Source organism: Taudactylus pleione, unplaced genomic scaffold (assembly GCF_031769625.1).
Source record: "Taudactylus pleione unplaced genomic scaffold, aTauple2 ptg000726l, whole genome shotgun sequence".
Lineage (NCBI taxonomy): Eukaryota > Metazoa > Chordata > Amphibia > Anura > Myobatrachidae > Taudactylus > Taudactylus pleione.
The window spans coordinates 10,289,707-10,356,747 of NW_028285128.1; the positions used below are offsets into that span (position 1 = coordinate 10,289,707).

Here is a 67,041-nt window from a genome sequence, read left to right on the forward strand (position 1 = left end):
GGGAATGCTAACACTGTGGCAGGGCATGTTGGGACTTGTAGCTTCAAAACAATGGAGAGCCACAGGTTCTCCATGCCCGTTTAAAGCAATATACAGTATTTAAAATATAAAACACTGAAAAGCAGAGACCAGTGAAAAGAGAACACACTTATTTTGGTTTTCGGAAAAATTAAACCAATAAAAACAAGTCAAATATTTCTGGAAATCTGCTCAGTTTATTGAATCAGCAAAGAACCTTGACATTACTGTAAAGTATCCACATTCCTTTATACACTACACATTGACTTGACTGTAATAGAACTCAAAGTGGTACGTTGTACACAGCAAACATTAAAGCAGTATGAAAGCATATACATGTGCCATGTCATGGTTGTGAAGCAGGCTCCAGTAGATTTTTGTACTACAAGTTCAGTTGCTGAGCCAACAGCTCTCTCTATTTAAAAATCGTGATATCTAGTAGTCCTCTTAATGACCTTTATAAGGTGTCCTCCTAAAGTGTGCATGTCACCAACACCAAATGGAGAAATACATTTTATGGGCTGTAACAATATTCTTAACACTATTTTTATTATTAATTTATTAGGAGCTGTCATGGGTCTTAGGGCTGTCCTTAGTAAATTTATAGGCTGATTTTGTATAGCCCACAAAATTTCTGCTATTATTGATTGAGGGAGACTAATTAACATTATATCCTTTTAACTTATCTGGAGAAGCCTCTTACCAGCAGAATTTTGCATGCACTGCACTGCCTGTCTCACTGTCCTATTGTACTTTACATCTTTGTGTTACTTCCTGGTGCGGGATTAGATAAAAATACAGCAATCTATTCAGTTTTCCTACATTAAATGTTGTGTTCAACTTCATAGTGTGGTTTAAATAAAAAAATACAGCAATACACGCTTTGTTTAGTTACACCCTCCCAAAGTCACAAAGTAATGCCTTTTCTGTATTTTACATGTCAAAAAGAGAAATACACTAAAATGTGTAAGCTCTATGGGGTAAAGAATAATTGTGCCATCAACAACAAAAAAAATAAAAAAAAAAGAATAAAAGTTTAAGTATATACAAATAAAGAAGCATTCGTTATCCCTTGAGTTTAAAGGCTATATGCTTCGTAGAGAAACGTAACCACCTTCTGTAACAAGCAGAAACGAGATGAAATTAAATGAAAACATGGATACAAAACAAAACACGCTCCTCCTGTGTTTCAGCGGAGTGAAGCTTAGAGCTGGCCTCTGATATTGATCATATAAAATCCTACGTTATCTTTAAATATTTACACAGCAGTACACGCCAGCAATGCATACAGTATAACCCATCACTAGAATGCATTAGTTGTAAATCCATTTACTATTCAAGACTATCAAGCATCTAAATTATTATCGTTAAACATCTGTTTTACAGGATGTTCAAAATAATCCTACTAATAGGAGATAGAGTAACGTACATTTATTTATTGACACATGGCATCATAGGGATGTTTGTAATTGCCCAATTCTAGATATTGTATTTGTTTTCCTGAGATCACTGGGTCAGCAAGTACTAACAGAGAAATGGCACAACCCTCATCGAATGTAAACAAATAGACTGGAAAAAGGGCTGTGGATAAGAGCAGATGGAGATTAACCCCCAGGCTACAGACTGGGGTCCCCTATAAAAGTTCTGATTTCCCTCCTGTATATGTCAGACATTGCGAATTTAATCATCTTCGTCCAAGGCATGATGGGAAGGTTACAATTTATGCAGCGTTTGTAGGAGGGCGTGCCGAGGATGGGGCTGAGATTCCAGCGCACGGTTCGGCCTGCGGAGAGAAACGCATAGATTTAATGAAAATAACAGTAAATCAATGAAAATTTTGACTTTTGCTTTTAGAAGTCCAAAGCCAGCTATGGTTGTTCCAAGGATAATTTATATATTAACCTTAAGCAAAACAACTTTGTTTGACAGATTGTATCTATAACCCAGCGCTACATAAAAATAAAAATTAAACTAATCCAAATATTAATTCTACAGCAGCAAAAGAAAAAATGTGCCTGTGGGTGCACAATAATCACCTGAAAAGGTGTAACAAGAGAAGACTAGAGGGTGTATCTTTGCGCTATGATCTGCCAAATTTAAGAGCGGTATGGAATGAATCATGCACTGAATAGGTGATAATAAACACATTTAATATAAATACATATAAAAAAGCGTAAATGACCGGTCATGATATATATATAAAAAAAAAAATACATATAATCAATAAATCTATTAAAAAACTGACTGTCTATTGTGAGAATATATGCACACTTAAAGAGGTGGATCTGATTTATACAGTCATATAAGAACCCAGTCTGTTGGGAATAGGGATAATAAGTGTGTCCAGACTTGCAGATAGTAATATAGTCAATTGTTTCCGAGCGCTCAATGGAAATAATAAATATCAAAGTTAAATTGGATTGAGCTCCGTGGAGCTTCATACCATCAGGTAGATGTAAACGATGATCTCCCCAGAGGGCTTAGAAGCCCACACGAATGTAGGTGGACTAGCAGAAGAGGGGAGGCGCACTTCTGGGAGAGACCCGATGCAATGGGTGCAAGCGGCAGATGAATGGAACTCCAGCCGCATCTCGATAGCGGCCTCTACCCCCAAAAACTGCAGCAAATTTCTCAGTTTCTCCTCGTCAAGTGCACAGACCATCCGACGCGTTTCACTCCACAGAATAGGGGCTTTATTAAAGAGTGGCTTATAGCTCCACAAGGACCCTTTTTATATCCAGCAGGTGATTTCTCATTGGTGTTAAAATAAATTAGATTAGTTACCCCATTGCATCGGGTCTGTCCCAGAAGTGCGCCTCCCCTCTTCTGCTAGTCCATCTACATTCGTGTGGGCTTCTAAGCCCTCTGGGGAGATCATCATTTACATTTACCTGATGGTATGAAGCTCCACGGAGCTCAATACAATTAACTTTGATATTTATTGTTTCCATTGAGCGCAAGGACACAATTGACTATATTACTATCTGCAAGTGTGCACACGCTTATTATCCCTATTCCCAACAGACTGGGTTCTTATATGACTGTATAAATCAGATCCACCTCTTTAAGTGTGCATATATTCACACCAGTGGCGTAAGTTCATCCCAGACGCCCGAAGGCAAGTTATAATTTGGTGCCCCCCCATCACAGCCGCTGACACCGTAATGTAGCAATTCGTATGCAGACAGGCTATAGATAGACGAAAGCAGCAGCTGATGGTCTGACATGGAGTTATCCACTAGTGAATGGTAGCTACTCAGGTGTCGGGAAGGGGTGCCATGTATTGGGTTGTCGTGACAGTATACTCCGGGTACATAGTTACAGCCCTAAGTGGGGTGAATATGTTGTGGACAATGGAGGAGGTGCCCCTTCAGAGCTGGAGCCCGGCGGCAGGCGCCTCCATTGTCTCCCATAGTTCTGCCCCTGATTCACACAATAGACAAGTCAGTTTTTTTTATAGATTTATTGATTATATGTATTTGTTTTTTTATATATATCATGACCGGTCATTTATGCTTTTTTGATATGCATTTATATTAAATGTGTTTATTATCACCTATTCACTGCATGATTCATTCCATACCGCTCTTAAATTTGGCAGATCATAGCGCAAAGAAACACCCTCTAGTTTTAATTTTGACAAACTTACTTGGAAATAAAAGCCAACAGAATAGGTGCGAGAGACTTCTGAAAATAATCCTGTTGCACTACATAATTCAGTGTCATTAACGGTCCATACAAGTGAGGGATGGCTTTAATCTTCTCCTCACTCTGCAGAAACAAAGAACAAAATCTGGGTAGGTTCAGTTTATGATATTTCCTACTTTCCTAAACAATTACTTAAGGCTCTGAAATGAGTTCTGGTCCTGAAAAGGTTTGTCCATTACATATACAATTCATTTGGAAATTGCTGATTACATTTGGAAGCCCCTCATGTTAAACATGTTCTTTCCACCATCCCTTCTGTATGGGCTCGATGGGCTTTATTCTAGTAATGTGGATTTATTCTTTATGCTTTATACACAGAAAAAACAGGCAAAGTTAGCAAACAACAATAAATGGAAAGTTTGTACATCTAATGAAATCCTTTTCTTGTGTAGTTAAATGGGGAACAGATGAACAGTGGGCATTGGCCATATTGCCTCCAGGACACTGGATGTTAGGAAAGAACAAGATAACTTGCAGTGTCATGACTGCTGCCAAATGCACCATGAATGACACCAGATGGGCAGCAGAGACAGTGTAATGGTTGGCATTACTGCCTCACAGCACTAAGGTTGTGGGTTCGGTTCGAAATAGGGCCCTGTGTGTAGTTTGTATGTTCTCCCTGTGCTTGCGTGGGTTTTCTCCGGGTACTCCGGTTTCCTCCCACACTCCAAAAATATACTGGTAGGTTAATTGGCTCCTGGTAAAATTAACCCTAATATGTATGCGTGTACATGTGGTAGGAAATATAGATTGTAAGCTCCACTGGGACAGGGACTGATGTGAATGGTCAAATATTCTCTGTAAAAGCGCTGCGGAATAGGTGTGCGCTATATAAATAACTGGTAATAAATAAATAGATAGATGACCAGTTCATCCCCATGGCTGCTCAAGAGATCATGAAAATATAACAAACAGATGGGAACAAATCACGGAACTGATGATGGGAAAGTCCTGTGATATTAACTGAACTACAGCACATGGGAAAAGAATTTAACTTGGAAAAAAATAATCATGTTTATTGTGGAACTCAAAAAACAACCCGAATCAGCCCACAAAAAGCAATAAAGGTGGGAACTAGAAGAAATCATGCAGGCAATGCAGCACTTTACACACAAAGTAAGCATCTGTGTAAATCCCTGAATCAACAAAGTAAAAGTTTGTAAGAGGCAGCTTCAGATAAATACCTGATCATTCAAATGGAGCACTCTGAGGACAGTTGTGGTACAGATGCTGTATGGCTTCTTGCCCAAAGGCACCACGCTTACTTTTGAATCCAGCTTTCATACTGGGGTCATCAGTATTAACTGCTATTAACACGCAGCATGAAAGCCACAGATCTAATTTACATCTTTCTGCTTTTTGCAATTGAGCCACTTATCGATCATTGATTACTATCTGCTGCAAAAAGGAGCCAGTTCTCTACATTCGTTCTCTACACCAGTTATTTCATTTTTCTTTTATATATCTACATCTTTAGGATGTCACAAGATTAACACTTAAGCTGGGTACATACCTAACAGATATATCTGAAAATGATGGTTGCTCATACACACTGAACAGCCCCTACTGCAAGTGTACAGATGGTCGGCGGTCAGCGGGTAAAATAAGTAATGAACACATCAATATTTTTCTCAGTAAATAGATTTGTAATGGGGATATTGTGATGACATTTTCACAAAATGTCAGCAACAACCCATGCAATATACATATGCAAAGAAATCAAACCATAGATGTCCATAAATTAAGTTCCGTGTAATAATGAAAAATTACACAGAAAAAGTATTGAACATGCTTACTGAAATGTATTTAATACTTCGTACAAAAGCCTTTGTTGGTAATGACAGCTTCAAGATGCCTCCTGTATGGAGAAACTAGTCGTATGTATTGCCCAGGTGTGATTTTGGCCCATTCTTCCACACAGTCTTTAAATCTTGAAGGTTCCATGGGCCTCTTCTATGAACTCTGATCTTTAGCTCTTTCCATAGATTTTCAATTGATTCAAATTAGGTGATTGGCTGGGCCATTCTAGAAGCATTTTTTTCCTTTCTCTGAAACCAATTGAGAGAGTGTCCTTGGCTGTGTGTTTGGGATCATTGTCATGCTGAAATGTCCACCATCGTTTCATCTTTAGCATCCTGGTAGATTGCAACAGATTTTTATCAAGAATGTCTAAGTACATTTTTTCATTCATCGATCCTTCAATCATATGAAGTATGCCAGTACCGTATGCTGAAATACAGCCCCACACCATGATGTTTCCACTTCCAAACTTCAAAGTGTGGGAATGGTGTTTTTGGGGTGATGTGCAGTGCCATTTCTCCTCCAAACATGGTGTGTATTATGGTATCCAAATAGTTCAATTTTGGTCTCATCTGACCAGACTATATCCTCCCAGTATTTCACAGGCTTATCCAAATGTTGTGCACGTTAAACGAGCTTCAACATGCTTTTTCTTCAGAAATGGAGTCTTGTGTGGTGAGCGTGCATACAGGCCATGGTGGTTGAGTACCTTCGTTAATTGTTTTCTTTGAAACAATTGTACCTGCTAATTCCAGGTCTTTCTGAAGCTCTCCACAAGTGGTACTTGGCTCTTGGACAACTCTTGTGATAATTATTTTCACTCCTGTAAGAAATCTTACGAGGAGCACCTGGTCGTTCAGAAGTTTAGAAATCCTTCTGTAACCAATGCTTTCTGTATGTTTTGCAACTATAAGGTTGTGATGGTCTTGAGAGAGCGCTTTGCTTTTACCCATCATGAGATGTTTCTTGTGCATGACACCTTGGAAATGAGACACCTTTTTATAGGCCATCAGTTGGGACTGAACTAGCTTATATTAATTTGCAGTGACAAGGGGCAGGATTGCTTTCCAATTACAGATAAATTTCACCTGGTGCCTTAGCTTCCATGCCTTTTTGCACCTCCCTTTCTTCATGTGTCCAATATATTTTCCGTGTCATTTCACATTATTACACATAACTTAATTTATGGACATCTATGGTCTGACTTCTTTGCATATGTATATTGCATGGGTTGTTGCTGACATTTGGTGAAAATTTCATAACAATAGCCCCATTACAAATCTATTTACTGAGAAAAATGTTGCTGTGTTCAATACTTAGTTTACCCGCTGCGGATCTGCAGATATATTGGGCATCGGCCGTGCAGCACAGGCGACGTGATATCTCTGAACAACGTCGTTCACAGACATATCGCTGGTACACACTGGAAGACAGGCGCACAATATATTGGCCGATCAATTGATTGCCCAATATATCTGCCAGTGTGTACCCAGCAGTAGGCATCCTTCACATATAGTATGGTTTCTAATGTGCACTTTATATACAATAGCTCGCTTTGCACCACCATTCATTTTGAAATTTGAACTTCTGAGTTTTGTAAGGATTTGAAAAAAAAAATAAAAAAAACACAAAACAACCAATTTTTGCACTCACTGTTAAAACCATTTCTCTGAATCTATCTGGGGGACACTGCCATAATGGGGGAGTAGAGGGAGAGGACAAATTAAGAGTAGGCACAAAATTCAAAGTAAACTAATTTGAAAGGTTGCTCCCCCCCCTTCTACATCCCATATTACCATACAGGGCCGTCTCTATGGGTGTTCGACCAGTGCGGTCGCACAGGTGCGCCACCCGTAGAGGGGCGGCCCCCTCCCCAGCAGCCCGATTTCAGCGGGACAGTACTGTCCTGCTGTTCCACCCGCGGGCCGAAGTGGCCCACGGGTGGTCAAATTGGGAGGCTGGGGAGCGTGAATGGATGACGGCGCGCATGTGCGCGGCAACCATTCACTGACGGGAGAGGCTAGGGGAAGCCCAGCCAGTGACGGAGTGCTGGGCTTTACCCCCAGCCTGACGTTATTTGGAGGCATGCCATGTGGGTACGCCTCCAAATGTCACATAGGGGTCGTGGCCTATGGTAATTAGGCCACGCCCCCAAATTCGGTCGCGCGCAGCAAAGTCGCGCGCAATGTTAGGGCGCCATCTCGAGGGCCGGCACAGGGTGCTCCGAACCCTGGAGCCGGCCCTGTTACCATAGGAAATAATTTTACTTTTGTACCTCACAGGAGTGGGTAATTTCTTCTCATGCTGCAGGACCAGCTAAATTTCTTTAACTATTACCGATTTCTCTTCTCAAGTTAATGGAGATTGTCTCCTAGGTGCCCACTTGCTTCTCAGGGATGGTCACTATTGTGCCACAACTCTATGGCAGTGGCACCCATGACTTATATAGGGGCATCCGGAGCCCTTTGGCATAGCCAGTAACGTGCTTCCTCTGGAGGGAGTGGGGATGTCTAGGTGCTTTTTAACCCATAGTAGACAGCTGTGATGCTGATTTATGAGCATGTAGGCAATTATTCCGAGGATGCTCTCTCTGGCGACCATCACTGGTCTGGTAGACAGGTAGGGACGACATGCAGTACCGCGCAACATCAGGGCTCAGCTGGCATTCTGAGTTCTGTGGTCATATCCACTCTGGTGTCCTTCATCAGTCAAAAAGTGACTCCAACAGTAAGCCTGACAAATTAGGCCCTGATTCAGAGCCGCTCGTAAGCGGCCGTTCGTTCGTTCTGACCGATGTTCGCACATCTGCGCATGCGTACGGATTTTAATACGCATGCGCGAACCAGTCAGTGCGGCCGAAAATAGTTTGTTCGCTATATAGCGAATGCCTGCTATTTTGAGTGACAGAAGGAGGCGTATGTGGGTGGTAACAGGGGAAGGTGCTTGAAAACGGGGGTGTGGAATTCGAACGCAGGCGTGCTTAAAGGTCAAAACGGGCGTTTTAAGGGAGTGCATAATTAATACAGCAGCGTCATTGACCACGTCACTTGTTTTTTTTTTTTACTCAGAACTGCTCGCAAAATAGCGGTTGAAAAAACCAGCCACAAGAATAGCGAGCAGTTCATACGCTGTTCGATGTACTCGATTAATCTAATAAATAGCGGACATGACGTATGGTGCGAGCGGCAAGGGGGCGTACTTTTCAAAATTACAACCGCAAGTTTTGCTCGCTCGTTCAGACTTAGAGGCGTGAACAGACCGCAATTGGCGAACGGTTCATTTGAATAGCCACCCCTTGTTTTAGAACGAACGACCGCAAATAGCGAGCGGCTCTGAATCAGGGCCCTAGTCAGTAATCCACCTAGCAATGCATTCCTTAAAGCAGGCAACACCCTCTTTTCATCATCATAGAGGAACAAGAGATTATACGAACATCACTTGTCCTCTGGACAGAAGCCCTGAAAACTCTGACCACATCCAACGAATGAGGAGAGCACACAAAGTAGCTGTTTTTGCAGGAAGCCGCGGAAACTACATTTATGCCCTTATGCTAATGCAGGAAACCCTATGACTTCAAGGAGCAAATAACATCATTAGTATCGGCATAGTATTTACGCCACAGCCGGAGGGCAGCAGAGCGCCTGGAGTGAAAACACAGCTTTTATTCACCCATGGGTGACTTTCACCATAAGTTTTCCCACACGCGGGACACTACGGCCTGCGGGTAAGGACAGCAGCCTAGGAGGAACGCTATCTGCATTTGCACCAGCGGTCCATCAGAAACAGGCATCGCTTCACTGTACGTGCGATGCAGGAGGTTTAGCTATACATCCATAACCCTCTCGCGAGACAGATCTCTTGCATGCGCTCCAATGGACATCACTCAGCTGCCGCCCATTTCGCACAATGCAAGATCTGGCAAAGATCCGTCAGACTCAGAATCAGCAGGAGCTACACATGCGCTGTATGCTAAAACTCACTATTTGCATCAGTGAAAAGAGATGCGTCAGACTGAGAATCAGCCATGAATAACAATATCCTGAATAATGTGAAACCCGGGTACCAGACTGGAGTGAAAGGCTAATGCTGGGTACACACCTAACAGATACAGCTGCAGATTGAGTGATCTGCAGATGATGGTTGCTCATACACACTGAACAACCATCATGTCAACTGGCCGCAGATCGTGTCGCGCACCCCTCCCCTCGGGCCTCTGCTGCGACCATCCGTTCACATAGCGCGATGCCCTAATATATCTGCACTTATATTTGGCATCGGCTGTGAAGCTCAGCTGACGTGATATGTCTGAAGGACGTCGTTCACAGACATATCGCTGGTACACAGTGGCCGACACACAAGATATATTGGCCGATCAATTGATTGGCTGATATATATGCCAGTGTGTACCCAGCATTAGCCTGATAAACAACTCTGTCCTCATGGAAAATGTGAAAAGGAGACTTGCACAACAGAGGTTCTAGCTCTGAAACTGTCCTAGATGTACCAAGACAAAAACCATGTTCCTTGTAAAGAAATTGAACATCACTAAATCAATTGGTTCAAAGGGAGGATGATTAACACATGATTAAGGTCCCAAGGAGCTATAGAAGGGACATATGGGGGCTGTACTTGTAGTGCACTCTGTAAGAACTTCTGGTCTTTCTGTGAACGAAAACCAAAATGGCCAAAATGTGAGCCTTTGGGGGACTAAGAACCCCCTAAAAAATAAAAACATTGCATGTGTGTTTGGAAAATAAAAATTGCTTATAGGCCCAGAGGACTGCGTCTACGTCTACCTTCCATGGACACTGGGCTATCACTGGTAAGATAGCATCAATCATAAGGTGTATAGAGTATCACTGTGGTAATGTAACGCATGTGAAATACTTTTCCATGTCTCTTCCCAAAGACGTTTTGACAAAATTAATATGTCCTCACAATGGTTCCACCGAAAAAAATACCTAATGCAGTTAAAGGATCTGAAAACAAAAGTAAAAACTTTATTTTCCATATTTTTAAAGTAGTCCTTCTCATATTATTATTATTATTTTTTTTTTTTTAAACTAGAGTCTCTGTCAGGAGACCCCATTGCCAGCCTTGGTAGATTCAGTGAAAACTAGAGGTAGCCGTTGCTAACATGGAAGCTACTGTTAGATATAGCTTGCACTAGGTTTATCAGGCAGGGGAATGCAGAGAAGGTTCGGACTAGCAGGTCTCTGTGCTTCTCTACTGTCAGGCAACTCTCTGATGACCATTTCACAGGTCACTGAAGAAATGAAGCCACCATACTCTGCAGATGCTTACACAAAAGCCATTGCCAAGTATGTTTATATGTATGTATGTACAGTATGTATGTATGTATGTATGTATGTATGTATGTATGTATGTATGTATGTAGCAGCATCGATTTCCCAACTGAAATGAAAGGAATTAGCAATACCTTTAAAAGTCCCATACGCACTAATAAACTGGTGACGAACATGTCTGGCTGGAAAACTGAGCTGCCAAACGCCTTTTCCATCAGCCCATCTGAAAAGGGAAAGGAAGTCAGACATGAAGACAACAATAAAAATGAGGACTAGTAAGTAGACTAAGAGCACCTTCATACCAATCGTTTCTTCCACTGCTGCTTTTACTGCTTGATCATCTCTGTACACTGAGGAAATCTGGACAAAAGCTTGCACTACCTTATCAGTGTCTGCAACATCAGTCTGAAACCAAAGACAAAAAACACTAGTACTAACAGGCCACCATTAATATTACCCTGTACCTTACAACAGGACAACTAAAGCCTGTATAGTGCCCAAGCACCAATAAAGCACATCTATACCCCAGTTCTTCCACTGTCGCCGACTCCCCCCCCCCCTTTCCCCACATGGATAATAAAGCATTTACAGATGTCAAGTTCTGTAAAATTTTCTATCTTACGTTACTGCGTCATACATTGACACATCTATTCTTAGTCCTGGTGAGAACCTTATAACTCAAACTTATTATTTGTAATTATTTTTTGATGCTGGTAAGGTGGAGTATTAAGAGTGATTACCTGAGCTACGATTGCTGAACGTCTGGGCCCCATCCGTAGGAGCTTTTCAGGAGAAGGAAAGCTGAGGAAAGTAGATGGATCCACAGGGGGAAGAGGTGGTGAAACAGGTGTGGAATCCTTTAAGGAAATAAAATGTATTTAGAAATGTATGCTGTCAATTTTTGTTCCCACCCCCAAATAAGAATAATCCCACATTAAACTACAGGCCAGGGATTAAGAGATTTTCCAAAAACATTTTGTACAGGAAACAGGCTTTCATTTGATATACCAGATGGCTTACAGGTGTTAATATTTCAAGGTCATAGATGGAAACATTAAAAACGGATTTAAAAAAACAACACCACACAGTTTAAAATTTAGCAGACAGACTCTCATTGGCTGCTGCTGTGGAAAGCCGTGCTGACATCAAGTGCGCAGGCAGAGGAGACGTGTCACTATCACAACAAAAAAAGAAAAAAAGAAATGTCCTCTTGGTTGGCGCACTAAAGAGAAGTCTAAAATATAACCTTTATTTGATTAATTTAAAATCGAATTCCTGAAGTGAAATAATATGAGATATGGTAAGAACTTACCCTTGTTATCTCTATTTCTACGAAGTCCATAGGGTTCCACAGGATACCTTGGGGTATAGGTGTGACGTCAGTCATCGGGCACCAAAGAGTTAAGCTTTCAGCCTCCCAGGATGCACTAGGTCCCCCTCCTATACCCCACCCCCGAGCCAAGGCATCTCAGTTAGTTACCAAGCCATAGGCCGGAGGAGGAGAAGGAAGAGAGAGAACAAAGATCTGGACACATACAAGAATCACATTCTCACCAGAGAGAGACGGAAAACCGGTGACCAGAGCAAAGCCCATCTGCAGCACAGGTGCGACATGGCGGGAGTCCTGTGGGACCCTATGGACTTCGTAGAAATAGAGATAACAAGGGTAAGTTCTTACCATATCTCATATTTTCTACTTCAGGGTCCATAGGGTATCCACAGGATACCTTGGGGATGTCCCAAAGCAGTATCCTTTAAGGGTGGGGACGCTCCTGTGCAGAAAGGAGAATCCGCCGCCCGAAGGAAGCATCCTGAGAGGCGAAGGTATCAAACCTGTAATACCTCACGAAGGTATGGACAGAGGACCACGTAGCAGCCTTGCAGATCTGGACTGCAGAGGCACCACGTCGAGCTGTCCACGAAGGACCCACAGACCTAGTGGAATGAGCCTTCACAGAAGGAGGAACCGGCAGGCCTTCATGAAGATAAGCTTCAGAAATAGCCATACGGATCCAGGCTGCCAAAGTTTGCTTTGAAGCAGGCCAACCCTTTTTACGGAAGCCATAGAGGACAAACAAAGCGTCCGACTTCCTAAACGAAGAAGTGCGGTCAACATAAGTCCTTAAGGCCCGCACAACATCCAAAGAGGCCTCACCCACGGAAAGACCCGGTGAGTTAAAGGCCGGAACAACGATTTCCTCGTTAACATGAAACTGGGAAACAACTTTGGGAAGAAACTCGGGCCGAGTGCGGAGCACTGCCCTGTTCCCATGAAAAACCAAGAAAGGGGGTCTACAAGAAAGAGCCCCTAACTCAGAAACACGTCTGGCCGAAGCAATAGCCAGAAGGAAAACAGTCTTGGCTGTTAGCCATTTAAGATCCACTGAGCCCAGTGGTTCAAACGGCGGTCCTTGGAGAGCCCTCAGGACCACAGCCAAATCCCAAGGCGTCACAGGTGGAACAAAGGGCGGCTGAATGCGGACAACACCTTGCATAAAGGTGCGCACATCCGGGATTGTAGCAATCCTACGGTGAAACCAGACAGACAGGGCCGAAACCTGTACCTTCAAAGAAGCAAGGCGAAGCCCATGATCTAGTCCCGCTTGTAGGAAGGCGAGACTCCGAGACAGACGAAACTCCCGCGGTGCATAACCTCTCGGTCGACACTACTGGAAGAACGTATGCCACACGCGATGGTATATCCTCGCGGAAGACGGTTTCCGAGCTTGCAACATGGTACACACCACAGAGCTGGAAAACCCCTGGGACCTCAGCATGGCCGTCTCAACAGCCACGCCGTCAATGACAGCCGAGTCAGGTCCGGGTGAAGACAAGGACCCTGAGACAGAAGGTCCGGTCGTAGCGGCAACCGCAGAGGACTGACCACGGACAGACCCTGAAGGTCTGAGAACCAGTGCGGTCTGGGCCACGCGGGAGCTATCAACAGGAGCGTCCCTCCTTCCTGTTTGAATTTCCGGATTACCCGTGGAAGAAGGGAGACCGGAGGGAACAGGTATGCGAACCGGAACGTCCACCGGACGGACAGAGCATCCACCAGAGACGCCCCTTCGTCTCTTGTGCGAGACCCGTACACCAGCAACTTGTTGTTGTGCCGGGACGCCATGAGGTCGATCTCTGGAAGACCCCACCTGTCCACCAGCAGTTGAAAAACGTCCGGGTGCAGGGACCATTCCCCCGGATGAACGTCCTGGCGACTTAGAAAGTCCGCCTCCCAATTTAGCACTCCCGGGATGAAGACCGCTGATATGGCCGGAAGATTGCGCTCCGCCCAAACCAGGATCCGAGAGACCTCTACGAGAGCCGCCCGACTGCGGGTTCCTCCTTGCCTGTTTATGTAGGCCACGGTGGTAGCGTTGTCCGACCGGACCTGTACCGGGTGACCCTGGAGAAACCGATGTGCCTGCTGGAGAGCATTGAAGACCGCACGGATTTCCAAGATATTTATGGGAAGCTCCGCTTCTGTCGGCGTCCACCTGCCCTGGAACAAGTGTGGACCCAAAACCGCTCCCCAGCCCCGAAGACTGGCGTCCGTTGTCAACAGGACCCAATTTGGAACCCAGAACGGACGTCCCTTGTTGAGGTGGGTCGTCTGTAACCACCAAGCAAGGGACAGGCGAACTTCCGGGGTGAGCACAATCGTCTGGGACTTCAGAGACTGAGGCATCCCGTTCCACTTGGACAGGATCAGGTGCTGCAGAGGTCTGGAGTGAAACTGGGAGTATTCCACCATGTCGAACACCGACACCATGGAGCCCAGTAACCTCATCGCCGAGTGTAGGGACACCCGGCGGCTGTGCTGACAACTGCGCACCCTTGACAGTAAAGCAGAGATCTTGTCCTCCGTCACAAAGATCCTTTGTTGTCCCGAGTCCAATAAGGCTCCAAGACGCAGAATCCTCCGAGACGGGATTAGAGTGGACTTCTGCCAGTTGATTAGCCAGCCGTGCCGTTGCAGCAGTGCAATGGTCAGGTCCAAGTGGCGTAACAGGAGCTCTGGAGATCCTGCCACCAATAACAGGTCGTCCAAGTACGGCAACATGCGGACTCCCTGCAGCCGCAGAGAAGCCGCCATGACCGCCATCACCTTGGTGAAAACCCGTGGTGCTGTCGCCAGGCCAAAAGGTAACGCCCGAAACTGGAAGTGGTCGCTGCGGATTGCAAGCCTGAGGAACTGTTGATGGCGCAAAAGAATAGGGACATGCAGGTAAGCGTCCTGTATGTCCAATGACACCATGTAGTCCCCAGGTTCCAGCGCCAGAATGATGGACCGTAGGGTCTCCATCCGAAACTTCGGTACCCGCAAAGACCTGTTGAGTGCTTTGAGGTTGAGAATCGGAAGATACGACCCATTGGGTTTCTGTACCAAAAAAAGATTTGAATAGAAACCCTGGCCCCTCTGGGAGAATGGAACAGGCACTATAACTCCAGCCTGGAGCATAGTGTGCAATACCTTCCGCAGCTCCGTAGCCTTGTTCCGGTCTGATGGCAGACCCGTGGTGAAGAATCGAGCCGGGGGTCTGTGCCGGAAGGAGAGGGCGTACCCGTGGGAGACCACCTCCAGAACCCAAGTGTCTGTCGTAGTGGTCGACCAACACTGGGCGAACTGCAGCAGGCGGCCTCCCACCCTGGGATCCCCCAAAGGGAGGCCCGGACCGTCAGGCCGCAGGCTTGTCATCTGGCTTGGGGGCCGGACGTCTGGTACTCCATGTCTGCTTCCGGGGCTTGACCGATTTCTTAGGGCCAGCCTGTCGAGGAAACGGCTGTGGTTTGGGCCTGCCCTGGGCCCTAGATGACCGAAAGGACGATGGTCCAGAACCAGAAGGAGCAGCGGCCGACGGGAGACAAGCCGATTTGGCTGCCGCCAGCGTGGCCACAATCTTATCCAGATCCGGACCGAAGAGAACTTCTCCGGTAAACGGCAACGCCTCCAGACCCTTTTTGGAATCAGCGTCCGCCTTCCAGGATCGCAGCCACAAGGTGCGACGAGCAGCTACCGCTGCTGAAGAAATCCTAGACACCAGAGTACTAATGTCTAGGGCCGCCTCGTTGATGTAGGTGGCCGAATCACGGAGATTGCCAATCAACTCTGCCTGTTCGGCCGGACAGTCGGAATCAAAAGAAGCCTCTAATGAATCCGCCCAGCGCTCCATCGCTCTGGCAACCCAGCAAATGGCCATAGCCGGCCGTGCTGCCCCCCCCCAGCAAGGGAATAAGCGGACTTCAGGCAGATCTCCACCTTGCGGTCCGTAGCATCCATAAGGGAGGACATGGATGGCATCGGCAATGTGGCACTACGGACAAGACGGTCACGTGAGAATCCACCTGTGGAGGGGATTCCCACTTAGCAAAATAATTATCCGCGAACGGATAAGCCACCGCCAGGCGTCTCTGCGGCTGGTAATTTTTGCCAGGCTGTTTCCACGCCTCCTCTAAATGGTCCACCAACTGACCCGAAAGAGGAAAGACTGTGGCATCGCCCTTCACATCTTTGAAAAAGGCATACTTAGATTTAGCCGCTGGGGGAACTTCGTCCTCAATCACCAAGGCTGTGCGGACCGCCCGAATAAGTCCAGGAATATATACTTTGGACTTAGCATCAGCGTCCTTAGCATGGAGAGGTTCCTGATCGTAAGGATCCAGAATCTCCCCATCATCAGACGTCCCCTCGTCATCCTCATAAGGAGCCGACAGAGACGCCACCGGCCGTTTATGCGGCCGCATCACAGACTCCCCTTGCAACACATCCGACAAGTGCTGTACAGAACTCGTCAGGGAGTTAACCCACGCTGGCTCCTGAGAAACCGGGAGCGGGGAAATAGGGAGACTGTGGGGTACCACCAATTGTCGTGGGAAACCCTGCATGGGTGACGACACCACTGACTGCTGGGACAAACCCATCGGTGTAAACGCGGGCTGCGGAGCTAACTGGCCCACTAAGGCTGTAAGCGCTTGAGCGAAACAAGCCCAGGGCGGCTCCTGTACCGGTGCAGTAACCGTAAGAGGCCGCGCCATAGACAAACACTGCCGGCAGAGGCCCTCCGCGCTACCCTCCCCCTCCGCTAACTGTACTTTACACGTAGTACACTGTAGCCGGAGGGGAAAATCACTTTCAGACATGATGGCACCACGTATGTGACCCCTCTCACCAATTATATATTTAAGAGGCGAGAGACCACCCTGCAGCACCGCACCGCAAGGGCTTAGCAGAAAAAACAGGGACAGTATAAGGCTGACAGTTTAGAAAAAAAGTTACAGGCAGCAGCGCTAGCACAGTCACATACAATGCAGAGAAATAACAATTCCTGCACTAACAGCGCTGATCACTCAACTACACAGACACAGGGCCTGGTAGGACACAGCGCTGCATACACAGACCTGACCTGAGCGGAGGAGAGGTATGCGGGGGGACCCAGACCACGATGCTTCCAATGCAGGCTTCTAGCAGCGTTCACCATGCTTCTGAAAAGATGGCCACCGAGGAGAAGAGAGAAGGCTGGCCTGGGGGAGGAGCACTGATACAGGGCCAGTCAGCACAGTGCAGAGAGGGCTGTGTGCAGCGGGGGAGGCGCCGGCTGTGAGACAGGGAAGGCGCGCTCCCCTGGCATGCATTTAACCCCTGGGACGCCGCAGCGCTACCGCTCTGCTGCGGTCCGCTGTCCCAGGGGGTAGTGGAAGCGCAGGTTGGTCGCCTGGCTCCACGCTGCAGCCAGTCCCCAGGGAGCCCCCTGCCTGGGGACTTAGGACCATGTGATCAGCGGGGACCCCCCGCGGGACCCCGCTGCTTACCTCTGTCCCCCTTGAATCCGGCCATGGTCCAGAACATCTGGGGTCACCGCTAGCTGTGACCCCAGATGTCCACCAGCATCCCCGGATCAGTACCGGCGTTCTGGTACCGGCGGGGTGTAGGGAAGACAGCATGGACGTCAGGACTGACTGTCCATGCTGTTCATCCAGATGTGCAGCCACAGCTGCATGAAGAAAAAGCTTCAGGGGCTCTTCTAAGCCCCCCTCTAGCAGGTGCCTCCGACTACGGCCGGGCACCAAACGAAACTGAGATGCCTTGGCTCGGGGGTGGGGTATAGGAGGGGGACCTAGTGCATCCTGGGAGGCTGAAAGCTTAACTCTTTGGTGCCCGATGACTGACGTCACACCTATACCCCAAGGTATCCTGTGGATACCCTATGGACCCTGAAGTAGAAATAAAAGTAATATGTTCTGAAAATAAAAACCTATTAAATAAATGTTGATGTCATGTGATCTCAATTTATATTCTCTTATAATAAATTTTATTGGTTGGTTGTACCTACATCCAGAGAATTAATGTATGTCTGCTTTAAACTCTGATGGTACAGATACAGTGGGCAACTATTTGAGACACTGTAAGATTGTATTGCAGGAAGACTGTTTGTATTTATTGTGATAAACTAGTATCTTATCTGGTAACAGTGTCCTAATTGTAAACAGTGTTGCCAAGAAGCTGCGGCGGCTGTTTGGCACAGCAGCCCATAGGAGGCAGACACGACAAGCCAATCGCGGCTCGCCGCGTCATAGCCCTGCCCACTCGCGGCGTCTGGTCTTAGAAAAGTTCAGTCCGGCGGTGGAGGGGGGGGGGTGGTGGTGGGGGAGTGAAGACCCCCCGAAGAGAAGAGCGTTGCGACAACAGTTATGGCAGCCGCGCAAGAGGCCAGAAGACGGCGTGATCAAGGAGGAAGAAAGGAAGAGGCGGCGCTGCTGGCCAGGACGGGCCAGCAACGGAAGAATGAAGTTGAGGACCGGAGAGGAATGCAGGGGTGGAAAAAAAAAGCGATAATGAAGCTCCCCCCCTGCAGCCTCTTCCACCGTACCGGTAGCGGCCTTGGGCCACAGATATTTATCCCCTCCCTAGACCACCAGTGTTGTCGGGCACTAGGTCAGTGGGATAAATTCAGGCAATAGGCCTGTGGGTATAAAGGCGGGCACAAGGCCCATGCTACATAGGGGGCATTAAGCCCAATTGAAGGTATCTGCCCCCCAAATAGGTGTGAGTGACCTTGGAATTGGGCCCAGGTCACTAAAGAGCAAATAGGTGGGCCACTACTGGGGGCAATGCATAGGGAGAGTCAACTACTGGGGGCACTGCATAGGGGTGTAATTACTACTGGGGGCAATGCATAGGTGGACTACTACTGGGGGCAAGGTATAAAGGGACTACTACTGGGGGCACTGCATAGGGGGGATTACTACTGGGGGCACTGCATAGGGGGGGATTACTAGGAGGACTACTGGGGGCAATGCATAGGGCGTCAACTACTAGGGTCACTGCATGGGGGGGTTACTACTGGGGGCAATGCATAGGGGGAATACTACTGGGGGCACTGCATAGGGGGGCCAACGCATATTCTTGCACCTGGGCCCACCACACTCTAGTTCTGCCACTGCTGACTATCCAGATCAGCTAGCTGCTTGACACCTAACAGATATTGCTTATACTATTAATGGCTGCTGGGAATTTCATGCATGCAAGATTATTCTGTTTAGGATTTTTTGCATGCAATCAATTGTGCCCTTTGATCCTGTAGTCACGATTGCAATTATATGGAGTTTTTTTTAATGCTGGAATCTATTTTTACTGCGTGCCATAATGTGTAAAGGGCATTACTGCATGGCATAATGTGTAAAGGCTGGGTATTACTGCATGGCATAATGTGTAAAGGGCATTACTGCATGGCATAATGTGTAATGGCTGGGTATTACTGAATGGCATAATATGTAAATGCTGGGCATTACTGCATGGCACAATGTGTTAAGGCTGGGCAATGCTGCATGGCATAATGTGTAAAGGCTGGGCATTACTGCGTGGCATAATGTGTTCATAAAGGGGCAATACTGTTGTGTAACGTGAATATGGGACACTATACTGTGAAAAACTAAAACAGTCGTCCCCACTCGTGGGCAGTGTCTGGCATGGCATTTATTCGCACTGCAGGGATAGCTTGGGAGCAGCCCAGGATCTCCGTGAGTGCTGGGCACGCCCCCTACAGTGATAAAAAGGGGACACTCAAGGACACGCCCTCTTTTCTGAGTTACCATGCCCCTTCTTGGGTGCGCGCTGAAGTGTCCCTTTCTGAAAGGCCCCCTGCCTGCCCTAATGTGAAGACTAGGGGATTGCAGCAGATATCATGAATATATGCTGTGGTCTCTTGAACATACATCCTGGTAGTTCTTAATATTTCCATAGCACCTCCAAAAACAGTTTTCTGGGATATACCACACATTAATTTATTATCTAATGCCTTATACTATGGGTTTTGTGTACATACAAGTCATGTGTGTAGGATCATGGAGGCATTAAAAATGCATTTAAAGGGCATGTGGGGAGGTCTGATGCTGTTGGTGGTATCAGATGGGCATTCTATGTGGTGGCATGAGGGGAGGTCTGAGGAACATATGGAGACCTCTAAAGCATAAATTATGATGACCCAGAAATGGTCAGATAGGACCCCATTTTTTTAAAATGGAGGGTCCCTGGGACCCACATATTTTTGCACTCAGCGCGATCACTGCACAGCCTAAGGGCAACTCAGTTTTGCTATCAAGTCCAAGACAGGAGCAGGAGAGGAGAGAAGGGAGACAGGTACACTGAAGAATCAAACAGAGAAGGAAACAAGTGACCAAGAGAAGAAACCCATAAATGCTAGGCGAGTCATGGCGAATGCTCTGTAGACCCTAAGGACTTCGAAGAAAGCGAGTTAACAAAGGCAAGCTTTACCATAACTTTTCTTTTCTTCTTCAGGGTCCATAGGGTTCTACAAGGAGACAATGGGGCTGTCCCAAAGCAGTTAAAGGGCGGGAACGCTCCTGAGCTGATAGGAGAACCCTACGCCCGAAGGAAGCATCCTGAGAGGCAAATGTATCAAAAGGATAAAAGAAAGGTGTGGACAAAAGACCTAGTGGCCACATTGCATAGCTGTTCAGGGGCCATGCCGGGCTGCCCACGAGGGACCCACAGAGCAAGAATAATAAGCAGATACTGTAGACGGCACAGGAAGGCCAGACTGCGTATAAGCCTGTGAGATAGTCATGTGAATCCATCTGGCCTGAGTCAGTTTGTTAGCTGGCCATCCCTTCTTGAGGAATCCATATAGGACGAAGAGGGAGTCCGATATTCTGATAGTGGTACAGTTCACGTAGATCTTCAGAGCACAGACCACATCCAAAGAGGCCTCACCTGCCGAGAGGTCTGGTTTTTGAAAGGCCGGAACCACAATATCCTCATTTAGGTGGAAACGAGAAACCACCTTGGGAAGGAAGCCAGGGCATGTTCTAAAAACAGCCCTGTCCCAATAAAAGATTAAAAGGGGGAGCGACAAAGCGGCGGTGAAGAATCTCTGGGAAGCTGGCCAACAGCAAGAGGTTGTCTAAGTACAGGAGTAGTAAGACATTGACGACGAAGGTAGGCCGCCATAACTGCCATGAGTTTGGTAAAGACCCGAAGGGCCGTTGAGAAGCCAAACGGTAGAGCTTGAAATTGGTAATGCTGCTGCAGGGTAGCAAACGGGAGATGTTGTTGATGAGAAGCTGCTATAGGTACATGTAGGTAAGCATCCTGAATGTCCAGAGACACCATAAAATTCCCAGGCTCCATAGCTAGGATAAGAGAGTGGAGGGTTTCCATACAAAACCTGGGCACCCTGATAAACGTGTTCAGAGATTTGAGGTTGAGGATTGGCCGATGACCCGTTGGGCTTCTGAACCAGGAAAAGGGTAGAAGAATACATTGCCTCGTTGAGAGGGAAGGTACCGGAATTATTTCTGCTGAATTCAGTGAGGACCGAATAGCATTTTGGCGCAGCAGGGCCTTGCTTGAATCCGATGGAGGTCATGTGCAAAAGAACTGCTGGAAGGATAGGGCATATCCGTGGAAGACTACTTCTCTTAACCAGGCGTCTGATGTGGTCTGACGCCAAAACTGGGCGAATTGAAGAAGTCGGCCTCCAACCATGGGAGCCCCCAGGGAGAGGTCCGTCCCGTCAGGCTGTAGGCTTGTTCTCAGACTTAGAAGGTGGACATCTAGTAGCCCAGGCCTGTTTGGCCCTAGGTTTGGAGGCCTTGGCTGATGCCTGCTGCCGTGGAAAGGACTGAACCTTGGCTTTTTCTTGAGGACGAAAGGATAACGTCAGAGGCTTATTATATGCAGAGAGCAGGAACGCCGTCTTGAAAGCTGCCAAAGTATCACAATTTTATCTAATTATGGACCAAATAGGATATCTCCAGAATAAGGAAGAGACTTCAGAGCCCTTTTTGAGTCTGAATCTGCTTTACAGGAACGGAGTAAAACAATACGGCGGGCCACTACTGAAGTGGCACATATCCTGGAGGCCAGGAGAGCCGTATCCATAGCTGCCTCTCCCAAGTGGGAGGCTGCATCTCTAATGTGAGATATGTAGGATAGTTGTTCCCTTGAATCATCATGGGGAAATGTCTCTTCTAGGGCCTCTAGCCAACTCTCAATGACTTTTGCCACCCAGGTTGTAGCCCTAGCAGGACGAGTAATAGCTCCTGTAAGAAAGTATAGATGGATTTGTGACAAGCTTCTATACGTCTATCTGTAGTCTCCTTCAAGGAGGTTGCAGTATGGATGGGTAAGTTGGCATTCTTAACCAGAAGTGTTACATGAGAATCCACTGCTGGGGGAACTTCCCATTTAGTGCAATCAGTAGCTGGAAGAGGGTAAAAGGAACTTAAATGTTTTGGAATTTGAAACCTTTTACTGGGCATATTACATGTTCATGTGATCAGATAGCTGGTCGGAGTGAGGGAACTCGACCTTTTGTCATTTAAAAAGTGGTTGTATTTTCTTAGAAAAGGGTTCTTCCTCTTCTATTTGTAAAACAAGAGATATGGTAAGAACTTACCTTTGTTATCTCTGTTTCTACGAAGTCCATACGGTCCACAGGGTTGACCTTGGGGTATAGCTGGATCTGGATCCACAGGCACCACGCAGTTAAAGCTATTGCTGCTCCCAGGATGCACTTGGGTCCATCCTCCTCTATACAGTGCAGACACATGAACCTTCAGAGAGGCAAGACGTAAGCCTAGGTCCAAACCCGACTGAAGAAAAGCCAAAATCCTAGAAACCCGAAACACTTGAGGATCATAGTTTCTGGACTCACACCACTTAAAGTAAGTGTGCCACTCTCTGTGATAAATCCGTGTGGAAGCCGGCTTGCGTGCCCCAAGCATGGTACTGATAACAGAGCTTGAGAAGGACCCACGAGGCTGTCTCAAGAGCCACGCCGTCAAAGACAGCCGACCCAGATCCGGGTAAAGGCAGGGACCTTGAGACAACAGGTCCCGACACTGAGGAAGAAGGTAAAGATGGAGAGGCTCCGCAGATCGGAGTACCAAGGAGGTCTAGGCCACGCAGGAGCCACCAGCAGAAGCGTGCCGCTGTCCTGCTTGAATTTCTGCAGTACCCGAGGCAGCAGGGATATTGGAGGAAATGAATACGCCAGTTGAAACGTCCATTTCACCGACAGAGCGTCTACCAGACTTGCGCCTGCGTCTCTTGTCCTTGACCCGTACACGGGCAACTTGTGATTGTGACGGGAGGCCATCAGGTCCAGCTCTGGCAGCCCCCATCTGTCCACGAGTGCCCGAAATACGTCTGGGTGAAGCGACCATTCCCCGGGATGCACGTCGCGACGGCTGCGGAAGTCCGCCTCCCAATTGAGGACTCCGGGAATGAAGACTGCTGAGATTGCTGGAATGTGGCACTCCGCCGAAGCCTGGATGCGAGATACCTCTGACATCGCAGCACGACTGCGAGTTCCTCCCTGGTGGTTGATGTATGCCACCGTGGTGGCATTGTCTGATTGAACCTGTACCACCCTTCCTTGAAGAGTGGTGCCGGACGACTGCAGGGCCCTGTGCACGGCCCGCAGCTCCAGAATGTTGATGGGGAGAACCGCTTCTTCCGCAGTCCAACGGCCCTGAAGTCACAACGAGCCCGTCACTGCCCCCCAACCCTGGAGACTGTTGTGAGCAGAACCCAGTCTGCGATCCAAAAGGGGAGCCCCTCGACGAGATGAGCTGTCTGAAGCCACCAAGCTAGAGACAGCCGAACCTCCGGGGACAACACCAGCATCTGAGACCGGTTCCGGTGAGGTAACCCGTTCCATTCAGATAGAATCAGCCCCTGCAGGGGCCTGGAATGGAACTGGGCAAATTCCACCATGTCGAATGCCGACACCATGGACCCCAGAACTCTCATTGCAGAGTGAACAGATACTAGGCAACTGCTCAGGCATCTGTGTATCCGCAGCTGCAGGGAGGAGACCTTTTCCGGAGTCAGGAAGATCCTTTGTTGACGAAAATCTAGCAGGGCTCCCAAATGAATCATCCGCTGTGATGGAATCAGGGAGGGCTTTTTCCAATTTATCAACCACCCGTGCGCTTGCAGACAAACGATCGTCAGGTGGAGATGTTAAAGCAGTACCTCCGGAGAGCTCGCCAGCAAAAGGTGGTCGTCTAGATATGGAAGCAGTCGTACATTCTGGCTCCGAAGGTGGGCGGCCATGACCCCCATCACTTTGGTTAAAACCCTTGGTGCCGTAGACCCCCTTCAATCCTTGTGCACTCTTTATTCTTTTAACTCACATTATACTTTTCAATCAATGCATGGGTGGCCTTGCCCTGATGACAAATAAACCTAATTTCCTAATCATGTATTGCTTGAGAGGCCACATAGCCCTTTTGGTCGATGACACCATTGTTGAACATTGCGGGAGCTTTTGCCTCTCTTGCCAAATGGTCTGAATCAGAGGTCAAGTCCTACATTGCTACTTAGCCATTTAGTCTTTCGTATTTTGGGACAAAATATTCTTACCTCCTAAGCAATATTGCTAAATTTACAATGCTCAATGATCCGTGCAGGCATTCTTAGTTTTCCTGCCAGTAGATGGGATCAACAATCATCCCAATAAAAGTGACTTGATAAACTACACTTATACACTATAATCACATTCTGGTGAAGTCATAGGTATAATTACATGTTGAGGAATTTTCTTCGCTTTCTCCTCATTATGTTCATCTTCCTCTGGCTCTTCTCCTCCCTCCTCTTCATCATCATCATCTTCATCCTCCTCACCATCTTCGTCCTCACCGTCGTCATCCTCATCATCGTCGTCATCATCATCATCCTCATCACCTTCATCATCACTATAACAAATATGCCATTTTCAATCTTTAAATTACAAGTTTAGCAAGATTCCTTGAAAGCACAGTTACAACAATGTAGTCAAATTAAACATACATGGATTTTAGAGATTGTACACAAGCATATTAGCCATGGTTCTGCATAGCCTTCTGCTGCATTAACATAATAGGATTTTTGGTCAACTGACCTTTGAATCCTTTTCTCCTAAGCAGGCTGGGGAACACTGGACAATGGGATTGTAGGTTGGGGCTGGAGCTGGCACTTAACAAAACTGTAGCTTTAAATCCTAAGCTCCTCCCCCCTGCAATCCCACAATTCCAGTACTTCTTTAAAAGAGTCCGGAGAGGAGTAGCAGGAACCCTGTGAAACTGTTTAGAACAACCAAACAAACCAGTAGGGAAAAGACCTTTCAAGAACACCTCGCACGACTGAACATGAGGGATGGAACGCAGTGTTCCCCAGCCTGCTTAAGAGAAAAGGATTCAACGGTAAGTTGACCAAAATTCCTATTTTCTCTTGCAACAAAGCTGGGGGACACTGGACCATGGGACGTTTAAAAGCCGCCCCCAGGGGAGAGAACGCTCAGGAAGCCTGAGCAGAGAACTGTAAGCCCCAAGTGGATACAGCCGGAGGCAAAAAAAATCCTGAAACGTAAAAATGCGCAAACATGCGGACTGGGGACCAGATAGCAGCACGACGGACCTGTGCTTCTGAAGTCCCACGTCGCGCTGCCCAAAAGATCGCCGCCACCCTAGCGGAAGGCACTGACACCCGGTCTGGTGTCGGTCAACCCACATCAGAATAGGCTTGAGTAATGACCGAGCTGATCCAACGAGCAAGGGTCTGCAGAGTAGCCGGCCAACCATGTTCCTACGCATCATAAAGAAGCTGAAGAGAACAGTGCGGCGTACCAAAGAAGACGCGTCCAAGGAAATCTGCAGAGCTCAACCCAACCAGCAGAGATAGATCATCCCAGTCCCGGGGATTCTCCAAAGGAGGAAGAACCGGAAGGACAACATTCGAATCCAGTGTCGGCTGGAACCGCACAGTCTTCATGGAAAACGATCAAGGGCGGCTTGAAAACCCTAAACGGAACTATGCCGAGGGTAGGCAATAGCCATAAGGAAGACCAGCTTCCAAGCAACTAACTGAAGGTCCATTGAAGGCAATGACTCCCATGAAGCCTGCGTGAGAACAGAGAAGACTAGAATCCTCAGCTCCACCTGCGGATGAAGCGGTGGTGAATATGCAGCATACTGTGTATTAACGGTTTGGACACTTGGAAGAATAGCCAAACGCAGCTGGAAAGAAAATGACAGGGCCAAAGCCTGTAACGTCACGAGACAAAGTCGGCAGCCACCCTCCAAACCCTTCAGAAAGAAGGCCTAGTCATGCGAGAGGCGAAAACTTGTAATTGTTACACCAAAAGAGGTAGAGATTCCAAACCCAGATAGTGTAAGGAACAATCCGGTAACAAATGCGTATGCGAAGAGAAGAGCCATAGGGACCTTCAAGCCAAACTAGAAGTAGCTGACAACCCAGAAGCTACCTGTATCTCATCTTGCCTGTCCTCCCACACAGAGCTTGCAGCTCATGACCTACCAATGCAGAAGGGAATCCCAGGGCGAATCACTGTGAAGCCCCATGACGAAGATGGCAGCAGTAGTGACCCCAGCTCACGCCACCCATGTCAGGGCACGCCAAGGCTGGATAACGACCCCAGAACCTATCAAATCAGACTGGAGACAATCGTCCAAGGTCTACCTAGCAGATCCCCACTGAATGTTGAGGTGTGCCCAGGAAGGGGCGTGTGGTGACTCTAAACGCTACCGCAGTGACTATCGTGGTAGGTTCTTCCCTGTGGAAACTCAAGCCGCTGGAAGCAACTGCGTGTGGAACAGAGCCCTCCGAATGCGGCATCTTCTAAGCCTCCCTGATGAGACAGGAGATGCACCGAAGGGAAATTAATGACTTTCCGTCGCCAACGCTTGGACAGACCCAGAGCCTTGGGAATACAGAACTAAATCGCCTACAGAGTGGTGCACAGCAGCAATGAGGCGGAAAATACAGCAGGTCCAATTCCTTCGGAACAGAGCAAGTCTGCACAAGGCCTTTCCTTTGTGAAAATGCTATTGGGGCCCTGGGAGGAAGAAGACGCCTCCACCTGCGCCTCACACAGCAGAAAATTCCTGCAAAAAACACACCAAAATAGAGGAACCTGACGTAAATTATAGTGCCGCACGGAGCCAGAGCGGGACATACCTTGGCTAGGAACTTAAAGCTATAATGGGAAAAAAAAGCTACAGTACATGTTACAAAGGCAGCTAAAAGAAAAAGAACAAGGGTACTTAGCCTTCCTGGAGACCAACACCGCAGCTGCCTGGGAGAACATGTGTGCTGTGCAAAGCAGGCGAATGTAACAGTCCCGGCTGAGGGATGACTCATCCACATATTCCCTGCTGTTCCCGTTGACTGTACCGCTGGAAGCTCCGCCCGCCCCAATCTCCCGGGACACTGAGTACTTCCTCGTGTTAGGGGAAAACGCTGGTTATGCCCAGCTGACCGGGCAGTCTGTGGCTTGCACGCTCCTCTTGCATCTGTGTGAGGGCAACTGCTGCCAAACAAACCCGGCAAAATGTAATGTGCAGGGGAGGCCGGCAGCTACAGGCTCCACCTCCCTATACCGTGGCTGTACTCACAAGTGCTACTCCCCTGCCTGGGGAAAGCACTTGATAAGTTCCAACAGAGCTGCCTGTGAAGTATGCGCTCCCGCAATGGAGGCGCCCTCATCAGACCTGGCAAGATGGTGGCGCCATCCAGGAAAGTACTGCCATCGAGCTCCCACTGAAAGGGTAAGAGGCGCCACTGTCGAAGGGTCCAGACGGTTTCTCCTAGAGACCGAATCGCTCAGTGGGAGTGCGCGCCGGCAGGACCTGCCGCAGCTGCATATCGGCGAGCTGTGCCACAGATTCCGCAGCCGCTCGCACTTACACTGTACAGCTCCTAAACTAGAAACAAAAAAATGTAAAGTTTACAAATAAAACCAAAATAATAGCTACATAAAAAGGCTGCATGGCACCCCATCTAAAACGTGCCTTACTCCTCAGGCACTTAACGAAGACTGGAATTTCAGGGGGGAGGCTCTTAGGATTTCAAGCTACAGTTTTATTAAGTGCCAGCACCAGCCCTAACCGACAATCCCATGATCCAGTGTTCCCCAGCCTTGCTGCAAGATAAATATGAGCTATCACAGCTGCTACCATGTAAGCAGCTGCGAAAGCTACTGCATGCTCTGCTGAATCAGGCCCTCTATACTCCATGATAATCCAGTATCCCCCAATGGATGAAAGGAGAAAAACAGTTTTAGGACAGTAAATGCTTTCTGGCATTATAACAAAAATTAAAAGTGAGACAATATATTGTTACCTAAGTGATCCCAGAACTGGGGCCATGCTGAAGCCATCCAAAATTTCATGAATGTGTTCGCAACCTTCCTCACCAAGACAGTTTCCTGCAACATAAGACATACACAGACCCACAATGCTGACATGAACAAAATATAACCTGGTCCAAAATTATACACACTTCGAACGGTATCCAATTAGCCCCGAACATTGTTCTGGCGCTAATTGATCCCCGCGATCGGCGAAAAAACAAGAGATATGGTAAGAACTTACCTTTGTTATCTCTGTTTCTACGAAGTCCATAGGGTCCACAGTGTTGACCTTGGGGTATAGGTTGGGAACCAAATCCGGGCACCACGCAGTTAAAGCTTTTAGCTCCCAGGATGCACTGGGTCCACTCTCCCTATAACCCCACCCCCAAGCCAGAGGCACCTCAGTTTGTAAGTAGCCAAAGGCCGGAGGAGGAGAGAAAAAGAGAGAGAAAACTGGAACACTCAATAACCATACTCACCGAAATGGGAGACGGAAAACCGGTGACCAGCCACACAGCCCATATGAAGCCAGGTGCGTCAGGGCGGGCGCCCTGTGGACCCTATGGACTTCGTAGAAACAGAGATAACAAAGGTAAGTTCTTACCATATCTCTTGTTTTCTACTTCAGGGTCCATAGGGGGTCCACAGGGTTGACCTTGGGGATGTCCCAAAGCAGTTCAACCAAGGGTGGGGACGCTCCTGTGCTGAGAGGAGAATCCGTCGCCAAAAAGGAAGCATCCTGAGAGGCAAAGGAAACCAATGCCTAGAACCTTAAAAAGGTGTGGACAGAAGACCACGTGGCCACCTAGTAAGGCAAAACAGCCGAGGCGCCACAGCGAGCCGCACACGAGGGTCACATGGCCCGAGAAAAAACAAGCATCAACAACAGGAAGGCCTACCCATGGGTAGGCCCCTGAGGAAGACCTACGAGGCCATCCAAGTCAACATTTGGTTATAGGCCGGCCATCCTTTCCTGTGAAAACCAGAAATCTCAGACCACCAATAAGGAGTCCGATTTCCGTAAGGAACCTGAACGGATCACATAAATCCAAAGAGGCCAGACCACAGTCAATGAGGCCACACCAGCCGAGAGGACTGGGGACAGAATGGCCGTACCATAAGTTCCAGAATAATATGGAACCTGAAAACCACTAAGAAGAAACACAGGGCGAGAGCAACTCCCACCCTGACATGATGCCCTCCAGAAGAGGGAGCTACATGAGAACGCTCCCAATTCAGACACTCTCCTGGTTGATATAAACACCCTGAGAGAAAGAGAGAGCCTAAGCAATAGACCATGTAATGGCTATCACAACCAGCGGTTCCATTGACTGTCCCCGGAGGTAACGAAGAACCACTACTTACTCCCAAGGAGTCCCTAGGGAGGACAAATGGAGGCATAATCAAGAAAACACTCCAAAGGATGAACTGGATACCAGAGTGAAGCAATTCCATATCTTAACCATACTGACAGTGTAGAGATCCGCACTGTCAGGAAGACCAGGCCAAGTGTGAAACCCAAGCCAGCCGGAAGGAATGCCAGAATATCTGGAAATCCTGGACACCGGAGGATTGTATCGACAGGTACAATACCATAAGATTTATGGCTGCCACAGTTTGTGGTAGGTCCCAGCAAAAGCTGATCCATGTGCTCTAATCATTCCAACGATGACAAAGCCAGGGAAGCCGTAAGACCACTGTAAGGACACAGTCAAAGACAAATGACCCAGGTCCAAGGCAAAACCAAGGACCCTGAGACAACAGGTCCGGGCAGTGAAGCATCAGGGATGGAGTATCGATGTAGAGACTCCGAAGATCCAAGTACCCCTGACATCTGGGGCAATCAGGAGCCACCAGCAGGAAAGCATCTCCGTCTCGATTGAAAACACTTCCAAAGACCTCGAGGAAGAAGGGAGACCGGAGAACACAGGTACACAAAGTGGAAGGACCACTTCACCGACAAAGAGTCGCTGAAGTTTGCTTCAGAATCCCCAGAGCTGAACTGTAACACCCTAGTGTGATAAAGTCAGAAGGCCATGAGGGTCACCTCAGGGGGGCCCCCCCTGCTCACCAGGAGATGAAACCTCTCTTGGGGAAGAGACTAGCCCCCGGGATGCACGTCGTGACGGCTGAGGACTCCCGCTTCCCAATGGAGAGCTCCTGAAATGAACGCTGCCGAGATGGTCGGGAGGAGACCCTCGGACTATGTCCGAATATGTGACATACCTGTCATTGCCACCCAACGAACAGTGTTGCTAAAAAGGAAGCCACTGTCCTGACCCTGTCGGACTGAACCTTTTCAGGTTCACCGGGAAACAAGAGTTATGCCAGAGTAAGTTAATTGACAGGGTGGAATCGACAGACGTCCAACTGCACTGAAAAGGATTCGGTCCAGACACTGTCCCTAGCAAAGAAAACCCTGGACGAGATGGCCATAGCCACCCGGACAGGGACCGACTTGCCTCCGGAGAGAGCATCATCGTTTGAACAGTTATCCGACAGAAAAAACTCATTCCATCTGGAGATGAGCCAATTATGGAAAGGCCTGGAATGGAACTGAGCCCATTCCACCATGCATCCCAGAGTGTAAAGACATCTGTCGACTGCGCAGACAACCATGTACTCCTAATGGAAGAGAGGAGATTCCGTCTTACGCCAGAAGAATTCTCAGATTCTGAGAATCCAGCAGGGATCCTAGATGAAGAATACCCAGAGAGGGATGCAGGGAGGACTTTTTCCCCGTTGATTAAACGTCTGCACCCTGAAGAAGCCACAGTCATCCTGACCTGGCCGTAAAGTACCCCGGTGATCCCGCTAAGAGCAGGAGGCCGTCCAGGTACAGGAGCATTGGGATATACTGAACAGAAGAACTGTCAGAAAATCCAAAACGCTGGTAAACCCCTGTGGGGCTGAGGACAGTCCCAACAGGCAGAGCCCGAAAAATTGTAAGTGTTGCTGTGATACAGCAAACCTCAGCCCATGCTGAGGAAAGGTCTCTGTAAGTACCCGTAGGCACGCGTCCTGTATATCCAGTGATACCCTAAAGTCCCCAGGTTCCAAACATCGTATGATGGAGCATAGGGATTTCCTCCTGAGCCCAGGTAGCTTTAGGAACTGGTTCAGGGAATTGAGACAGAGAACAGGCCAAAGAGGACCATTCAGCCACCGCACCAGAAAGAAAACAGAACAACCAGTCCCTCACTGAGATAGTGGGGATGGCCCAATTAGCTCCGCTTACCGCAACAACTGCATAGCTTTCTGGATCTGTAAGGCCCTTGTAAAGAGGGCGTACCCTCCTACCCACGTAGCCGCGGCAACTTGACACTAATACCGGGCGAACTGAGAAAATCGGTATCTCCCAGTTGTAGGCCTGTCCCGTCAGACTGAAGAGATATCCGTAGGTTCAGAAGCAGGATCGGATGGCAGTCCAGGCCTGCTCGGTACTGGATATGTCGGCCCTTGTAGATGCCGACAGTCTACGAAGAAACAGACCTTTAGGCTGACCGAGAGGACAAAAAAGACTTAACAGACTTAGTCTGAGGCCTTGTAGTGTGCATAGCTGAAAGCGGTAAACTTGTCGTTAGTAATACTGCCAATGTTACTACAATCTTGTCAAGGTCAGGACCAAACAATATCAACCCTAAAGATGGTATCTGCACCTCTGCATTCTCAGAGCGCAGCCATAGGGTATTACGGAGGATACAGTCGCAGCCGGAACTCTGAAAGTTAGGAGACTGGTATCCAATATAGGCATGTCCACCTATGACAACTGCATATATTACATGAGCGACCAAATACATTTGAACCCCCGACGTGTTGGAGGGGAAAAAACGTTACAAATGCATCAACCCAATATGCAATAGTATTAACCAACCATGCTATAGCCATGGTAGGATGGGTAACAACTCCCGAAAGCAAGTATACTGATTTCAGGCAGAGTTACCACCTACGGATCCGAAGAATCCGACCACGCAGGAATGGGAGGCGTAGTAACGTCTGTAATCAGACGAGTAACACGCCCATCCCCCCCAGGAGGGGCTCGTGATGCCCTCAGGGAATTTGGGACAGGAGGCCAAACACTGTTGTAACACCTCCTATCTGGCAACAGCCAGAGTCCCGCTATGCGATCCACCCGCTAGTCAGCAACAGGTAACCCGAAGGCACGCAATACTGAGGGTGTATGATACAGGTGCAGGTCAACATTCACTCTAACCAGAATGGACCTGCTACCAGCCCTAAAGCAGGGATAATAATACCTGAAATAGGCTTCCCCCCGTGTAAGAGGGAAAGAGCCCCGAACAGTACCCAGTTCACGGCAGAGCCAACTGGGAAGTAACCACAGGGCGTCAACCACGCCAATTAGCGTTTCGTAGAAAACGACATCCACCCAGGGTGGCTGTTGTGGTAATCCCTGCAAGGGGAATGACAGACTATTGTGGCACCAGGGGGAATTCATATACTGCAAAAAACCCCTGCAGGGAGCGGTAGTCTGTGTCACAGGGGAAGAGTGCAAGAAGCTGCGAGATACCCTGAGATGAAAAGGGCAGTATGGTGAAGTAACCCCAAGTGAGGTACAACAATGGGGCCCGCCCGGCGATCCGCAATTGAGAGGATCCCGAGAAAACAAACCGCCCAAGGGGGTCGTGAAAGAGGCCGGCACCAGATGACGCCACATACAGAACCCTTTATGAGTCAAATCCTCCGCACTAACACCTGCAGCACATGACTTGCAGGATAGTAAAAATGGGTGCAGTATAACGCTCTATCTCCTGGTCAGACATATCTGACCCATCTTGGCGGAAATATTAAGCAGCACTATACTGGTCCTGACTGATGCCAAAAATAGCTGCAGGGACCCATTTTCAGCGTATGCAACACACAGTTCCATCTAAAATATGGCAACGTGCAGCACGCAACAGTATGTGACAAACCACACAAATATTAACAAGTATATAAATGTGAGGTCTCAGAACCACCCTAAGTACAACTGTATTAGGGCAGATAAAGAAAAGGGATAGATATACACTGACAGGTGAGAGAATAAAGTACAGTCAGCACTAGCATAAGTCACATACAATGCAGATATATACATATATACATAAACATGTCATATAATATACTGCACTATTACACTGCATTCAACTGCCCAGATTCAGTGTCTGGGAAGGCTACAGCGCTGTGTACACTGACCTGATGGTGAGGTACGCAGGGGGACTGGGCTCACTGTCTTCCTGAGAGATTTCTGCTGCACCACAGAGATAAAATGGCCGCTGGAGACCTCAGAGGAAGCGTGGCCCGCGGAGGAAGCAGCTCAGCGACGCCAGACTATGGATACTGAAAGGCGCGCTGAGCTGAGGGGAGGAGCCGCTGTAACAGGGAAGGCTGCCTCCCCTGGCCGGCTATTAACCCCCGGGACGCCGGCTCCCTGCACCGATCGTTAAGTCCCTGGTGGTCTAGTGGACACACGGGGTATGGGGGGCCCGCCGCCACTGCCGGCGCCTCCGGTCTGTCCCCTGAGACCGGAGGCACAGGACTGCATTTGAAATGCGCGGATCACCGCAAGCGGTGATCCGCGACCTTACCTGCTCCCCGTGGATCCGGCAGCAGTCCTGGGCGCCCGCAGAGTCCGGCTAGTACAGACTCTGGGGTCCCGCTGAGATCCCCAGATCTGTACTGGCGTCTCAGCGCCAGCGGGGGTGACGGAGCGGCAGCTTAGACGTCCTATGGACAGTCCGACGCTGCCGCTCTGAAGAGTCCAAAGTCCATGAAAAAACTTTGTCCCTAAAAAAATAAAATAAGCTTAGGGGCTGCTAATCAGCTCCCCCTGCGCTAACGGTGACCCGACTCCGGCCGGGCACCAACTTAAACTGAGGTGCCTCTGGCTTGGGGGTGGGGTTATAGGGAGAGTGGACCCAGTGCATCCTGGGAGCTAAAAGCTTTAACTGCGTGGTGCCCGGATTTGGTTCCCAACCTATACCCCAAGGTCAACCCTGTGGACCCCCTATGGACCCTGAAGTAGAAACAGGGATTATTCGCAGATAATCCCAGATATTTTTTTTCACCCTATACTATTATTTCGGTCGATATAATAGAATAGTTTTCCCAAAAACACATAGGTGCCGTGATAAGCTCGCGCACCTATGTGTTTTCGCTTTTTTTCAGGTGAAAAAACGGCAATTATCGTGGATTCTTTTTCGGGACACATCAGGTCACGGAAAAAAAACCCTGATAAGTGTCGGCATCAGGGCAACTTCGGAGCTAATTGGATAGCCCCGGGTGAGGTAATTTACCGCGACTAATTGGATACCCTCCACAGCCTCCAAGCTCACCATTTAATTCCAATTTTTCTAGCTCGGATTTGTCTTCCACTGATTCTGCTAATGCAAGAGCTGCATCACGCTTAATTTCACAGAAGGAGAGATTAAGTTCCTACCATAGGAAACAAAGACAATTGGATTAATGATCATAAAATGTATGACTTCAAACATCAAATGTGGATACGTTTAAAATACACTGATCAATCATAATATTAAAACCACCTGCCTAATATTCTGTAGGTCTCCCTCGTGCTGCCAAAACAGCTCTATCCCATCAAGGCATGGACTCCAAAAGACGTCTGAAGGTGTCCTATGGTATCTGGCACCAAGAAGTTAGCAGCGGAAACCTTTAAGTTGCGAGGTTGGGCCTCCATGGCTCAGACGCCTGTCTGATGTGTGACATTATCACACAGGAGACTGGAAGTTGTGCGGCTGTGGCATGGAGTTTGCACATGGGGTGAGATTGTATATAAGGTATGACCTTTTCATTATATATTTTATCCTTGAAGAAAGATGTAATAGTCTGAAACGTTGGAATAAAGTTTTAGATGCTGTTCGGCTTGTTGTGAAAAATCCCCTTGGGAGGGATGCTACAATACTGTGTCAGCTTGTATTACCCCTGGATGTGCACCCGGGTGCCTGCTCTGAATAGAGGGAGTGCCGGTCTAATACTGTGGATAGATATATCTATATCTCCACATATATCTATCTATCTATATCTATCTGTATATCTATATCTCCACATCTATCTATCTATCTATCAATAATCGGCACTCCTCCTTCCTGAGCAAACCTTCCTGGATGCCCTCCTCAATGGATGAATACAAACAATATTCATCAAAGCAGGCGGAACTCTCAGTATAAACAATTAGCGGAGGACCCTAGAGGGGATTGGGACCTTCACTAATTGTTATTTATACTGAGAGTGCAGTCTGCTTTGATCTATATAAAGGACCGGCACTCCAAAATAACACAGCACGCTCCGGTGCTAATCCAATATTAAATATACGTAATACAGACAACAGGGATAGCACTCAAGAGTCTCCAATGAATTAACAACAAAATGCACAAGTGGTAGCCAACGTTTCAGAGCTCTTAGCTCTTTTATCAAGACTCTGAGTGCTATCCTCATTGCGTTGTCTGTAATATTATATTAAATATATATATATATATATATATATATATATATATATTTTTTTTTTTTTTTTTTTCCCCAAAATCCGGCACTCAGTGTAATAAAACGTATACTTGCCCGGGTGCCCTCCTCACTAACTGGAAATCCCAGACACACTGTAAAATACAAGTCCCACTGGCAGCACTCCGGAATGACACACTGGAAGCACTTAGCTGTAAGTAGCAACGTTTCAGCGCGATTTTATTGAGCGCTTTTATCAAGCTTATACATGTATAAGCTTGATAAAAGCGCTCAATAAAGGCGCTGAAACGTTGCTACTTACAGCTAAGTGCTTCCAGTGTGTCATTCCGGAGTGCTGCCAGTGGGACTTGTGTATGTATGTATATATGTGTATATATATATATATATATATATATATGTAGTCAGGGCTGTTCCAGTACCAGAATACTCTAGGAACAGACTATACATGAAGGCCTGAACCAACCACAGAGCAGTCGGCCAGGAGCATTCTTGCGGTCCAAATAAGTAAGGGGCTCTTAGCAGGGGAAGGGTTAGATAGTAGGAAGTCCCTAACGAGTTGAGATCCAACAGGGCAGAAATAGGAGGCTTCACCAAGAGAGATCAGAGACTACCACACCTTGCAGAGGGGCTCAGATAGCTGGATAACCCATTCTGGAAATAGATAGATAAGAGGGCAACGTGAATCCTGCAGCGAGCCCAGGTGAAACCAGCGTCCACCTCGTCTGGAAGAAACAACCAGACCCCTGCTATAAGCCAAACGACAGACAACTTCCAAAGGGGATGGAAGTGTGCAGTCGTTACCAGCTTCCCGGCACGAAATATAGCAGGAAAAACAAAAGGGGATAACCTAGCACTTAAAAATCAAGCAATAGCCACACCGAGAGTGCCAGAACCCTAAGGATCTCTTCAGAAGAGCAAACCTACAGGCAAGAGACGCACCCTACTCAGTGAGGCTAGAATACTAGGAGGGCTTTCATGAAGGTGCCTTAGAGAAGACGGAAGTCCGTGTCTAGAAGGCCGTGGACCATCAGGAATACACAAGCTTGAATATCCAAAGAAAAGAATAGGAGAAACAGCACCTGTCTTAAAAGGGAACCAAGGGTCATGAAAAACATCACTGAACAGAAAAACATAACAAGGCCTCCTGCGTGGCAGTCCAGACTGTACCAGAATCCCAACAGATTCTAGTGGAATAGCGTCGTAATCCTCTAGTCCAGCCTAAGAGATGAATCAGGAAGGCCCCCAAACAAGCTTCAGCGATCGTGAAGCAGTACTGCGAACATATCTCGCGCTCTAAAGAGTGATAACCGTTCCGACATCTGACAGAAAAGGTGAATTATATAATTATTCCTGTCAGATAATGACTGCCCCCTCCAAGATGGAGGAAAAATGCTCCTAGCAGAGGAGTCACAAAAGAGGGATACAACTTTTCAGAAGACAAACTCAAACCAGTAGCTCCAACTGGGTGACGAAGCCTCAACCAACACTCACACCTATCCGTGACATCATCTCTGGTAACGAAGGCAGGGTGATACGAACAACCCCAGTGGACGCAGACAACATATCTCTCCGGAGGGAGGAATAAAGCTGTGTTGGAAACCATGGACCCACAAGCCAGGAAAAATCTAAGATGTAGGGTCAACGGGCGTGAGCGGGTACCAGATATGTTCAAATGACTGCAAGGACAGCGGCTGTGTTGGAATTATGGACCCACACTCGAAAAAAACTCTAAAAGGTGTAGAGTCCACTGACATAAAAAGGTACCATATACCGGCAGATGACTGCTAGGACATAAGCTAGGGTGCAATGTGAGCTATGCGTTATCCGGAGCAACTGCCAAGGCATTGGAGGAGTAAACCCACTTACCTGTGAGTGATGTGAAGCCCCCTGGTTATCTCGTAGAATTTCACTGACCTTCCCAATCTCTCAGCAACCATATAAAACAAAATCCTAATTATTAATAAAGAAGGGCTAGAGACATCCACATGTGCACCGGCTCTTCTCTGGCACATTTCTAAAACTGGGGCTGATTGGGCATAGGAGCCAGTCACACTTCTAAATAATTCAAAGTGCCAGACTCTACCACAGTATATACCCCATGGTCTATGCTCCAGTGTCCCCTAGTGGATGAAGGAGAAAATAGGATTTTGGTACTTACTGATAAATCCCTTTCTCCGATTTCACAGGAGACACTGGAGCATAGACAATGGGGTATAGACGGTGGTACAGTAGAGCCTGTCACTTTAAATAATTTATGTGAATGGCTACTCCCCCTCTATGTCCCATCAGCCCCAGATAAGATACTGAGACCAAGAGGAGGCAGAGGACAACAGGAAGACGAGGAGAATGAGAAGTCCAGAGGACGGAAAAAGACCGACTGAAGGAGAACAGAGTGACCCACTGCAGGGAACACATGCAGTCACACAACAATATCATGCAGAGGAAAAACTGCAGTCCAAATAGAAATTGATGAACCAAAAATAAGATGGCAGGTAAGCAGCACTGGGTGGGCGTCCAGTGTCCCCTGGGGAATCAGAGAAAAGGATTTATCGGTAAGTACCAAAATCCTATTTTCTCCTTCATCCACTAGAGGACATTGGAGCATAGACAATGGGGATGTCCCAAAGCTAACCTCCCAGGTGGGAAGCGCTGAGAAACTCGCCGATTTAGCGGCCAACCGAAACAGGAACCAACACACACAGATAAAGGGACCACAAACAAGAGCGGAGGAGCAACGCCGCAGAGCACAGGAAAGAATCAGAACTCCGCGCAGGACAGCCGCAGATAATTCCAAAAACTCCCAGCCTAAGACAAAAGGAAACAGGAGAAACAGCGACTCTAGTCGCCAACCACGAATGAGCTTCCGCAGAGCACCGTAATTTTAACAGAAATAGACCAGCCCTGATCCCTGGAAACAGGGAGAACCAATAAGAGTTGACAGGGAAACAACTCGAGAAAACCTACTCTGACAACAGAATCCCAACATAGCCGGGCAGTAAAAGTTATATAGAGAAATATATATATATATACACACACAGCTATATATGTTCAGCTGAACTGGTCCCAGAATACTCTGGCAACAGAGTATACATGAAGGTCAGAGCCAACTACAAAACAGTCGGCCAGGATAATTCTTGCGGTCCATATAAGGAGGGGGTTCCAACAAGCGAAAGGGTTGGATCATAGGAAGTCCCCAATGAGTTGAGATTCCCCAGGGCAAAAGCGGAGGCTACACTAAGAGATCGGAGACTACAAAATCCCGCAGATGTTTAGATAGCAGGAAAATAGCATCCACCTCACCTGGAAGAAACAACCAAACCCTCGGTATCTGCCAATGACAGACAACTTCCAAAAGTGATGGAAGCGTGCAGTCGGTAACAGCTTCCTGGTACAAAACATAGTAGGAAAAACAACGGGGATAACAGTGCCTGAAAATCACGGAAGCCACAGCCCTACCAAGAGTGCAAGAAAGCTAAGGAGCTAGCCTACAGGCAAGAGACACTGGCAGTCCCCAATACAGGGAGCACCCAACTCAGAGAGGCTAGAACACTAGGAGGGCTTTCATGAAGGTGCCTTTAATAAAACAGGAGTCGGTCTCTAGAAGGATAGAATATATTATATAATTTGCTATCGGCTCTCTCGGGCTCATTTCTAAAACTGGAACTTATGGGGCATAGAGGGGGAGGAACCAGTTGCACTTCCAAATTGTGTCAGCCTCTACTCTACCACTGTCTATGCTCCAGTGTCCCCTAGTGGATGAAGGAGAAATACTAATAAAGGATAAATGTCAATTCCAGCCTTGATCAGGCTTTACATGTAATGAAGTGGATTTGAAATAGCAGATAGATATTTTATCCCTCTCCCTCTATACTGTCTCTAACAGCTCTCTACTCTATATCTCTCTTATTCCATATGTAATCGTTGTCTATGTAATCTTTGTGCAATATCTTTCTAAAATAACTACCTTGCTCTAATTCAGCTCTCTTTAATCTACCATCTCTCTAATCTACTTCCATGTGTAAACTGACTCTCAATAATCTTCCGCTAATATCTATCTTTAATCACTGAGGAATCTCTCTCTGTAATTTCCATCTCTCTAATATTTCTGTAATCTCTCTGTGTAATCACTCTAATCTCGCTCATCTATCTCATATGTATCTTGAAATAATTAGAATAGTACACATACATTTTGCCAGGCTAAGAAATAGTTTGACCAAGTGAAGAATTTAATTGTAATCGCTATACTGTATTTTAGGAAAGTGGCTACAAAAACTAATGGCAGCCAATGTTACAAGCAGGGCAAAGTGTGAACATGGCTTATAGATTTAAAACATTTTGAGTGTGTTTTAAGCATATCGGGATGAGAATAAAAATAACAATATGTGGCACTTTACATACCTTTAGCTTATGTAAACCCTCTTTAAGGGCCCCGGCAATGGCAAATGCTCCCTTAGAACGCACCAAACAGTCACCAAAATTGATATGTTCCACTTGCCTTAGGGTCTTCAGTGCCTGTGTGGAGGAAAAAAAAAAAGTTTACTATATAGTGAAAAACAAAAGAAAATTCCTAAAACAAGTGATAGCCAAAACACAAAACAAAAATGACACAGGCAATGTACATATGAGGACAAGAAAGACCATTACCTCAGCCATAGCAATGCCTCCTTTATCTGTAAACGTATTATCATTAAGGTTGATGACCTTTAGCAATGGATTGACTTTAAAAGCTTCTGCCAATGCAGAGATTCCAGAATAATTAATACCGTTCTGAGGCATGTGTACTTCCTCCAAGGTTCCAATTAACTAGAAAAAGAAATCAAATGCAGGTATGTAGAACTACAGAATACTCAATCCCATGAGAAACTGCTGTCTTAAAAACCTAAACAAGCATACCCGAAATGCCTCTGCCAAAGCTGTAGCCCCGTCATTCTCTAAGCGATTTCTCCCAGCCACAAACACTTTGAGAGCCAGAGGTTTGCCAAGTGAACTGGACTTTTTGTGGCACTCTGTCAGAGCCGCTGCCAGAATCTGAAAGAAGAAAAGGAAATGAGATTGGTGCAGCTAGACATGAATACAATGCTTACTGAAGTGCATAAAAAGTGAACTATTACTTATATGCATACTGTATATAATTTATCCAAACAGAGCCAACCAGCTAACGTTAGTGAGCAAACACCAACAAGTCTACCATGTCCATTTGGTACTGTGAATACAACTAAAATTCCTAAAGCTGTTCAATCAAATCAACCAAATGATCATTAGCAATGCAATATACTGTAGATACATTCCTGGAATTAATTAAAAGAAAGAACCTGGCGCTAATACTATAATAAATAAAAAGTAAATTGATATGAAATATAATAATTCAAGCAGCAAAGACTCAGTGTGCTTGTGGTTGCACACAAACACACACCAATAGACCAGGTGTTCCACAATGGTAACAGAAAAGTTACCCTTGCGGTACTTAATAAAAGTAAGAACTAGTATAGAAAATGTCACAAGTTTCAAAATATAAAACACATTTATTATCATATGTACATTAAAATATGTTTTTCATCTACCGGTCAACAAACAGCAAGTTTAACAGTAAAATAGAACTTATAGAGCAATCTCTCAATAATATGGAAAATAATTAATATGTTTGAAGAAACAATATAAACTCGGGATCCAAATATTAATAATAAAATTGTAGGAGGTGGATATATATAAAAAACAAAAACATTAATAGCAAATGATCACTGTGCCCACACTAAAAATCACGAGGCAATGGTGAAAAGTGTTCTTCTCTTTGCATGATAACGAAAGTTTTTCAGTCTGCGTGGATAAATGTTGCAATCAATTGAAGACAAATGTCCGATATAAATCTCCAAGCAGTTCAAAATAGAGACAATAAGTAATATTAGGTTTCCTCTTTGCATGATCCCCTTGTTCCCTCTAGACTGGTTGAGGTAAAAAGGTCCGGGGGAGGGGAGTGTCTTTACTCTTAGACAGGGGATTCTCCAAGCTCGTACCTGTCCAGGTTAGAGTGTCCTCAATGGCCAGCAATGTATCTCTGCCTCCACCCTACTGTGAGGATCCCGTCTGGCAATAACAGGTAAATGTCAGTGTCCGGGGAGCACCCGGCAACAGCAGCATACGTGTGGGTAACACAGATTTGATCCTAGGGTCCACAGATAACCTCTTTCTGTTGTCATAGATAAATTCCTACCTTTTTTTAAGTGACATTTTTTTCCACTCTAATTTCAGTGGCATGAAGGCCTGGAAGCAAACCCCAAGAAAATGAGATCCTGACATCCTCACTTGAGGATTGTGCTACTTCCTTTGGAGGACGAGGAGTCCCTGATATTCTCCTTTAGTATTTAACATCCCAACTAAGACAAACAATAGCTTGCCACGCTCTGAGATGGAAAGACCTGGAAACTATTTCCATGTAAAGTTCACTTTCCAGGCTTGGCACGGTAAAGATGTGGGCCTGACATGGTTCGATGAAGAAGCTGCAGAGACTCATCAGGTAGAAGCTTGGTATAGCTTACGGTCGTTAAAGGTCTACGGTAGGAGAGCTTCTGCTGGAGCAGTGAACTGGGACTCACATGAAGGAAGCTGGCATTGGACGGTTATAATTTACAGAGAAAAAGAGAATCCCTTTTATTAGGTGTACTAAGATTCTCAAATGACACTATGTATAAAAACTATTTTTATTGGATATACATTAAAAAACAAGTATTTAATGTCTATATATAGTAAGAGTACTAATGTCCTACTGCATTTGTTATATATGAAAATAAATATTTTTTAGTTTTTATAAAAAATTGTATGACCTTAAATAAGGTAATAAAGTGAAATATAATATTAAAAATTATATAGAAATATAGGGGCATATTCAATTCCAGGCGAAAAGTTCTGTACTTTTCGCATGCTGGACTTTTCGCCTACATCGCTGGTTTTCAATGTGAAAAAGTATCGCGCGCGTGCCCGCTTTTCCGCATATTCAATTAGAAATTGGCGATAAGGGGACCCGGCGAAACTCTAACATGCGAAAAGTACTGTCAGATATGGGGAAATCAGCCTGACACCCCCCAAATGATGCACTGACATTGGGGATCACTCTAGAACCCCAGAATAGCCCTGCTGAAGGTATTTGGGGTACTTAAATGCTCTCAATAGCTGCTAATTAGCTACTTTGCACAAGTGGTGAAGAACAGCATTTAGCAGTTTTCTGGTGCAAAATAAGTAGTCCCAGCAAATTTGGGATACCTGAAAATGGGTCCTAGCATATTTCTAAGTTGCTAAAGTGAACTTTTAAAAATCGTTAAAAATACACCTTCCGAAAGCACCTCCAAACTTAAAAATACCTGGGACATAGTTGGGGACCCCCATGGAGTCTATTTCACTAGTTTTTAAGTTTGTCCCACAACTTTGGACTTTTTCACCCCCAAAATGAAAGTACCTTTTTTGGGTGATCTAAATAATTTTTTTTAACGGTTTACCTTTGGGGGACTGTCCCAAGGGTGCAGGGGGGTTTCCGCAGCTTTGCACCCCAAGACCCCAATTCTGCACTTTTTCCGGACACCTATTCATAGGCAAAACCTTTTCGCAGGTCCCATTGCATTGAGTTTCCGCACCGGCGAAAAGTCTTTGGAACTTTTCGTATGCCGAAATGACATAACTCATGATACTTTTCTGCAGAAACAGACTTTTCGCACCTAATTGAATACGGCCTATAGAGTGATAAAGAAAATACATAATATTTGTGAATAAAGCAAATTAAAACCAAGGCTGTGTGCTGTCTTTATGTACAATCTTGTCACTGTGTTTCCAAGATGTGTCTATTATTTTAAAACTTTATACATTTACTGCAGGGATATTTAAGATACAAATGTGTCAGAAAATTCTATTTTTCAAACAGTCAGCCAGAAATGTATCAATCCAGATCTGGATGTACTTATTCAATCCAGGCTATATGCTCGCATATTATGAGATCTATATAAAATAACAAATCCTCATCACCACAAGCCTTAGGATACATGTTTATATATATATATATATATATATATATATATATATATATATATATAGTATAGATATGTTGATACTTTTATTCTACAAATCAATCATCAGGATAATTCATCCTTTATAAGCATAATATATAGTCATTAACAATAGCACTTTATGAGGGCTGTATTCATAGATTTACTTGTTCTATTAATTATTCCCATCTGTTTAACACAGACAGTTGATGGTTAAGTTAATTGTGGGTTACTTAATCATTTATTTAGCACACAAGCGTTTAGGCTATAAAGATAGCAGTTCTCCGTAGCAGAGACTAAGGCCCTCATTCAGAGCCGTACGCTCTGAGCAGAGCGCACGCTCTGAATGAGGGCCGGCCTCCATGAAAATGGAGCGTCCTCCTTGACGCTTGTATAGCTGTGGGTCACCACCCACAGGCTATACGAGCGTGCAGTTTGATGGCCGCGATGGTCTTGATCATCGCGACCATCGAAACTGCGAGCCGAAGCCTGCGGTTGAGGTTTTCAACCGCAAGCTCCGGAGTGAGTTTGGCTCTATCAGAGCCAAAATCACTCCCACTGACATCACTAGTGATGTCAGTGGGCCGGCTTCTGACGGGAGGCGTTCCCGTGGGAACGCCCCCGTCAGGGAGGCACGCCCCCGGCACGCCTACCAAAGGGGGCGTGCTGTCAATCAACATCGACAGCACGCCCCCTTTGATCAGACACAACGAGCGAAGGACTTTCCTTCGCTCGTCGCGTCTGGCGCATGCGCACGACGGAGCTCCCTCCGTCGTGCGCATGCTCAGTCCAGAACATCGACCCACTTGCGAGCGGACAGCCGCTTGCGAGTGGGTCTGAATCAGGCCCTAAATGTCCAATTTTGTGTGTGCATACATACACTTATCCTGCTGCCAGGGAAAGTGATATTGATGTAGCCCCCTGTATATTAATCAAAAACACAGAGAACAGCATAATGGACCTTTTTCAGAGTCTCTCGCAAGCTCCCGCTCGCTCACTCTGAGCGATGGTCACAACTGGGCATGCGTATTATTCGTAGTGCGCATGCGCAAACTAGCAGCTGCGATGTAGAAGCGAGAGCTCGTAGTACACAGACATGTCGCTACTTTGAGTAACAGACTGCACCGTTTGTGGGTGGTAACAGGTTAAGGTGCTTGTGAACGGGGGAGTGGATGTGCGAACGCGTGCCTGACCGTTAGAAAGGAGTTTAATGGGAGTGCATAATTAGCAAAGTAGCGTCATGGCACACGGGACTTGTGTTGTTTTTTACTCTTACTGCTCGCAGTGCTTGCAGGAGGGTAAGGTCTACCTCAAGCGCTGCGAGCAGCTCAGATGGCTCACGATGTCCCAGATTAATCCTTCTTTGCCCGGAGATGACGTGGGCTGCAAGTGACAAGGGGGAGTCTTTAAACACTTGCGAGCGCAAAATGCCGTAGCTCGCTAAGACATAGAGGCGGCCTCACACCGCAAAGAGCGAGCGCATGATTTGCATATCCGGACCCTTTTTTCCAACAAGCGACCGTATCTAGCGAGAGACTCTGAATGAGGTCCAATATGCGATCATAGAGCATGGATTGAATAAGTACAGCCAGATTCTGGATTGATACATTTCTGGGTGACAGAATGAAAAATAGAATTTTCTGACACATTTGTATCTTAAATATCCCTGCAGTAAATGTATCAAGTTTAAAATAATAGACATCTTGGAAACACACAAAGTGACAAGATTTTATTATACATATAAATAAAGACAGCACACAGCCGTGGTTTTAAATATCTCTTTATTCACAAATAAAGAAAAGAAATATTATCACTCTATATTGCTAAATAATTTTTATTATATTTCGCTTTATGACCTTATTTAAACGGACAATTTTTTAACAAAAAACAAAAAAAATATTTATTTTCATATACAACAAAGAGTAGGACATTAGTACTCTTGTTACTATATATAGACAAGCGGATACTTGTTTTTTAATGTATATCCAATAAAAATTGTTTTTATACACAGGGCGGTATTCAATTAGAGGCGAAAGCGTACGTTTTTGCCGTCGTTGGCGAAACAGCCGTTTTTCGCCTAAAAACTGGAGAAAACTTTTCTTCAGCCTAGGGCAGGCGAAAAAAATGTGCGAAATCCCTATTTTTGGGTAAAAATGTAGGGATTTCTTACAGAACCTTTTGGACAGCCCCTCTAATGATACTTTAGTGAAAAGAAAAATTGTAAGTTGCGTACTTTGGCGAACAAAGAACAAAACTTCGGTCAAAATTATTTTTTTTTCGTGATAAATATGTTTAATGTATTGGGTATGGTATTTCAGAGGGCCATAAGGATGCGCCAAGTGTTTTAAACATCGCACGGAGCAGGTGGTTTTTAAAAACCGCAAAAAATACTAGCCCCAATACATTAAACGTATTTATCACGGGAAATAAAAAATTTGACCGAAATATCAGCAGACGTTTTTTGCCAAAGTATGCAATTTATGATATTTTTTTATCGCTAAAGTAGGGGAGTTGTCCAAAGGGTTCTGTAAGAAATCCCCACATTTTTACCAAAAAATAGGATTTTGCACATTTCCCCCACTTTTTTTTTTTTTTAAATGAAGAAAAGTTTTCTCCATTTTCACATGACAAATTGGCGAAAAATTATCGCAGAAAAACTAGCGATATTATGGCGGGTGCAATAATATCGCCGCTTATTGAATACGGCCCTATAGGCCATTTGAGGATGTGAGTGCACCTTAAAAAAACTGATTATCTTTTTCTCTGTATATTCGAATCAGTAGGTAACACCAAATATATTTCAATAGATTTAATACCCCAACTATTGGTAAATATGATTTGTGGTATCTTCATTCTGTTATTATCTATTTAATATTGCGAAAGCATTCTTATCTATACTGGATGGTTATACAATGCTTCCTTATGGTTGTAGTGGGCTTTAATCTAAAAAGATTCAAGCCCACTCAATCGGATTCCAGCCATTTAAAATTGGCGCCAATCAGAACTTGCACCCTCATTCTGGCACAAGCGGGAAGATCGCTAAAGTTAGTCAGCAGTGAAGGAGGAAGAAAACCTCCTGAAGACTCCAAGCAAGAGACACTGCAAAAAAAAGTAAGGCCTGCAAGGAAGTCAGTCAGAAGAAAATGCTTGTTCAAGAAAATACTTCAGGATACTCAAGCCCTAGTGACAATGTGGCTTCTGCAAAATAGCCGAGACTTGCCCCCTTGCTGCCCATGTGAAGCCCGGCGTGAAATAAGCAGCTGGCAAAAGGCAAGCTGAAAAGCCCAGCAATGAAGCGATTCGAAACCCTGCAGGGAAGGGCGGGCACAGGGGATACCCTTCTCACAGCAGATGACGAGTCCCACTCTCCATCCGCATTTTTAGTGTACATGCAGATGACGAGTGGAACTTGAGATCCGCAGAGAAGGGTTTAAGCCATTAGACATTCATGTTCGGTGGATAGATTCAAGATGGAAAAATCGAGATCTGCAATCAACGGTGAAACGGAACAAATACACTGTAAACAGGAACATCATGGATGCTTTACTTGAATGTTCCAGGCTGGGAAGGTCTCCAGTGCTTTTTCAGTTAGCACTTTAAACTCAAAATTTCCAGTTCCAAGACCTCCTAATCCCAGCCCTTTGGACTGTCAAAATTTCATCCTTACCTGGATGAAATCTTGATCAAGGCAAAGGGGTAAATGAGAATTGCAGGCATCGGCGGGTTCCTTGCGAGTCTGGCTGATGTTTTAAACTAGCAGTCATTTAAAAAGGCAAAACCAGATTGGTTTTGCCTTTAAATGATTGCTACAATGTCTCCAACATGCTTCAGGTGCATTGCCAAGTAACTGCACAAATACTCAAGTCTTTACTCAGATTTTGAAGGATCTGATTGTCTACATTCGTCAGTTGCAGGTGTTTCCTCCAGAGGAAAATATAGCCTTGTACCAAAATCTTGTCAACGCTTAGTCAGAAGTCAGTGGTTTTCTGTACGAGAGTCTCCAATTTTGAGGCGGTATAGTTTAATTCATGAATATTCCAGAAAAAAAAGTTGTCACTTGTCCAGAAATCAAATCAGGCTGTTGCATAGAACACGTTGGTTGCTACTCTAGTGACTGAAGTAGTGTTCCCGCTAGGCTGTTTTAGTGGGGCGCCGCGCCATGCCCAACTTCAAAAAGGACAGAATACGCCCTGCCCTTTTAGCCGTGCCCTGTTAAAACAACATGGCGTGGCCGTCTCCACCCGCAGGCCGTAGTGTCCCGCGGGTGGTAGAAAACAGCGGTATATCGATCACTGGTGGTGAACAGATGCTAGGCATAAGCGCCCGGTATCTATTCAGAGACAAGAGAGCTTGGGGGTCATCCCAGGCACGTCCCCAATAGTGATGAAAAGGGGGAGTGTCTTAAAGACATGTCTCTTTTCATGACCACGCCCCCTTTATGGGCATGCGCAGAATTGCCCCTTTCTAGCATGAACACTATGAAAGATGACAGTCTCAAGAGAGGCTGTTCCTTTCCCATTTGGAATTAGACAATTGTGTGACAACAGACTTTTTCCAGGGTTATGTGGGTTGTAGCACTTCACTGTGGGTTCCAGAGTCTGTGGCTTCCAGAGGGTGAAAAACTACCTAAATATTCTAGAAACACAGCATTGTGGTGGCGTACCATCACAAAAAAAGTTCTCATTATAATGAATTAATCCAGCAAGATAATGTGCTGTGCAGAACAAAATGTGCCTGCAATATGGCCAGTTGTCTATAACGGGAATAGACAACTGGGAAGCAGATTACCTCAGCAAGCATGGCATCCACCCTGGAGAGTGGACCCTTCACCCAAACATCTTCCAGATTGTGGAGAGATGGGGGTCAGCCAAATATTGCCATTTTGACGTCTCAGCTGCACCATAAAGTGGAGCGCTTCCGGCCAAGGACAAGGTACGTGCAGGCGTTTCATGGAGAACCTATGATGGTACAGCGGAACGTTCACCTGATTTATCTATTCCCTATATGCTTCCACATATCCTCAAAAAGGTAAAACAAAAATGGGTCCAGGTACAGGTAATAGCACCAAGGTTTTATAATGCAAGAACTGCTTTACCATGAAGGTTTAATGCAATTGGTTGTTGTAGCCATTATCCTGGCAAAGACGGGGATTAACTGATAGTATGGTGGAAATCATGTGCAGAGTCAGGAAACCTGTTTCTGTGGTTAATTATCACAGTATCCGGACAATTTTTAAGTTGGTTTGAGAAAAATAAGTATCCAACTACCGGTACTTCTTTCTAGTTAGCCTGGATGCTCCTGTTTATACAGGATGCTGTAGTTCACTGGTTAAAAATTGAGCATTGTATAGGTTCAGATTTCTGTCTCATCTGTGATCTCCCAGAAGAGGGTAAAACTTATTCCAGAGGCTCATATTTTCTTGCAAGCTGTGGCGCAAAAGTTACCACCTTTCAAGTCTTCCACTAAACCATTCAAACTTGAATTTAGTATCGACAACATTACAGCCATTTGAAACAGTGGATTTAAAAAGTTTCTCACTTGGAAAACGTTTTTTCCTTTTGACTATTCCCACGGTTTGGAGAGTGTCTGAGCTTGAAACACTATACTACAGATTCCCACTCTTGGGGCCAAATGCAATAGGGTGAGAGTTTTGAAAATGTGAGTTCTCTCATACTTTTTAATCTTGGCCAATGTATTAGAGTCCCAGAACAAAGCAACAGAGAAAAGTTGCATATTTTTTAGACTAAAAAAACTCACGATTTAAAATCTCATCCAGATGTTTTCCCATTTTGAAGATAAAACTCGACCAATATGAGAGTTAACTGCCAAGCTCTCACATCTTCTAAACTCTCACCCTATTACAATTGGCCCCAAGTGTTTTATGAAGTTAAGGCTGGTTTTCTTATTAAACCTTCATTTCCAGGTGGTGTCCAACTTCCATCGCAAGTGGGTCGATGGTCTGCACTGAGCATGCACACGACGGAGGAAGCTCCGTCGTGCGCATGCGCCAGACGCGACGAGCGAAGGAAAGTCCTTCGCTCGTTGTGTCTGATCAAAGGGGGCGTGCTGTCGATGTTGATTGACAGCACGCCCCCTTTGGTGGGCGTGCCTCCCTGACGGGGGCGTTCCCACGGGAACGCCTCCCGTCAGAAGCCGGCCCACTAGACATCACTAGTGGGTATAGGGGGATGAACCGATGCATCCTGGGAGCTAAAGCTTTAACTGCGTGGTGCCTGGTGTCCTCATCCACCACCTACACTCCAACGTCTGGCTGTAGAGCCCTATATACCCTGAAGAAGAAACATTGACAATCGGTAATTACGACTTTACATTTCCTCAGTGGCTCCTCCTCTCTGCAGACGCCAGGTATAAATGGGGAGGGCTGGTCAACTTACATTCCCCTGACGGCTGCTTCTCAGTGCAGCCACTGAGTTAAGAGTGCTGCCGGGCTGCCCATTCAGCAGTGAGTGGCTGCATGACAGACACTGGGGGAGTAGACAAGGATGCAGAGGGGCCGGGTGATTAGCTTCCATAAGTAGCCAAGTGGGTGTCTCTTACTGATAGCATCTGATGCAACCACGCCAGGCAAGTGGTTAAAAAGAAGGGTCGAGCTTCAGCCAGAGAACTGTTAGATGGGTACACGGTGTGATTCGCCACTGTTACATTGTGGAAGAAAGCACCGTTCCTCCCAATATAAACAACTATGTTTCAGGTCATTCCTTTTGGTGGTGCAGTACACAATTCTGCTGAGCAACAGTTGGGCAGCCACTGGGTCTTTGGTGCACACATTTAACAAATTTCACAGGCTCAAAGTATTGTGTCTATGGATGACAGTATCGAATGAAAGGTGTAGCGCAGTGGTTCTCAAACTCAGTCTTCAGGAGCCCACACAGGTCACGTTCTGCAGGTCACCCAGCTGGTGCACAGGTGTAATCATTACTCACTGGCACATTTTAAAAGATCATATATATGAGGGTAAAAGGGGAATGGTGGAAAAGGGGGGGACGCAGCACAGGCAATAGAGAGATTTTCCTCAATAAAGTGTAATTAATTAAATAAAAATCTATTGATAAATATACCATGGTGAAAAGGTGCTCCCAAGGAGTAATCAAACTTGTTTAGTAGGCAAAAGAGAGAAAAAAGAAAAAACTCCTTTGTTTGAGGCACACTGTATCACATGTAATTTAAAATTTAACTTTTATTGTTATTATATTAAAAATAAAAATTTAGAAAATGGTGGCATAAACTGCCCATTAGTTGCACAGAATAATTGAAAAAACAGGATTTTGGTACTTACCGATAAATCCCTTTCTCCGATTCCACAGGGGACACTGGAGTTCAAGACAGTGGGGTATAGACGGTGGTAGAGTAGAGCCTGGCACTTTAAATAATTCAGAAGTGTGGCTGGCTCCTCCCCCTCTATGCCCCATCAGCCCCAGTTTAAGAACTGAGCCCGAGAGGAGACGGAGGACCATAGGAAAACGAGGAGAAGGAGAGGACCACAGAACGGAACAAGACCGAATGAGGGAGAACAGAGGAACCAACTGCAGGGAACACATGCAGTCACACAACCTTATAAGAAACCAAACAAAATGGCAGGTACGCAGCGCTGGGTGGGCGTCCAGTGTCCCCTGTGGAATCGGAGAAAGGGATTTATCGGTAAGTACCAAAATCCTGTTTTCTCCTTCATCCACTAGGGGACACTGGAGTTCAAGACAGTGGGGACGTCCCAAAGCCAACCTCCCGGGTGGGAAGCGCGGAGAACTTGCCGAACCCTTGGCAAAACCGAAAACCGGGATCACCAAGAACCGTAGGCCTAATGGAAAGGCAAGAGCTGAAGATCAAGTGTTGTAGAGCAGAGGAGACAATCAAGGCTCCTTGCTAAACAGCCATAGAAAATCCACACCTTACAGCGTAAATCGAATGGAATACTGCTAGCAAGAGAACAACCGCAGATGAAAACAGCTGAACACCGTAAGCTCAGCCGAAACAGACCAAGCACGAACCAGAGTTGAACATGAGAAGCTGTATAATTTGAAGACAGCAGAATCCCAGCACTGCTGGACATAACTCATATAGTTATACATATAACAATACCAATGTACAGATACAGAGTTGATCCTGTCCACAGACTCCTAACAAGAGTATACAGGGAGCAAAAGACAAGACCGAACAGTCGCCCTGGACCATTGGCAACCAGAGTGAAACCATAGAAGTCTCCAATAAGGATAGAGATCCCAATGACATGAGGCAGAGGCAGCTCTGAAAGAATCGAGACCACAATTCCTTTCAGAGCGTCAGACAGCAGTACAATCAACTCAGAAACAGAGGGAAAAACAGCAACTGAAACCTTGCAGCTGTAAATCTCCATACCAGACCACTGGCAGAATGTCTGGCAGCCCATCAGTTGTCTGCCTATTGAGTGGTTACTACTGCCTGGGGCGGGCCTCGAATTAGTGTATGGGGCATCCCAGGTGGAGACCTTACAGCACAAGCCACTGTGCCGACCTGAAAAGAAACCCACAACAACAAACTCCAAACAACATCCAACATGATGGAAGTGCGTAGGCAGTATCAACTGCTGTCCTGAACATAGTATAAAAACAACCCAGTTACCCTAGCAGTTAAAGAGCACGGATGCAACAGTCACCCAGTGAGAGCTACCAATATAGGGAAGCAACCATACAGCAAGGCTACAGAACTAGGACAACCATAGAGGTACCCATCAGGTACCTGTCAGTGTGATGAAAATATTCACAGTACTGAACAGGAAAACCAACCAGGCCCCCTGCGTGGAACATAATGACTGTCACGCTTTAATATAAAGAAGTGCATAACCCCCAAGGCGCTACAGTCACAGTCCATTATAACCCCAACAGAAGAATAAAGTGACATTCTCAATGTTGGAACTATGCACGCCAGGAAAGCTCTAAAGTGTAGAGCCTACTGCTAAAAAGAGCGGATGGCTACTAAGTCTGCAGCTAGGATGCATAAGGGAGAATAACGGCTATGTCGTGTCAGGTTGCATGAAATCGGAGCATCTTCCGAGGCAATAGTGGGGTACCGCTTACCTGTGAGCAATCAGAAGCCCTCTAGAAACTATGTAGAATGTCACTGACCTTCTCCATCTCACAGCAACCCGTCACATCGGGAATAGAGAGTAGCTTCAGTGGGCTAAAAACCAATGCTCCATAGCACAGTCTTCAGTCTGGCGATGTTGCCGTAGGAGAGACTGTAGAAAACTAGCAAAATGTTAGTGGTAACAAGAAGGTCGTACTACAGGACTCTATACCTGAGCTTGTTCCATTAGGGATGTGTATCCTTATATAGATTATACATATACCCCAAGCACGGTCTGCTAGAGTAAGTATTAGTACATTAACACTTATAATGGTTAAGTGCGTATTAGTCAAGAGGCGGGATAGTGAAAGAATTAAATAAGACCCTGTACTGGTCAAGATACACATAGCAATATTACATATTTGATGATGGATCCCACCAGTGACCCTTGACAATCATAGTGTTCACAATGAGGGATTAAACTTGAACCGCAGGGCCCATGATTTACTGGATACCCACCAATCTAATCAAGCCAGGCCTGACCCTGCCTATTCGGCGGGTGGCCCTAGACCTTCAGGCACAGGAGCAGAAGTGTGGTCTGTTGTCATTTAACCAAGTAAGCCCTGAGGATGGAATAGAATCTGGATTTTTATGTACTGATAGGAATGTACCCAGGGGCCACTTTATAGCCTCATTTTATTGAGATATGCGACTAAACAATAATATGGAGTACAGGAACCTATACAGAGAAAGGTACCTATACATAGACATAGAATACAATAATTATCCCAAGTAAGAATGGATATATCTGTAAAGAAAACCCCAGTTAGGGCTAAAAAAAAAAAACAGGTGTTTCCCAATTATTAGGAAGTAGTCATACGAAGAACATGAATATATTGGTATACATACACACGTACACTTAGACAAATAGTTGCATGAGAAGTCAACATAGTAAGTATACTTGTCAGACTCCTGCACCAGGAGATCATTATGCTCTATATAATATATAAATATATACATAGTAGGAACCACAAATAGCGGCACTCCGAGACTTAAATAGTGATCAAAAAGGTATATCTAAACTATGTTGAAACAAACAGGCCGACGTTTCGGGGGATACGTGCCCCTTTGTCAAAGCGAGTATATATACATACACCTATATACACATACATTGTAATAATAATAACTCCCCCGAAAAGGGGGCGCCGTAGATATAAACTGACAGGAACAAAACTGTAACCCCAGAAGGGTGTAAGTGCCTATCTTATATACATGTGTGGACTACCAGAAGGCTCCCAGACAAGTATATGGTCCATATTAGAAGCCATGCCTTAGGGAATTGTGACTATCACAATGTAAACTGCAGAACATGACTCTAGTCTATAGAGCCAATATAATATATTATAGCCTACAGCTTCTGGTAATCCCAGCTGGCTTCCCATCTGTGGAATTAGAGGTAACCTAATGACTGCGGAAGCATAGGCATACCCACACATATAACAAATACATTCATACATAGTATGTGTAAATCGAAGTTGTTGTACCAACCCACGGCAGCAGGAGAGTCCAGCCTCCAATTGCAGTATCTTTCTTTTTAAAATATGCAAGGTATCAGATATAAAACTGATAAGAACAAATCCTACCCTTGCCTTTATGGCAAGGATAAGAAGCGATACATACATATATATATTGTATACATGTACCCTCATACAAGGTCACAGGTAACGATAATTTATCCAGGAGAAAGCGTGAACGCAGTCCCCCACTTCCACAAATTATGCAGTCGAGATTTCCGCATTTTGAGAAATCATCGGGGGTCAGCACACCCAGAGTGCAATGGATGCGCCTCGCCCTGAGAGAACCACCTTTGTGATCATGGTATCTCCCCTGCCAGGTAAATATGAACTGTGGCTTACCTCCACGCAGGGAGACTGCTGATGTGCCGTGTGTCCATCCTCTGTAGGCCTGATATTTTAACAGCGCGCTGTCCCAGACTGGTATAGATCCTGGGAGCCTTCTGTCCTTGCCTTATCAGGTGAGCCATTTGAGCTCCAGTTGAACCCACCTTTTCAAAGTGGGGATCAAAAGGACAACCTCAGGTCAATGAAGTATACTGCATTATATTTAACATATACAGGCATATTTGTCATGCGGAGGGCAAAGTGACATGGACACAGCCTCTGTATTAGGCTGCGGCATGTTCCTCCCTGAGCTAGTGTCAGGGGTCCAGACACTCACTCTATAATAGTGGCGGCGGGTCCCATGATATGTAGAGGTACTGCTTCAATAACATCTGACATTAGTGAGTACTGATTCATTTCCTAATCAAACAGACTCCAGCAGCCATCTTGAGATAGACAATTGTAAAATAGTCGCAACTATCTCTACACAGTGACATCACAATGACGTAGGGCAGCAGTTAGGATAGTTGTGGGGTCGACAGTTTTGAAGTGCTCTCCCCTACAGAATAGAAGTACATTACTGCTAGATAAAGTACTAACAAGTTCATTGCTGGAATTTGACCACCATATAGGAACTACAGAGATGAGCCAAGTTCTATATGGACCATTCCGCTGCGTGACTAAGTAAGCAGGAAGACTGCTACACTGCGTGCATAATTTGGAATCAGCTCAGTATGCCTCAGCATTGTACTATAATAGAGACCAAACTAGGTTCTATCTAGATTCTACAGCTATGCACAGGGGAGACTATACACATAGGTCCTCTTCATCTATATATTTATTAACAGTTCTTATATATCGCAGCGTATTCCGCCGCGCTTTATCATTGGAAACATCAATAGAACAAAACTGGTTTTAACAGACAGTATATATAAGCAGGAAAGCCCCGTATATATACACATATATACTCATACATACACTTAACTCATGTAGGCATGTATACAAAGCTACCCATATTGCATTATGTCATAGGTAGACAAATGTGCTTGGAACTAACTCCAGCAGCGGTACAGTGAGTGCAGCGTCTTCAGGCACAAACTTCTACGCCTCTCCCTGCACTGCAAGCAGCTGCCTCTGCAAAGTTACAGACTGCCTGTATTCTGTACAGTGACAGTCTCTGCATATGCCTGCGCTGTAGTGCGCGCCAACTGAGAGGCTAGAAAAAATATGCGGCGCCTGCTCCCCGGGAGCAGTAACGGCTGCCGGACCTAAGCCACGCCCCCTCACTGCCGGGAGTAGAGCCCCGGCGCTAACTGCATCCGGTCTTAACCGGCAATAAACTAACCCCTGCTGCTCACCACTATGGCATAGAGCAGAGGGAGGAGGAGATCACATCGGCAGCAGTCACACAGCGCTGTCAGACTCTTTTAAGTGAGCCAGCGCTGACTCAGCAGTGCAGGGATGTTAAGAGCGTGCGCCAGCAGCTCGTAGCAGGGCAGTGCAGAGCGAACCTATGTAATTACAGACTGTCTGAACAGTCTCCCTTGATGGGTATCCGCGCTATATGCGCGGTAGCTCCGCCCCTTGTAATAACGCTAGCGGCGTTATAACAGGAATCCAGGACTGTATGAGCCTGGGAGGGGGCGGAGGGGCCGCAGATCTAACTCAGTCCCCCGCTAGTCAGGGGAACAGAGCTATACTTACCAGCTGCTGGCATCAGGACTGCGGCTAGGCATAGGGAAGCACGGACACAGCTTCTATATTAAGCTGTGGCGTGTCCCTCCCTGAGCTACTGCCAGGGTGCCTGGGACCCGGACACGCACTCTTTATTAGTGGTGGCGGGTCCTCCTGATGCCTCCATGTAGCAGGCTGACAGACGCAGCACTCTGTCAGCCTGTCCTCAATGCTCGTTGAAGCTATGAAAATAAATAAAGTTAAAATAAAAGTAAAATTACTAAGTGTGGGCTGGAGCTCAGCCCTATGTGACCGGCTCTTCTCGGGCACATTTCTAAAACTGGGGCTGATGGGGCATAGAGGGGGAGGAGCCAGTCACACTTCTGAATTATTTAAAGTGCCAGGCTCTACTCTACCACCGTCTATACCCCACTGTCTTGAACTCCAGTGTCCCCTAGTGGATGAAGGAGAAATAGTATACCCACACTATTGTCAATAAAAGACAAAAATCATATGATAGCTGGATGCGTATTTACCCCCGGAATCAACACTAACACGTGAGCCCTATTGAAAAAGCCCTCAGGCGAAATGCTTGTCAGGCCACGGGAGTCCTATGCACACAGGAACTCCAGACATACGGACAGCTGCTCCAGGCAGATTTACCCTCTCTCCGCAATTGTGCTGTCAGGTATCTTTTCAATCTTTTTTCACAAGACTCTCATCAGCCTATGTATTTTCTACCCTGCAATGCCATGGTAACAGGGAGAATACACTGCCTGCGCTGACAGCAGAGAAAGTACCTTTTGTTTCTTCACTGTGTCTGTGGTCAGGGACTCTCATTTCCAGTCCAATACTTGTGTAAGACTGGCAACAGTAGATCTCTGTTCCATGTAAGCACACAGGCACTATTTTCAACATCAGCACTCCTTAATATGAAATTATTGTACATTGCAGGACGCCTCTAATTCTAAACATATTTATTTACTGCAGAGCTGTAAAGTCCGTAATGTTATTGTACTGATTGGTGACATATGTATCAATTTATTCTATTTGATGACAATTTTGTCTATATTTATTTCATTTTTGCCTTATGACTTTTTTCTTCTTGTCCAAAAAAAAAAACAATGACAAAAAATATCTTTTTTGACTAATCTTGTGAACTTGCTAGTTGATAGAGGGCTTTATCCATTTTATTCTTATGATTTACGCATGTTTGCACGTTGCACTCTCTCTCCTTTCTAGATACCATTGTGTATATAATCAATTGATATAATTAATAGCACTAGCACTTTGATTGAAATTGGTTGCTCCATTTAGTATCAGATAATCAGTATATTCAATAGATATTTTTCAATTGCACTAGCACTTTCTGCATTTTTCATGATATATTATTTGTCTAGTTAATCAAATTATTTTTTTGCCTTTTATTGACAACAGTGTGGGTATACTATTTTTCAACTCTATTCTGTGCAACTAATGGGCAATTTATGCCACAATTTTCTAAATTTTTATTTTTAATATGACAACAATAAAAGTTAAATTTTAAATTACATGTGATACAGTGATACAAACAAAAGGAGTTTATTTTTTTCTCTCTTTTGCCTACAAAACACATTTTAAAAGATCCACAGGTGGAGCTAATTATTTCACTTGTGATTTTGTGAGACCTGGAAAACATGCACTGTTTGGGGTCCTGAGGACCGAGTTTGAGAACCAGTGGTGTAGCGTAATGCAACTCTGAGTGTCCAAAAGGAGTCAAGTGTCCACATAAGATGACAAAGAAAATGGGATTTTCATATTTTATTATTTATTCATTCCTTTAACGCTCTAAGGGCCTGATTCTGAGTTGGACGTGCCTGCGTCTTTTGCCGCAGTCGTGTCTACGACTTTATACTAATACCACTACACACCCTTCCCGGATGTACATTTGTGTTACCTAATGTGCAAAGACTTATACATTGAAATACGGCTTGGTGAATCTTTAGACATGACAATTGGTAGCACCAGCCCATGCTAGGTACAGATTCTCCATTCTCCAGAGTATGGCCTCCAATGAACGCCATTGTGCGTGTTAGTCCGCAACCACTTCTGTAACACGTCCGAGACACTCCCATAAGACGGACCATCTCTGTGTGTCTAATTAGCCACCCCCCGTGTCACTGCCCATTACATTTGCAAAACAATTCAGAGTCTATGTGCGGGCTTTGTATGTGCAGACCGTTTGATGCATGCTCTGTGCAACTTTTTCGTGACTTTGTAGCATGACCAGTTGAAAATGATCAGCATTGCATCTGACTCAGAATCAGCCCCAATTCTCCTTATCGAGTACTTAAAATTATTTTTTTTCAGGGAGATGTTATATTGCTGTCTTCTTTTAGATTCTTAAGGAACTTAGTTAGAAAAATAAGTGCAGGATAGGGATATGGAAAAAGGCTGGGTAAACACTTTAGAATATAAAGTGGCAACAATTAGAAGGTCCATAGTCTCCCAACGGATTCAGAGAAAATTATTTAACCGCAGTATAATAAATATACATATTATATGCAAGGAGAACAGTAATCAAAATAATGAATAAGAATTGTTAATATTCCATTTGATATTACACAGAAGCAGGTTCATTACAGGACACGTGTACAAGAAAGCACAAATATTCCATGTGACTACCTCTATCACAAACTGGTTTAGCTCAGGGCTCAGTCATAAATGTGGACCACAAAAATTTAAGACCTAGCACCTCTTGTCTTAGACATGGATTCCTAATAACCTACTGCCTAGAGTTGATGACAATCTATATTACACTGCTGCATTCAGAATGGGCCTAGGGAGATGAAAAACATTATTCCTTTACGAGAAAAAAAAAATCTTTGCCTGTCGCTCACTAAGCCAGACACAGAGGGGTATATTTACTAAAATGCGGGTTTTTAGAAGTGGAGATGTTGCCCATAGCAACCAATCAGATTCTAGCTAACATATTCTATAAGGTGCTAAATAAATAAGTAGAATCTGATTGGTTGCTATGGATAACATCTCCAGTTCTAAAAACCCGCACTTTAGCAAATATACCCCATAGAGCGAGGGCAAATAGAAAATAAATGGCATTAATTAGGGGAAGAGCCTGAGCAAGCAAGACTGAGTCCTCATTGGCCAGCAGCGTCTGTGTCCTTACAGCAAAAGTATGAGGAAAATTATTTGAAAGAGCTTCTTATATGTACCTTTCCTCCACCAATGCCCATTCCACAGTTGTTTAGTTTCAGTTCTTGCAGTGTAAAACACGTGGAGCTTTTGATCAAAGCCTCAATTCCTCTCACCCCATCTGGTCCAAAAGCATTGTCACTCAGATCAAGTTCCATCAGCTGAGCTCTGGCAGTGATGAGTGCTTCACCTAGGGAAGTCTATTGCAAAAGAGATGGCTATAAAGTCACGATTAAACATCCTACTCTCTGGAATTTAATACGGATATAAATAAAATGGTAAATCCACATTCATCACTTCACATATTGCAAATTTAAGACCTTAAAGATCACCTTGCTTACTAAATTAGCCAAGTCATAAATAAACATACTTACAAGTGCTGGTGGAATTTCAGATCTCAATCTCCCAGTAAACATATCACTCCAATGACATCTCTGGTAAAAAAAAAAAATAATAATAATAATTAGAGTTACAACTAAAGCTGGGTACATACTAGACGATATTTTGGGCGATCTGACGATTTGGAAAGACAAATCGCTCAAATCGTCCAGTGTACACACACTATCGCGCACTCCCTTGAGTCGTTCGTTGCTTCTTTTGGTCGGCCCTACATGCTGCTCAATCTGAGGATGTTGTAAATGATTTTTACCACATCGTGCAGTTTGTACGCTCTACCGAACGACCAGGCAATATGTAACCATTATATAGTTAACAATCTAACCACCAGATGATGTACAATATACAATATCATTCTGTTGTTTGTAAGATTGCACAGTGTGTATGCACTATATCGTTTTTCTGGTAGTTCATGGGAAACCCTTTTCGATTTGCATTGTTTGTACATCGTCTAATGTGTGCCCAACTTACGGTAACTAAAAATGTTTAATCTAAAAGCACCAGAATACAGACATTGAAAGACTTTAGGAAAAAACAAAGTTAATATTTGGCAGTTAGTGGTTTTCAAAACATGCCATTTTGGAGAAATCAAGGTGCCCTTCATATCTACATATTAGTGACCATATAACTACTTTCTGCTTTGTGGTATGCTTGCTTACTTGACAACGTATGTAAACAATATGTAGCTTGAACATTTGAAAACAGGATTTTTATACTTCCGCTAAAGACATTGTGGTACACCGGACCATGGGTAATACGTAGCCTCCATTAGATCTTTGGCACTTTAAACATCTTCGAACGGTTTTAGGTTCCCCTCTTCTATATATGTATACTGCAGAGAGCTCAAGCAAGGCAAGAACAAGATAGCATAATATATAAGTATACCAGTGCAGGCTGTAAATGATAAACTATATATGTATAATAATAGAAGGACGGTTATTCATAAAATTTATTTAACAGATATTTAATTGTGTGTAAAAAAAAAACCTCTGTTAATCAAAAAATCAAACATCTATGTGCACATTTACAATAAACAACAAAATAAGGCCACTTGTCAAGCTCCCAAATCTCTTGGTGAATTAGGACCTCCTCTGTATAATATTAGCAGCAAAGTTTACCAGGCATTGTAGTAAGTCCCCAGGCATCAACAAGCACTCAGTCGAGATATTTAGAGTGCTCTAGGGGTAGTCCACTGGTGATCAGCCGCAGTTGAAAGTCACTTGAGGAAATAGGTCCAATAGTATCCAGAGATAAAGTCCAGGAGTCCAAAGATAAAATCCAAGTGGCCTAAAAGGCTCAATGCGTTTCCCTTGGTCAAGATAGCCCAGCTTCCTCAGGAGCATATGTATACAGGGTCGCAAATCTCCCTATATATACTAGTTAATTAGATAAATATCTGCACATGAGCATAATCACATCATTCAAATATAAAAAACCATCCTGCATACGCATTTTTATTAGTCACAATAGACTCATTTATAAGGCAATCCCATAAGTTTTAAATATTTAAATACAATCTAAAACATCGTAATCTATTCAATGCATATAAAAGAAAAAATTAGTAATACTTATTCTTTTATTTCCGCGGGTCATGTGACTCCTGTCAGTCACATGACTCTAGAATGACAGATCTCAATATATAACAAGAGCACTCTTTGATTCGGTTAGCATAATCACGTGGTAGAGAGTTCACTGAATCGCTCTTGATTGGTTTAACATAATCACGTGATCCGGAACAGACTGCAGCCAATCATCTCCCGGTGGTCAAGGTGACGCGAAGCCTCCGAGTCAGATCCTGCAAACCGTTCGGCTTGTGTATATATGGGATTCAGATACCTGGAAGCCGTGTCATCAAAGCCGAAACATAATATCGGCGCCGTATCCCCCAGATTGCTATGCAATGAATAATCATATTACATGTATAACATGCGCTGCTAATCTCCATTAATAGATAGTATATAACTCAGGTATATAACATATCTAATCCGATCACATGGCAAATTCAACTAGGGGAATCTTTCATATATTTAAATAAAGATAATGACAATGATAATGAAATCAATTTTATCTTTGTCACCATGGTGCCGCGGTTCTACAGAACCCGAACTACGGCATATAAATGCGTCACAATACGCATCAGCCAATAATCAAGGCTCTGGAAAACAGCGTTGCCATCATGCCAACATTCCATTAATATTGTCGTGAGGTAGATTCCACATATAAATTTATCATTCAATAAGATCATTTATATTAAACAAAAAATAAGAAGAGATGTTCACAATAATTGGTATCATACAAAAAACAAGAGATATGGTAAGAACTTACCTTTGTTATCTCTGTTTCTACGAAGTCCATAGGGTCCACAGGGTTGACCTTGGGGTATAGGTTGGGAACCAAATCCGGGCACCACGCAGTTAAAGCTTTTAGCTCCCAGGATGCACTGGGTCCACTCTCCCTATAACCCCACCCCCAAGCCAGAGGCACCTCAGTTTGTAAGTAGCCAAAGGCCGGAGGAGGAGAGAAAAAGAGAGAGAAAACTGGAACACTCAATAACCATACTCACCGAAATGGGAGACGGAAAACCGGTGACCAGCCACACAGCCCATATGAAGCCAGGTGCGTCAGGGCGGGCGCCCTGTGGACCCTATGGACTTCGTAGAAACAGAGATAACAAAGGTAAGTTCTTACCATATCTCTTGTTTTCTACTTCAGGGTCCATAGGGGGTCCACAGGGTTGACCTTGGGGATGTCCCAAAGCAGTTCAACCAAGGGTGGGGACGCTCCTGTGCTGAGAGGAGAATCCGTCGCCAAAAAGGAAGCATCCTGAGAGGCAAAGGAAACCAATGCCTAGAACCTTAAAAAGGTGTGGACAGAAGACCACGTGGCCACCTAGTAAGGCAAAACAGCCGAGGCGCCACAGCGAGCCGCACACGAGGGTCACATGGCCCGAGAAAAAACAAGCATCAACAACAGGAAGGCCTACCCATGGGTAGGCCCCTGAGGAAGACCTACGAGGCCATCCAAGTCAACATTTGGTTATAGGCCGGCCATCCTTTCCTGTGAAAACCAGAAATCTCAGACCACCAATAAGGAGTCCGATTTCCGTAAGGAACCTGAACGGATCACATAAATCCAAAGAGGCCAGACCACAGTCAATGAGGCCACACCAGCCGAGAGGACTGGGGACAGAATGGCCGTACCATAAGTTCCAGAATAATATGGAACCTGAAAACCACTAAGAAGAAACACAGGGCGAGAGCAACTCCCACCCTGACATGATGCCCTCCAGAAGAGGGAGCTACATGAGAACGCTCCCAATTCAGACACTCTCCTGGTTGATATAAACACCCTGAGAGAAAGAGAGAGCCTAAGCAATAGACCATGTAATGGCTATCACAACCAGCGGTTCCATTGACTGTCCCCGGAGGTAACGAAGAACCACTACTTACTCCCAAGGAGTCCCTAGGGAGGACAAATGGAGGCATAATCAAGAAAACACTCCAAAGGATGAACTGGATACCAGAGTGAAGCAATTCCATATCTTAACCATACTGACAGTGTAGAGATCCGCACTGTCAGGAAGACCAGGCCAAGTGTGAAACCCAAGCCAGCCGGAAGGAATGCCAGAATATCTGGAAATCCTGGACACCGGAGGATTGTATCGACAGGTACAATACCATAAGATTTATGGCTGCCACAGTTTGTGGTAGGTCCCAGCAAAAGCTGATCCATGTGCTCTAATCATTCCAACGATGACAAAGCCAGGGAAGCCGTAAGACCACTGTAAGGACACAGTCAAAGACAAACGACCCAGGTCCAAGGCAAAACCAAGGACCCTGAGACAACAGGTCCGGGCAGTGAAGCATCAGGGATGGAGTATCGATGTAGAGACTCCGAAGATCCAAGTACCCCTGACATCTGGGGCAATCAGGAGCCACCAGCAGGAAAGCATCTCCGTCTCGATTGAAAACACTTCCAAAGACCTCGAGGAAGAAGGGAGACCGGAGAACACAGGTACACAAAGTGGAAGGACCACTTCACCGACAAAGAGTCGCTGAAGTTTGCTTCAGAATCCCCAGAGCTGAACTGTAACACCCTAGTGTGATAAAGTCAGAAGGCCATGAGGGTCACCTCAGGGGGGCCCCCCCTGCTCACCAGGAGATGAAACCTCTCTTGGGGAAGAGACTAGTCCCCGGGATGCACGTCGTGACGGCTGAGGACTCCCGCTTCCCAATGGAGAGCTCCTGAAATGAACGCTGCCGAGATGGTCGGGAGGAGACCCTCGGACTATGTCCGAATATGTGACATACCTGTCATTGCCACCCAACGAACAGTGTTGCTAAAAAGGAAGCCACTGTCCTGACCCTGTCGGACTGAACCTTTTCAGGTTCACCGGGAAACAAGAGTTATGCCAGAGTAAGTTAATTGACAGGGTGGAATCGACAGACGTCCAACTGCACTGAAAAGGATTCGGTCCAGACACTGTCCCTAGCAAAGAAAACCCTGGAAGAGATGGCCATAGCCACCCGGACAGGGACCGACTTGCCTCCGGAGAGAGCATCATCGTTTGAACAGTTATCCGACAGAAAAAACTCATTCCATCTGGAGATGAGCCAATTATGGAAAGGCCTGGAATGGAACTGAGCCCATTCCACCATGCATCCCAGAGTGTAAAGACATCTGTCGACTGCGCAGACAACCATGTACTCCTAATGGAAGAGAGGAGATTCCGTCTTACGCCAGAAGAATTCTCAGATTCTGAGAATCCAGCAGGGATCCTAGATGAAGAATACCCAGAGAGGGATGCAGGGAGGACTTTTTCCCCGTTGATTAAACGTCTGCACCCTGAAGAAGCCACAGTCATCCTGACCTGGCCGTAAAGTACCCCGGTGATCCCGCTAAGAGCAGGAGGCCGTCCAGGTACAGGAGCATTGGGATATACTGAACAGAAGAACTGTCAGAAAATCCAAAACGCTGGTAAACCCCTGTGGGGCTGAGGACAGTCCCAACAGGCAGAGCCCGAAAAATTGTAAGTGTTGCTGTGATACAGCAAACCTCAGCCCATGCTGAGGAAAGGTCTCTGTAAGTACCCGTAGGCACGCGTCCTGTATATCCAGTGATACCCTAAAGTCCCCAGGTTCCAAACATCGTATGATGGAGCATAGGGATTTCCTCCTGAGCCCAGGTAGCTTTAGGAACTGGTTCAGGGAATTGAGACAGAGAACAGGCCAAAGAGGACCATTCAGCCACCGCACCAGAAAGAAAACAGAACAACCAGTCCCTCACTGAGATAGTGGGGATGGCCCAATTAGCTCCGCTTACCGCAACAACTGCATAGCTTTCTGGATCTGTAAGGCCCTTGTAAAGAGGGCGTACCCTCCTACCCACGTAGCCGCGGCAACTTGACACTAATACCGGGCGAACTGAGAAAATCGGTATCTCCCAGTTGTAGGCCTGTCCCGTCAGACTGAAGAGATATCCGTAGGTTCAGAAGCAGGATCGGCTGGCAGTCCAGGCCTGCTCGGTACTGGATATGTCGGCCCTTGTAGATGCCGACAGTCTACGAAGAAACAGACCTTTAGGCTGACCGAGAGGACAAAAAAGACTTAACAGACTTAGTCTGAGGCCTTGTAGTGTGCATAGCTGAAAGCGGTAAACTTGTCGTTAGTAATACTGCCAATGTTACTACAATCTTGTCAAGGTCAGGACCAAACAATATCAACCCTAAAGATGGTATCTGCACCTCTGCATTCTCAGAGCGCAGCCATAGGGTATTACGGAGGATACAGTCGCAGCCGGAACTCTGAAAGTTAGGAGACTGGTATCCAATATAGGCATGTCCACCTATGACAACTGCATATATTACATGAGCGACCAAATACATTTGAACCCCCGACGTGTTGGAGGGGAAAAAACGTTACAAATGCATCAACCCAATATGCAATAGTATTAACCAACCATGCTATAGCCATGGTAGGATGGGTAACAACTCCCGAAAGCAAGTATACTGATTTCAGGCAGAGTTACCACCTACGGATCCGAAGAATCCGACCACGCAGGAATGGGAGGCGTAGTAACGTCTGTAATCAGACGAGTAACACGCCCATCCCCCCCAGGAGGGGCTCGTGATGCCCTCAGGGAATTTGGGACAGGAGGCCAAACACTGTTGTAACACCTCCTATCTGGCAACAGCCAGAGTCCCGCTATGCGATCCACCCGCTAGTCAGCAACAGGTAACCCGAAGGCACGCAATACTGAGGGTGTATGATACAGGTGCAGGTCAACATTCACTCTAACCAGAATGGACCTGCTACCAGCCCTAAAGCAGGGATAATAATACCTGAAATAGGCTTCCCCCCGTGTAAGAGGGAAAGAGCCCCGAACAGTACCCAGTTCACGGCAGAGCCAACTGGGAAGTAACCACAGGGCGTCAACCACGCCAATTAGCGTTTCGTAGAAAACGACATCCACCCAGGGTGGCTGTTGTGGTAATCCCTGCAAGGGGAATGACAGACTATTGTGGCACCAGGGGGAATTCATATACTGCAAAAAACCCCTGCAGGGAGCGGTAGTCTGTGTCACAGGGGAAGAGTGCAAGAAGCTGCGAGATACCCTGAGATGAAAAGGGCAGTATGGTGAAGTAACCCCAAGTGAGGTACAACAATGGGGCCCGCCCGGCGATCCGCAATTGAGAGGATCCCGAGAAAACAAACCGCCCAAGGGGGTCGTGAAAGAGGCCGGCACCAGATGACGCCACATACAGAACCCTTTATGAGTCAAATCCTCCGCACTAACACCTGCAGCACATGACTTGCAGGATAGTAAAAATGGG

At 45.8% G+C, this 67,041-nt stretch overlaps 1 protein-coding gene and 1 non-coding gene across 2 annotated transcripts; both read right to left on the reverse strand.

Annotated features, from left to right (window-relative positions):
- Positions 1 to 1,232: 1,232 nt before the first annotated feature.
- On the reverse strand, positions 1,233 to 60,243 carry LOC148477345 (ran GTPase-activating protein 1-like). Its single transcript, XM_088456943.1, has 13 exons — positions 60,188 to 60,243; positions 59,834 to 60,013; positions 40,853 to 40,987; positions 40,604 to 40,762; positions 40,358 to 40,471; positions 34,816 to 34,915; positions 28,477 to 28,561; positions 24,884 to 25,052; positions 11,573 to 11,689; positions 11,135 to 11,237; positions 10,967 to 11,055; positions 3,668 to 3,789; positions 1,233 to 1,801 (listed from the first exon to the last, which is right to left on the reverse strand). Exons 1-13 carry the CDS (start codon positions 60,227 to 60,229, stop codon positions 1,732 to 1,734), a joined length of 1,485 nt encoding a protein of 494 aa, XP_088313069.1. The 5' UTR covers positions 60,230 to 60,243; the 3' UTR covers positions 1,233 to 1,731.
- On the reverse strand, positions 54,784 to 54,948 carry LOC148477346 (U1 spliceosomal RNA). The gene has a single exon (XR_015872521.1). It is a non-coding gene; the product is annotated as a U1 spliceosomal RNA (small nuclear RNA).
- Positions 60,244 to 67,041: the final 6,798 nt, after the last annotated feature.

Bases quoted from the DNA above. Each gene is read 5' to 3' on its own strand.
- LOC148477345 (XM_088456943.1), bottom strand. From the start codon at position 60,229: ATGTTTACTGGGAGATTGAGATCTGAAATTCCACCAGCACTT. The intron at 3,790-10,966 runs GTATTGCTAATT...TTGTTTCTGCAG, and splicing joins TGCGTATGGGACTTTTAAAG to AGTGAGGAGAAGATTAAAGC. The intron at 1,802-3,667 runs GTAAGTTTGTCA...TTCTCTCCGCAG, and splicing joins CTGTTGGCTTTTATTTCCAA to GCCGAACCGTGCGCTGGAAT.